Genomic DNA, 72,089 nt, shown 5'->3' with positions numbered 1-72,089 from the left:
CTTCTGGATTCCACTTACCTGCCTGCCTCCTTCCCTGCCTGACCTCTTATCCTGAGATAATTTATCTGGACCACTTTGCAAAAGGGACAGTTTAAATTAATATTTGCAATTTTGGACGCTGTATCAAAGAAGTGACCTATATCTAAGTTGATAAAGAAGCTATTTAAATCTTTGAAAATACATCACTACCCTAGGTATGAAGAAACTGATTTGATCTCACATGAATAATGCAGAAAAGTGCAACAGTGGGATTTCTTTCTACGCTTACTTAAGCTTCTCCAGTTTACAGACAGGATCATTCAGTCTAACAGATAACAGCTTCAGTCCTGTTTCACCGGGATAATTGTAGCTCAGATCCAGCTCTTTTAGGTGGGAGGGGTTTGAAGAAAGAGCTAAAGCCAGACAAATACAACCCTTCTCTGAGATGAGACAATCAGAAAGCCTAAGAGAGAGAGAGAAAGAGAGAGAGAGAGAGAGATGTTTTTATTTTGAACAAACTTTCTTATTGTACAACAGTTACAAGGTACCACAGACAGATTATTTCACCACCACCACCCCCCATACACACACACACACACACACACACACACACACACACACACACACACACAAGTAAAGAAAGCAGCACAAGCACAAAAAAACGAAAACACAAGTCAGAGTTCAAAAAAGGAGCAAAGAAAACTTTGTCCTCGTTCACCACGCAAAGCCCACCATCACAATACCATTTATCTTTGAAGATATCAATTGCACTCATGGCCTTATAGAAATACAAAAAAAATGCTAATTCTCGATTTAACTAAATTCTTGAAAACTGCTTTTAGGTCATCTCCTGTATTGTACATCACCTTGTTTCTGCGGCTAATGGAGATGGCTAGTTTGGCCTGTTAAACAATACAAATAAGAGGTTCACACTTTGACCTCTGCCTCTGATTGTATGAGAACCCAAGTATCGAACCTTGCTTCGTGAACATTGTTCCCCTTGAAAACAACAGGAGGCTTAGTATACAAAATAAAGGGGAAAGCCCGATACAGTTCATGAAGCAGTGGTAGATATTCTCTCTCCCATCACAGAATTGACAATTGTCACTAATTAACCGCAATAGCCCCATGTAGGATCCTCCACTGAAGATCCCCAGTTCTTTTTGTCAATGGCGGCTTGGATAAGACTCCCCAAACCGGTTTGGCGTTATCGTCAATGCCTAGCCTATCTCCAATGCTGCCAATTCATCTGTGTTGTTGGCCAGCAAGTTTACATTCCCCATCACACACGAAGGCATAGCTGATTTGAACCTCCACCGCTTCTCCAGGTGCCTAGGCTTCACCAACGCACCAGCTCTTGTTCTACGGTAAGGTCTCACCAGCTCTTCCGGTATGGGGTAAACTTTGCCAGCATGATTCCTCGACCGATCAGCTGATCCATCGTTTAAACAAAGTTCTGACTGCCCTGTTGCAGTTGATTAATATGTGTATCTACACAGTGCCTTTGAAAAGCAAAGTGTAAACAGGACAAACGCTAAAAAGACACGCAACAACAGAGCTACTTGAAAAGGCTGCCACTTGCGTCTGCACCGAAAGCATGCTCAAAATAATAGTATAAACCATAGTAAAGATCTATATTACTGATCATGAAAACTTAAGGACAATAAAGACATGTATAACACCAACCTTAATATCTGCAGTTTGCAGTTGGGACTAGACAGTCCGTTAGAGAGAAGTTGAATTCCATAGTCTCCCAGGTCATTGTTACACAGGTCCAGCTCTGTCAGGGAGTTTGGTGACTGTAGAACAGTAGCCACAATTCCACAGGACTTATCTGTGAGTGTGCATTCAGCAAGTCTGCAAAATATTATAACAAAATATTACTCTTACCTGACCTCTTAAGGTGACCTGATGAATGAATATAATGAATGGGTGGAGGCAATAATTTCCAATACCTCTGCTCACTCTGGGAGAATCACATTCTACTAAATGGTGAGCTGCTTTTTGCTGTGCCAAGATGAGAGTGGTCCTGACTAAACTTAAAATGCATCATTTCCCATAAATCTATCATCCTCCATTTGAGGAGTTGGAAGGATGAAAGACAAAATATGACTTTGAAATTATAAATAGGTGATGCTGTTGACAAAGTGTACAAAAAAATCAATGGAAGGGGTGGAGGCAACTACAATTTCCAGTTGGGGTGCTGTTGAGTTTTCCCTTAGAATTCTAAATGCACTTTTACATTTGACATGACAGTAATGGCATACTAATACACAAATGGGGTCAACCCCTATCATGCCAGTACACAGTTCATGTGCACACTATACACACTAGAGGTGTACAGATTTGTCATTATCTGTATCTGTATCTGTTCAACCAAAAAAATGATCTGACACTGAATCTGTAATCAGATAGAAGATCAGGACAGGTTGTGGTTTATACCGGCAGTCACATTAAATCCAACAAACCAATGTTGTAAGCTCTCTTCGAATACTCCCTTGTCATGTAATTGTTGAGTGTTCTAAACATCGAATTGATTTAATATTGGCAAGAATGAAGTATATTTCCTTGTAGGAACTGTCTGACACTTATTATGTTTCCTACCCTGTTAATTACCATGGTATAACACCATTCATCACATAGACACTCTTCTCCAGATACTTACACCTGCATACTTTTTTTTACAGTAGGTCTCACTGGACATAACGAGATAAGCAGATCAATCCAAGTAATCCACACCAGTCTAGACACTTAACCACTCTGTATGTGAAAACCTGTTATCAGGGGGCAGATTTAACCAGCCCTTAAAAGTGAAACTGTAAGTGGCAATGTAATAATGTAAAGTGTAATTTTATTCCAAGTTATCAACCAAAGTGCTGCAGTGAAAATGGAATATTAATCTCCTATCTCTTGACTTTGACACATGTATGCATCTGCTGGTATATTTAGATGTATCATACTGTACGTCAGCAGTAGATAGCAGTGACTAAACAAACTATGAATCAGTCATTCACAGACCTGATGAACATAATCTTACCAACACAAGTTCACTTTTTGTCAAGAATTCAATTAAAAATAAGTTGTTTACATATAAGAAGTCTATCCGTATACATTAGAAACTGACCGTCCCTTTCTGTAGCATCTCAGAGCAGGGAGCAGTCTCCTGCGTCCCTCATTTGATGTGTTGTATTTCTTCAGGTCAAACTCATCCAGCACCTCCTCAGACATCAGAAGCATGTGGGCCAGTGCTGAACAGTGAGCAGGAGACAAATTCTGATTGATGTTTTTCGGTGACTCCAGATATTTTTTTATTTCTTCGAGCATGGAATGATCGTTCATTTCAAATAAGCAGTGGAAAAGATTGATGCATCGTTCAGGGGAGAGATCTTCCCTGTTGAGCTCCTTAATGTATTGACATGTTTCCTTGACACTCTTTGAGCTGCTGTGTTTGTGGTTCAGTAGACCATTCAAAAGTCTCTGATTGCTCTCCAGAGAGATGCCCATAAGGAAGCGAAGGAAAAGATCCAGGTGTCCATTCCTGCTCTTCAAAGCCTCATCCACTGCACTCTTAAGTAACACATGTAGATGGTCGTTAGATTGTAAGCCCAGCATTGATTGAAGAGATGATAAAACAGATGGACTGGGTTCATGTTCTTCACTGAGGAGGGATTTCAGGGCCTTGAGGTTCTTAGTCACATAAGAGTGAAACACAAAAACAGCTGCCAGAAACTCCTGGATGCTCAGATGCACAAAGCAGTAGACTTTCCTCTGGTGAAACACAGATTCTTCCTTGAAGATTTCAGTGCACATGCCAGAGTACACTGAGGCTTCACTGACATCAATGCCACACTTCTTCAGATCTTCCTCATAAAACATCAGATTGCCATTTTCTAGATTCTCGAAAGCCAGTTCTCCAAGCTTCAGTAAAATCTCTTTCTGAGATTTTAGAAGATTCTCTCTATCTGTCTCAGTTCCACTCTGATACTTCTGATCCTTCCTTCTGGTCTGAATGAGTAAGAAGTGTACGAACATCTCAGTCAGAGTTTTTGGAATGTATTTAGTCTTGTCCAGCATCTGCTGAAGTACAGTGGCTGCAATCCAACAGAAAACTGGGATGTGGCACATGATGAGGAGACTCCTGGATGCCTTAATGTGTGAGATGATTCTGCCGGCCTGACTCTCATCACTAATTCTCTTCCTGAAGTACTCTTCCTTCTGTGGGTCATTGAACCCTCGTACTTCCGTCACCTGATCGATGCACTGAGCAGGAATTTGACTGGCTGCTGCTGGTCGTGAGGTTATCCAGACATGTGCAGAGGGAATCAGACCTCCTTGAATGAGGCTTGTCATCAGAACATCCACTGAAGATGTTTGTTTTAAATCAGATATCATGTTCTGGTTGAAATTCAGAGGTAATCGACTCTCATCCAAACCATCAAAGATGAACACAACCTGACAGTCTTTGAATTCTTCAACATCTTTCAGCTCCTTCAGTTCAGGATGAAAATCTAGCAGAAGCTTGTGGAGACTATACTGATCACTCTCGACCAAATTCAGCTCACGGAAAGGAAGGGGAAATATAAAGTCTACGTTCTGATTGGCTACCCCATCTATCCAATCAAGAATGAACTTCTGCACTGAGACTGTTTTTCCAATGCCAGCAACACCTTTGGTCATCACAGTTCTGATGTGCTTCTCCTGTCCAGGTAAGGGCTTGAAGATGTCATTGCAGTTGATAGGTGTGTCTCCTGTGGTGTGCACTCTGGATGCTGATTCTACCTGCCAAATCTCATGTTCCTTATTCACCCCTTCACTCTCTCCCTCAGTGATGTAGAGCTCTGTGTAGATATCATTGAGGGGTGTCTCAGCTCCTGGTTTGATGATGCCTTCAGATATATTATCAAATCTCTTCTTCAGACTGGCTTTATGCTTCCCTATAACTCTCCTCAGGACTTCAGCTGTATAATCATGAAAAAACATGAACAAAGAAATTGATTAGTATCATGTGTAAGATCAATAATAATATTGCTTGCCATTGATTAGTAAACACAATATAATGTTGACGATACTTAAAATATTTAAAATATTAGTTTATAAGCCCCTTCCAACATTGCAGATGTGTTTGCATTATTACAACACATTACTGCTAATTGACGCCCATGGGTTCCATTAATGTGGCTATCATTTTTGCTACTCACTTGTTTGTTTGTGTCCACAGGTGAAGGAGTCATCAACTCCACACATGAACTGATCCTGGGTCAGATCAGCCCTCCAAACCCTACAAAAACAGAACATTCAGATACTTTAATTACACAAACTTAATTACTTAATTTCATCATATGTAAGGGTCATTACTACTTTTAATTATACTATTCAGCCAATCATATTACACCTTCTGTGCTCCAAGAGCAACATGTTGATAGACTGGATTGTTTATGGCTCAGTCCGAGCAGATATGTGTGCTTCCAAGACTGTACCGTGTACAAACACCAGAGTATTTCTGCTGTTTCACACACATACAACAAAACAGATGACAATAGTAGCTAGGATGAAGGAAAAAGAAGAGGACAAGAGAGGGAAAAGGAGGCTCATGCAAAAACACACTCTCAGACAGACAGACAGACACACACACACACACACACACACACACACACACACACACACACACACACACACACACACACACAGCTTACCGTGGTTTACAGTGTGATGGTCCTCTGCTGAAGTTGACATGTCTAAACATGGACCCATCACTCTTCAAAGACACACAGCTGGGCACTGGAGATGGAGGTCTCTGCATCTCTGAACTGGTCATTGAAAGACACACAAATATAGTCAGTACAGACTATAGTTTTGACATTTACCCTTTAATCACACACACACACACACACACACACTCACACTGGCAGTCACAAACTGATGTCAGGCATTGCAAGGTTATACAAATAAATAAATGTTAAGCTTACACTCTCTCACAAACACATACACACCCACACAGTCAGACAAAGACAGACACAAACACACACACACACACACACACACACACACACACACACACACACACACACACACACACACACACACACACACACACACACACACATAAAGACAGACAAAGACAGACACAGAGACAGAGACAGAGACACAGAGACAGAGACAGACACAGACACAGACACAGACACAGACACAGACACAGACACAGACAAAGACACAGACACAGACACACACACACACACACACACACACACACACACACACACACACACACACACACACACACACACACACACACACACACACACACACACACACACAGCTTACCGTGGTTTAGAGTGTGATGGTCCTCTGCTGAAGTTGACAGGTCTAAACATGGACCCATCACTCTTCAAAGACACACAGCTGGGCACTGGAGATGGAGGTCTCTGCATCTCTGAACTGGTCATAGAAAGACACACAAATATAGTCAGTACAGACTATAGTTTTGACATTTACCCTTTAATCACACACACACACACCCACACTGGCAGTCACAAACTGATGTCAGGCATTGCAAGGTTATACAAATAAATAAATGTTAAGCTTACACTCTCTCACAAACACATACACACCCACACAGTCAGACAAAGACAGACACAAACACACAAACACAAACACAAACACACACACACACACACACACACACACACACACACACACAACCTAAAGACACACAGACAAAGACAGAGACAGAGACAGACACACAGACACAGACACAGACAGAGACACAGAAATAGACACAGACACAGACACAGACACAGACACAGACACAGACACAGACACAGACACAGACACAGACACAGACACAGACACAGACACAGACACAGACACAGACACAGACCCAGCACAGACACACACACAGACACAGACACACAGACACAGACACACAGACACAGACACAGACACACACACACACAACCAGACACACAGACAAACACACACATACACACACAAACACACACACACACACACACACACACACACACACACACACACACACACAAACAAACACACACACATACACACACATAAAGACACACAGACACAGACACAGACACAGACACACAGACACAGACACAGACACACACACACACACACACACACACACACACACACACACACACACACACACACACACACACACACACACACACACACACAGCTTACTGTGGTTTAGAGTGTGCTGGTCCACTGCTGAAGTTTACAGGTCTAAACATGGACCCATCACTCTTCAAAGACACACAGCTGGGCACTGGAGATGGAGGTCTCTTCATCTTTGAACTGGTCATAGAAAGACAAACAAATACAATCAGTACACACTATAGTTTTGACATTTACCCTTTAATCACACACACACACTCACACTGACAGTCACAAACTGATGTCAGGCATTGCAAGGTTATACAAATGAATAAATGTTAAGCTTACACTCTCTCACAGACACATACACACCCACACAGTCCGACAAAGACAGACACACACTAGAGCATGGCTCGGGCCGGTTTTTTCTGTTCGAGCCTGGCCCTCAACCGACAGAAAAGTGCTTGAATCCGACCCGGCCCGAGATTAATTAAAATATTTGTGTTCGCGCCCGATCGAAGCCCGAGACAAGTGCGATGGGCAGCGTAAGCAAGATTATGAAGGTGGGCTCCATATTCAATACATGACGTGATAAATAGCCAGGATAGGGCGGTAGAAATAGGCAAAGAAGATTCACAGTAGTAGACACGCGCGAGCGGCGCACGTTATCCAACAAGAACATTGGTGACGGCGCACCATATTCAATAACATTGGTGACAACGAACCATATCCAATATAAAACATAGGCCTACACATTAACAGCGGTACACCATAACAAAGGCACACGCACTCTTACACCAGAATAAACACCCACTAAACTCAACACAGAGGGGGAAAGTTGACTAATAATAAAACAGTAGAAACTCGAGAGTGACCCAGCTGAGAACAGTAGCCCAATTATGCCAACCAAAGCTAAATGCAAAGACAGGCAGCTACTGTACAATGTCAGCAAGACCAGCAGTCAATTCGAGAACATATTTGTGAGTTGCAACGTTAGAAATAACTTCAGCAGCCCTGTCATAAATTGGGCTACCACCAGCTAAAAAGGTTTGCATAGCCTATGTGAAAAATGCGTTTTGTTTCTTTCGGTTAGCCAGACAGAGACACATAACTGACAAGTAACAACAATTAAGAACCTATGTGAAGGACATGATATCAAAATGATGCCATGGCTGACGCATGATTTAAGTAAACCTCTGCCCCTACCTTGTATTGTTCGACTTCGTAGCGTCTGTGTGCATCTTCTTACTGCTATCCATGATCTTCTTGTTAGCCCATAGGCTAGGCTACTGCGAATGTGTTCCTTTGGCGAATGCCTTGACTACTAAGCGTCATCATTTTATAATTATATTCTACCTTCAAGAAAACCAAGAAGGCATACACCATTTTCACTGACAACTGATCATTTTGGATATTATTAAGAAAGCAAGGTAGTTCTCCAGAGGCTAATTTCTTCTTAATGTCCTCCATTGCTTTTCCATCTAGCCAACCTGCTGCACTGATCCCGCCTCGTCGTGGCGTGGCCTAAAGTTGGTCGAACGTTCGATAAGCCCGCATGCACAGATGCACGCATGCAAGTGATTTGTGGTCCAAAAAAAATATCTCAAACGAATAATCTCAACATTTTCATTTATGCTTATTCAATTACTTATATTTATCACAAAAACTGACGTGCATGAACTGAAACGTTTCCTCTGGCTGTTTATAATTTTCAAGCTGTATGTTTGCATCGAGCCCGACCCAAGTCCGATAAGATATTCATTTTTTTTTCCCGAGCCCGGCCCGGCCCGGCGGGTTCCGACCAGGCCCGTCTGGCTTCGGTCGGGTTGCCATACTCTAACACACACACACAAGCACACACACACACACACACAAACACACACACACACACACACACACACACACACACACACACACACACACACACATACATAAAGACACACAGGCATAGACAAAGACACAGACACAGACACAGACACAGACACAGACACGGACACACACACAGACACAGACACAGACACACACACACACACACACACACACACACACACACACACACACACACAGACACACACACACACACACACACACACACACAGACACACACACACAAACCAGAGATGGGGACTCGAGTCTGAGACTCAGACTCGAGTCGCACTTAAGTCGCACAAACAGTGACTTCAGACTTGACTTGCGACTCGACCCAAAAGACTTCAGACTTGACTCGGACTCGAGCTTCAAGACTCGTCAACAAACTGTTGGCAAGCAATTGTTGCTTTTAAATCTGTTCAGACTTTTCAGCGCTGCCTTCAGCCTTTACAACGCCTTTTTCAGTGCTTCAGCACGATCATTCTGTAACCCTAACAACGGGAATCATACAGTCTAGCAATACATCAAAGATAGTAGAGCGCTAGCTATCTTTGATACATTACTAATCCTAATAAATTATCACTTGTTTATCGACTACTTGTTAGCTAACTACTGTGGTGAATAAAATGCAATTACTTGCTTTAGCTAGAGGAGGAGTGAGTTTGTGAACAGCCAAAGTGACGTTGAACATGGGTGGATGAACTTCTCAATATGGATAATACTGGCTATCCTCCTAAGCTAGCCAACTAGCCCGCTAGTTCGACCTAGCTAGTCAGCTCGCAAGCACCACTGATAGCTTTTGAGGCTTCTGGTAAACACAACTCTTTCTGCCATTTTCTTACTGTGTTTATTTTTATCTGCATTGATGAATAAAACCCTTCACAACATAACAAAATGTCACACAATGTGTTCGTTTTGGGGGGCACTGTAATTAAAGGTAGCAGTAGGTTACTAGGCAACGGACCTACTCTCCCGTCCTGATTGGTCGCTCAGCTGTCAAAAGTCTCACACACACATCAAGAGGATCAACGATGGCAACACTAAGTCCTCCCTCAGCTGTCCCATTTGTCATTAATTTTGGTTACAATATGTATAGATGGTAGCTACAGGACATGCTTTGAATTTATAAGATTTAACAATACAGTGTTAGCGACAGATCAGATGGCCAGAGACTTGAGACTTGACTTGGACTCGTGGCAAAAGTCTTGAGACTTGACTTGAACTTGAGCTCAAAGACTTGAGACTTGACTTGGACTTGAGCTCAAAGACTTGAGACTTGACTTGGACTTGAGCTCAAAGACTTGAGACTTGACTTGGACTTGCAACAAATGACTTGTGAACATCTCTGAGTCACAAACACACACACACACACACACACACACACACAGACACACACACACACATAAAGACACACAGACACAGACACAGACAAAGACACAGACACACACACACACACACACATAAACACACACACACACACACACACACACACACACACACACACACAGCTTACTGTGGTTTAGAGTGTGCTGGTCCACTGCTGAAGTTGACAGGTCTAAACATGGACCCATCACTCTTCATAGACACACAGCTGGGCACTGGAGATGGAGGTCTCTGCATCTTTGAACTGGTCATAGAAAGACAAACAAATACAATCAGTACAGACCATAGTTTTGACATTGTCCCTTTAATCACACACACACACTCACACTGACATTCACAAACTGATGTCAGGCATTGCAAGGTTATACAAATAAATAAATGTTAAGCTAACACTCTCTCACAAAAACATACACACCCACACAGTCCGACAAACACAGACACACACACACACACACAAACACACACACACACACACACACACATAAAGACACACAGACACAGACAGAGACAGAGACAATGGAAAATTGCAAAGGTTACTCCTCTGCCAAAAAACAGTAGTGAGCCATTTACAGGTCAGCATTTTACCTGTTTTGAGTAAAACTTTAGGAGGGAATTATATTTAAGCAGATCCAGCCATATCTTGCAGAAAACAACATTAACTCAGATCTACAGCATGCATACAAAGCACTCTACAAGCACTGCACTGACATGTCTTACTGACGAATGGTTCAAACGGATTGACATGAAGTCAGTTGTTAGGCTGGTGGTCATGGATTTCAGTGCAGCCTTTAACATTATAGATCATGAGCTACTACTCATGAAACTATCGGCGTATGGATTCAAAGAGTTTGCTATTGATTTATTGAAGGGCTATTTAGTGAACAGGCAACAATGTGTTATGTTCAATGGCTCCCTTTCAAATATTACACTGGAAGCTGCTTTAGCACCCTTCTCTATTCTATTTTCTAAATGACGTGCCATATGTATTAAAAAATGCAGGAATTGGGATGTATGTGGATGACACGACTATGCATGTATGTATGTAACGTCAGAGAGCATTGAACATGTTACAGTTTTTTCCTATCGTTTTAGGCAATTTACCTAAACCATGTTCACATTCCCTAAACACTTCACACAGTGAGCATACCAGTAGACCATGTGAACCAAACTGTGGTTACTTGCCCCTATGCTAAGATACAAATGCTGGCAATGACGCCTTCTTCCAAATTTCATGGATACCTGCCCCAGTCAATGTTCACTACCGGCAAAACGCTGTGGAACTACAGCATATTTTACCAATGTTTAGATACTCTGTTCAAAACAGTTAACTTTCAGTTCAAAACCTAACTTATCAGTAATTTAGATCACTGTAGATGGAAAGATGCTTCATTTGGACAGTCAAATTAAGTTATATGTTTGAATAAGAAAAATTATTCTTATTTTAGCAGATAGTTTACTGTATTTATTTTATTTTACTAATTATTATTATTTTTGTTTTCCTGTGCACCATAGTTCTTGGTGAATTGGCATTGAATTCCTTCATTGAAATACAGCTAGACAGGCAGAATTTAGCAACTTTAGTGATTGTATGGGATTTCCTGGCCTTTCACAACTCCCGCCAAGTCACAGGGTGGTTTGCAGCGCATCCTAGGATGGTGTCCCTATTCCTGCCGCCGTACTCTCCTTTTCTCAACCCCATTGAGATTTTTTCTCTGCATGGAGATGGAAGGTCTATGATCAACGCCCACAGGACCAGATGTCACTTTTAGAGGAAATTGCTGCTGGGTGTATGGACATAGCCCCCGAAGACATCCAGGCCTGGATAAGGCATGCACAAAGATTTTATCCACGATGAATGGCAAGAGAAACCATATGTTACGATGTTGATGAAAATCTGTTGTGTTTGTGATTTGTTTCTTGATCAAATATTACGTGATTTCCCCCCCCAAACAAATCTTACTGTATTTTAGGTTTCTGATAAAACACTCATTTACAGTATTTGCAGTAAAGTAAATGTACAGCACTTGTCAATTGTGACATCTATTGTGAGAGGGAAACTGACATATGAACACTGTCAGCAGATTGTTGGCTTGGATTGATATATTTCAGCATTTTAGAATTATTTGTTTACTGTCATATTACAAACTTTATTACTGTAGTCCAAAGAAGTGTTTGTCTGTGTTTTTTATCTTTTTTTAATGCAACACTACAGGAAATCTATGCCAAACTGTAGGAAACAGCAACATTTTATAAATGCAATTGGCAATGCTTCAAGATGTTAGTGTTTTTGTGGTCATTGTGTTCTGAGAGGAAACATGTGTTAAGTTATGGCAGCATTTGTTGTGGTGTGGTTGTTGTAGTGCATTTTGCACCAAATGTTAATAGATATGCAGAGGTGTGTGTCTCTAAAGCCCACTGTGTTAAGTGATAGGGAAAAGTGACCATGGTATGGGTACGTGACCGAAAACGATAGGAAAAAACTGTAATGAGGTGCTTCAACTAAAGTTAAAGCTGGTTTGTGAATGGATCATGGAAAATAAGCTGAAGTTGAATGTCTTAAAAAATAAATGCATGGTAATAGGTTTTAAAATGCTCTCAGGACAGATCAGAAATTAAGCCTCTCTTGAAAGCAGGGGTCTCAAACTCAAATTACCCGGGGGCCAATGAGCATCCAGTCTGGTCATTGGGGGGCCAGATTTGTACGGTTAAGTTGGGGAGGCCCATTTAAATCAATGGAACTTTTTATTTTTATTTTAATCAATGCAACTTTGCGGGCCAAATAAAATAGCTTGGGGGTCCGGAATTATCACCTGCAAATGAGATACATGGTCTGATGATATAAACCCAACACACACACCTTAGGAGGAGATAAACACAACAGACACACACACCTTAGGAGGAGATAAACACAACACACACACACCTTAGGAGGTAAACACCACAGACACACACAAACACACCTTAGGAGGAGATAAACCCAGCACACACACACACCACAGGAGGAGGTAAACACAACAGACACACACACACACCATCTGATGATATGCACAAGACACACACACACACCTTAGGAGGAGATAAACACAACAGACACACACACACCATCTGATGATATAAACACAACAGACACACACACACCTTAGGAGGAGATAAACACAACACACACACACACACCATCTGGGTACTGGCTTTAGCGGATTCGCTTCAACTTTTGCTCAATTTCCATGGTAATTAATCGCTTAGCCCTAGCCTGCTCCAGGGCAGGCTAAGCAAAGTTTAGCTGGCTAAACTTGCCACACCCACGCCAAAAGGAGGAATCCCATTGACAAGGAGTCATAGTTTGATTAGCGTAGGAAGAGTTCTTTGCGATCGCCAAGAAGATCCATTTTTCCATCATGATGAGTTCTTGTATGAGCGCTACCGATCCACCCGACAAGGAATAATTAATTTAGAAGACCTTCTCGAGTCATTTATTGCATACACCACCGTCAAACATTGAATGTCATCACTTTCTTGAGAGTGGTAGCCTTCATTTTTGTAATGTCGGCAATGCGGAGAACAAAGCACTCATAATGATATGACAGTGGTAGCCTATAGTAGAGTTGAGACATTGGTACAGTTGATAAACCCGAAATAACTTTCATAATGCAGCCTGAGACGTGAGTTTTAGTTTACACATGAATACTAACGTTTTCTTTGATCCCAGGAAATTTGAGCACATACCCCAAATAGATATTGGCTAAAGTTGTTTTACCTACTTTAACTTACATCATTGCAAACGTTTAGTTTTGCAAACGTGTCTAGTGTTTGTGCGGTAGTGAATGGTGGATGGTGGAGGTGGATGGTAAGGTGGGTGCATGATAAGAAGAGAGAAATAGACACAATTTCTTTTCATTGCTTAAATGTATTGAATTTCTTATTAATACATTCACAGTTAGTCATTTAGCAGACAGTTTTATTCAAAGCGATTTAAAACTACAATTCCTACGAGGGTGAGGAGAGTCGAACCGGTGATCTACAGCATGCAAGCATACGCTAAACCCGCTGCACCATAGTACCTTTCTGTGTAGGGAAAAGATGTCACGTATTATACAGCTTATAGACAGTTTCTTATATTGCTGTGGTAGCCGCGGGAGTGTTGAATTTTGACATGATTATGGTCTTGAATTCTTCATAACGCGTTCATGATCATATCCTGCCTTATCGGAGAAAATAATAGTCTTTTTCTTTGAGTTTAGACCATTGTACCTTTCAAAAAAATCATGGTTTTGGGGATCGACATTTCTTGCCTTTTGAAGCAAGACGTGCACGCGCAATTTAGCTGACGAGATAAATTAACTTGAGGTTAAAATAAATAAGCGCCCGTCGCCAGACCGGCTTGGCCTGTTCTCATTTAGCGAGCTAGTTAATCTCCAGTTGCGAGCTAAATTAATTATCTTAGCTTCAGTTGTACGCCGAACAGGGCCCTGATGATGTAAACCCAACACACACAAACACACACACACACACACACACACACACACACACACACACACAGACACACACAAACACACACGCACAAACACACACACACACACACACACACACACACACATACACACACACACACACACACACACACACACACACATACACACACACGCACCATAGGAGGAGATTTACACAACACACACACACACACACACACACACCATATGAGAAGATAAACACACCAGACATACACACACACCATAGGAGGAGGTAAACAAAGTACATCAGCACAAAGTGGCAGAATGACTAAATGAGTCACAGAAAGAGACCAATTAATCATCTAAATCAAACCAATGTCAAGTAAAGGTTTGGGTTAACAAGATATCAAAATATAAGTATGTCATTTTTAATGCAGCACTTATAGATGGATAATAACCTTGGTAAAGCTGTTATGATACCATGCCAGTGCTTTACCTATTGTTTTTGGACAATTAAATACACATACAGCATTATAATAGACATATATCTTACTCTCCTCATAATGCAATGTATGTTGCACATGTTGCATATTCTAATCTAGTACAATAACTTACAGTGTGTTAGTTTGTCCTGGAATGCATTTCCTTGAAGCTCAGGCACTCTGGTAAGAGAACTGGCCTGACTTGTTCAATCACAGCAGTTAAAGATGTCACTGAGGGAAAAACAAAACAACTAATGAATGTTTAACTCAACACACACACACACACACACAAACACACACACACCATAGGAGGAGATAAAAACAACAGGCGCACAGGCACACAGGCACACACAAACACACACACACAGACGCACACACACACACACACACACACACACACACACACACACGCACACACACACACACACGCACACACACACACACACACACACACACACACACACACATACACCATAGGAGGAGATAAACACACACAGACACATACATCCTAGGAGGAGATACAGACAACAGACTTACACAAACTAGCAATCTAGCCTTCTTGGCTATTTCAAGACGAAATCTCAAGGTAAATCACTGAGTGAAGGTAGGAAGCCTTTTTTGGGCATGGATCAACGTATCAAATTATTCTGATGCCAGAAAAAAACTAAAACATCAACTGCCCCAGCTAGACAGCCCTTACACCAATAATAAGCCTACGGTGACGCCCAAGTTCGTCAAGGGTTAGGGTTAGGGTCTAATACGTTTAAAAAAATGATCTCTAATAAGTTCAAATACACTTGCTTTATTGACATGACCATAAAAATCAGTTTTGCTAAAGAAAACTTGACGAACAAAACACATACATGGTGACATAGGTATAAAAAGAATTGTCACGCATTTAATCTTAATCTTAAGGTATACATACCTCCACAACCTACCAATGCCAATCTCCCTTCAAAAATAAATTGACAAGCCCCAGACCAACTTGACAAGCCCCTGATCTTTTCAAAAGCTAGAAACGCCCTGATTCAACATATCAAAATGTGTTTTCCTCAAACTCTATAATCTGATTTCACAAAAAATAAAATAATTAATAAACATACTGAATATTTGTTCTTCCAGGGGAGGTGTAGGAGATGAAAACACCTGTGCCCACACCTGTACTCTCTCTCCCTCTCAGCTCACCTCATTCTATACATTCATTGATGCGCACACACACAATCCAGTCCTGTCCACCTTCACACCACTAACACCTATCCATGCAGACATCAATCCCCTAGGCATGTTTTCCTTTTCTTTTTATCTTTGTACGGATTTAATAAATACCAACATAATTTAGAAATATAGCTTTGTCGTCTGTCTCCCTTCTTTGATGTTGCCCACAAGCCAGCCGTAACAATATACACACAAATGTAATAAAGGTACTTACAGTGTGTTTTAAATTTCACCCGTCTGTTTTAATGTAGTGGAATCCATATCCTTTGAATATCAGGTGCTTCCAGATGTATTTAGTGAATTAAACTTGTACGAGTATAGTAAGAGTATGTTTGCGGTGCCATTCGCCTGTTTTACTGGAATCTAGTTCCTTGAAGCTCTGACACTCCTTGTACAGAACTGGCTGGACTTGTTCAGTCATAGGAGGCAAAGGTGTGTCATGGGCAAAACTATGATCTTGACATGAATGTTTAACTCTTTCTTTCCATCTCTTTCTACAGTAACAAGAAAGGTCAAATACTAAATAGCTATTCTCCCCCCTTTCTTTTATCTTCCATATGCATTTGTGTTTAATATGCGTACATGTATGTGTATATTTATTTGTATGTGTGATTTAATTAAAGAACGTCTGTGAAAACATGTAGATGCGTTTTTCATTCCTTTCCCAGAAAAGCCATCTTTACACAAATACAGTCTTGTTAAAGGTGTGTCCACAGTTTTACTCCAATATACTTCCTGTCAAATTGCTCCTCACAGTCCTCTAGCAGTCTGTCTGTGCACCCCCTTTAAGGATGTTCAGAGTTTAAGGTGTGTTGAGGGTGAAACTATGATCTTGGCATCTGAATGTTTCTTTCCCACTCATCTCTTTCTACAGTAACAAGAAAGGTCATACCAAATAGGTATCCCCGCCCCTCTTTATTCTTCTTCCATATGCATTTGTGTTTGTTATTCGTACATGTATTTGAATAAATCTGATTTTATTGAAGAACATTTGTGAAAACAGGTAGATGTGTTTCCACACTTCCACAGTACAATGTACTTTCGGTCAAATTGCTCGTCACAGTCCTCTGTGCTAGCCTGTTTTCTTATCCCAAATGCTGGGTTGAGGCTGTTGGTTCATTCAGGTGGGTTATATTATATAGCTGCTGGGTTGTTTTCTGGAACCCAGCTGCTGGGTTAGTGATTGATTGAAGCTATACAAGACGTGAATGTGTGTATGTGCGCGTGTGTGCGCGTGCATGTATGTGCATGCTTGTGTGTGTGTGTGTGCGTGCACAAGCCACAACACTGCAAGCCACAACACGGCAAGAGTGAGAAGTGAGCCACATGGCAGGAATGAGAGGCACTGGGCTGAGCTCTTTATTTCCCCAGAGAGAGAGAGAGAGAGAGAGAGAGAGAGAGAGAGAGAGAGAGAGGCTGGCACGCGACGGATCTCTCACTGAGTCTCATGCGCTGCACCTCCCAGGCTATGGGGAGAGTCATGGTAGCGAGCATGGCAAGCCAAATGAGGAGCAGAAAAATAACAAGGAGGCATTCCAGGCTTGGATGCCTTGCTCAAGCAGCTCCGAGCCCCGGCAGTCATCAGGACAGCAAACCCCGAGTTACAGTCCATGAGATAAGTGGGTTCCGCTCTGGCACAGGTGCAGGCGAGTTGGGGCTGGAATCGCTACGAGTTCCTCCCCGCTACGCAGCTGCAAACGCAGCAGCAGACAGCTCGCTCCACACAGGGCGCTACCCTCACGGGACAACAGCACACTGCTCTTCGTGGCAAGGGCCACAACAAAACACCCCGCTCCCTGAGAGTCGGTTGTTGACCACGAAGGGGGTGAGGTGGAAAACTACACGTTGCTCTCATGCACTGCTCACATCAAGCACGGTAAAAGTATTCCACCAAGCACCACATTCCAACATAAGTGTCATGACCACTGCCCCTTGGGCGCAGACATAAGGCACGCTTGTGCAACTCCCCCCACCGCGTTTGTACACCCAATTTTATTCAAACCATGCAGGGGCAACCCCAGATCTTGCCCCCTCCCTAGGCGGAGCGGTGGCAGATCTAGGTTTGGAACTATTTGATAATGAGCGGGCTAGGTGCCGACAAATTCAACTTGAAGCCCAGCTTGGCAAGCTGCGCGGACAGTTGGCGTGCATGCACAGCGTCACTGTGGGTGTGAATACAATAACAGTGGGTTATTTACTGCGGTTCACCCGCCCCCTTGAGGTTCGGAGGTGTGATCCTGTCAGTGGTGCCTCGGGTGCAGGAGTGTTTCCTACTGGAGGAAATAAGAGGTTATAGCAGTGCTCCCTACTGAGGAGGCAAGCTCTGAGCTATACAGCAAACACTTCCTCATCCCCAAGAAGGAGGGAAGTTATCATCCAATACTAGATCTACGTACACTGAACAGAGCACTTAAGAGATTGAAGTTCAGAATACTGACTCCACGCAAGCTCGTTCAGTTCATACAACCAACAGATTGGTTTGTATCGTCAGATCTGCTACACCCCTGGTACTGGGACAATAATGTTGCAAATTTCTTTCATCACATATCTCTTTTGTTCTTTCTCTCCTTCTTTACTTAACTCTCTCTCTTTCCCTCTCATTCCCCCTCACCCATCTCTCCTGCTTTCCTCTCCATTTCGCTTCCTGCTGTCTTTCCCTTCATCTCTCTCTCTTTCTCTCTCTCTCTCTCTCTCTCTCTCTCTCTCTCTCTCTCTCCCACCAGGACCCCTCTGCACTGTGCTGCCTCCTGTAATAATGTGCAGGTGTGTAAGTTCCTGGTTGAGTCCGGGGCGGCCGTGTTTGCCGTCACCCACAGCGACATGCAGACGGCTGCCGACAAGTGTGAGGAGATGGAGGAGGGATACGCCCAGTGCTCACAGTTCCTCTACGGTCAGTGTGTGTGAGTGTGTGTATGTATGTGTGTGTGTGTGTGTGTGTGTTTTGCAGGTGTTCAGGAGAAGCTGGGCATCATGAACAGAGGGATGGTGTATGGCCTGAGTGTATTAATGTGTGTGTGTGTGTGTGTGTGTGTGTGTGTGTGTGTGTGTGTGTGTGTGTGTGTGTGTGTGTGTGTGTGTGTGTGTGTATGTGTGTGTGTGTGTTTTACAGGTGTTCAGGAGAAGATGGGCATCATGAACAGAGGGGTGGTGTATGGCCTGAGTGTATTAATTTTTGTCTGTGTGTGTGTGTGTGTGTGTGTGTGTGTGTGTGTGTGTGTGTGTGTGTGTGTGTGTGTGTGTGTGTGTGTATGTGTGTGTGTGTGTTTTACAGGTGTTCAGGAGAAGATGGGCATCATGAGCAGAGGGGTGGTGTATGGCCTGTGGGACTATGAGGTGGAGGCTGAGGACGAGCTGTCCTTCAGGGAGGGGGACTGCATGACCATCCTGCGCAGGGAGGACCAGGAGGAGACGCAGTGGTGGTGGGCCCGCTGTGGGGACAAGGAGGGCTACATCCCTCGAAACCTGCTGGGGGTCAGTCTCTCTGTCTGACTGTGTGTGTGTGTGATTGGCGAAGAGCAGTGTTTCCCAAACTGGGGTCTGGTACCCCCAGAGGTACGCAAAGGAACGTAGGGGAAAAACAATGTGATTCGCATTTTTAAAGTCAGCCCATTACATTTTCAAACTGACCTATAAATAGACATGACATCTCAAATAGTCTGAATAGCCGAGTCGCAATGCCAAAAATACACTCATGTAGACATTGTAGTGTTCAACGATATATATAAATAGGTACAGGTAGGTAAGTCAAAACACAGGCACAACTCCCTAGCTGCAACAACAGAATTCCACTCGCGTATGCCCTGTGTAGAGAAGCGGAAGCTCTTTCCGGTTGCTGCACAGAAATTAATAAATGGCTAAAAAGAGTTAATCCCCGGTCCAGAGAGACACCAAACGCTACTACTAGTAGAAGGCCTACTATCGAGGATGCACCTGCGACAGCATGGGGAGTGGGGTGGTACATAGCTGGAGACTTTATACAGTTTGGGAAACACTGCTGTAGATATCATTGTGAAGATATTACTGTGTTACAGTACTACTGCTTATAATGGAGCTCATCTCTCTCTCTCTTTCTCTATCACAGCTGTACCTGAGGATCAAACCCAGACAGAGAAGCCTGGCTTAAAAATATTATGTGGCCTATCAAACTGATACTACACACAAACACACACGTATACATTTACACACACAGTTCAGCAGAACAATAAGAGTCTCAGTACAGTGAATCTTTGATGAATGATGGAGCAGTTGATGAAAGTGTGACATAAACAGGTGTGTCTGGACAGAGAACAGCCTGTACTACACGTTACTCACTGGACTTGAGCCATTCAGCAGACTGATCAAATGAGTTTCTTCTGCTGACATTCATTGAGAAAATAAAACAACCTTGTTTTTTCTTTGTACAATTTGGAGAGAGTTGAATAGAATCTATGAAGCATAACAATGATGATTATGATAATGACTGCGTTTAAGATTGTAAAATGAACAGTTTTCTTTGTTGTTTGTGTAAAACTTTGTCTGTAAATGTACCCAAACACAGTAAAACTGCTGGATAGTCTGTCACCTGCAGCATCTCTATGATCATCATGTTTTTCTTTTTCTCTATTTGAAAATGAATGTCATTTTTAAGGCCCTCATGTAGTTTGTGTAGTTTATTTATATTTCTGTGTAATTAATTCACATTGATCCTCACACTTTATCTAATAGAGAGCGAGTAGAGAAAATGTTGATTTTGCAAAGAGCCTATCAAAATGACTGCCAACACATCCTTTGCTGCATACAAGGACAAAAAAAACATACAATCAGTCTTTCATAATAAAATGGAAATGATTCTGAATACAGCTCGTATGAGAGGTGTATTTTCTCCAAGGTCATGTTTGAATAGATGACATCTCTCTGACTAGATGAAGATGATCTGTGAGAAGCCAGAGAGCACAGGAGCAGCTCTCCATCTAAACGTGAAATAAACACATTTCATTCCAACACCTGCCTGAAGAGTCACTCTGGAGACAAACTCTCATCTGCCCTCACTCATCTAGCGCATGCTACAGTGATGCATTGTGTGGAAATGTAACCTTACTTACTATACTACTGCAATGCATGTGATGGCCAAGTCATTCATGCATTTAAAGTTGACAGATGGAAAACCAACAAATCAATATTCTCTGTTTTGACTTTTAATCAACTCAAATTATGAAAACACATCCATCACAGTGTAGGCACTCCCATGATTTATTCTCTAAACCTATTTATTTAGACATTTTATTTCAGGAAAAAACAGCTTGTTAGTATTGTCCAGTGTGCAGAATATCATGTTATTTACTCGACTCTTCAGTGTGTCCAGAACATCACTCTTCACTGCTGTGAGGTTCTGTCTTACTTCATTTTCACCAGTCAGCATGTGCAGAACAGATACACAGAGGACAGGAACCACACACACACTACACAATAACTATTCCTAACACACACACACACTCACACACACATACACACACATTTTACACAATAACTATGCCTCTCTCTCTCACACACACAATGGTAAAGGGTTAAGTGTTGAGGGTCTTTAGGCACTAAAAGGCAGCATGTAGACAAATACAGTGGTATGCAATTTATTCACCCACCACCAGGGGCTTAGAGTATACAGTACATGTGCAAAAACAAAGAGAAAGAAAAGAAACAAACAGACTGATAATATAACTTAATCTAACAGCTGAATATGCACAGCCTCCACAATAGCTTGGGACAGATGCAGCAACAAACTTAACCTTAAGGAGAGCAGAATACATGATGTTGTTGCGACAATTCTTTTAACCCACACATTCAATTCAGAAAATGGACAAATTATACAAAAATACAAGATCACCATTTGAACAGTATCATCAGAACAGTGGTGTATGAATCTAATACACTTTTCACTATTTCCATAGCATCACAGCATCACACATGTGTATGAATAGGAGTGGGTGTCTCCTGTCTTCCTGCCGCATGGGGAGGTCATGTGATCTGGCACAGGGACACTGAGGAGTTAGAATAAACCCTAAACCCAGGATAGAGGGGCTCAGTGAATGGGGAGTGGTATGTGTGCATGTGGGTGAGTGTGTCAGAGGAGACGCTGTAGAAGGACAGAGTGCCGGCCGGCCAGTCCAGGTACACTCCTACTCTTCTGGAGCCGCAGGAGGGGACAGGTATCTCTGTGTGCTCATTATTGTGTCTGGCAGAGTAACTGTGAGGAGAGCAGTACAGACTCCAGGACTTGTCATCATATCCCAGTACGTTGACATCATTCTGCCATTTCCTCTTGATGCTTCTATAGGCCACAGCTATAATAGCCCCATCCCCACTCCATTCAGCCTCCCAGTAGTAGCGTCCAGACAGACCCTCTCTACACAACACCTGATTCCACCTGTCAAATCTCTCTGGGTGGTCAGGATACCGCTGATCCTCTTTCACACGTGTCACCTTTCTGTTCCCCTCAGAGAGAGAGAGATTTTTGTCTGTTGTGTTTTGGTCCAGTGTGAGCTCACAGGCATCTGCAGACAAGAGGAGAGAGGAGAGAGGAGAGAGGAGAGAACAACATCATCAGAATATGGTGAGTGACAGCTGCTTCTGGCTAACACACACACACACACACACAAACACACACACATATGTTTCTCCCACTTACGTAATACAAATCTGCACTATTTAAACATGATAATACAACAAATGTAATAACTTCAGAATAAATGTAATAACTCTTTTACTTTAGCTTAGTAATTACTTTTGCAGTTACTATGTTTGTGGGAAAGTTACCATTTTGATTACATCCAATGTAAAACATTTAAAATATAGTGAAATTCTACCTGCTATATCAGTTGTACGAGTATGCTGTCACAAATGTTTGCCATCTAACGACATTTCCTCAAAATAAAAACCTTAGAGTTAATTTAATGTTTAGACTGACAGAGTGTTTTGTGTTCTTTGTCCAGATCATTAGGGCCAAGCAGACAAGTTCAAGAGTCAGTCTAAATTGAAATAATCAACAAATGAAGTATCCATTGTATTAATTTTCACAACTTATTATGCCAAGTGCAGGTTGAAGGCATCTCATTAGCTGCATTTGGAGAAACAACTGAGGACTTACATTTCTGTGCGCCTGGTCTGAGTCTGATTTCTGCACAGTTGTCCACACTAAGAATAACACACACACGCACACGCACAGAGAGAGAGAGATACATTTGAGATTCTAAATGTATTAACAGTACATGCAAATCTCTTGACCAGAACATCCATCTCTTTTGGTCCATTGGTTTGCACATGTACATGCCCATCCTACTTAACTAAAAGATTGCCTTAGAAGTAGCATAGAGTGTGTATTAACAGTACATGCATATCTCTTGACCAGGCTATCCATATTTTTTTCTCCAACTGTTTTATATGACCATCATACTAACATTTAACTAAAAGCTTTCCTCTCCAATCCCATCACGTTCTATATGTAGGCTTCTCCATCAGGTTGTGTATGGCATGCCGTTACTTTCTAAATCTTCAAAATAAAGTAGACTATGAAACACAGATGCAAATCTGGATTATTCAGATGAAAAGGGTAATAATGAAACTGCATGTATCATGTATGTGCAGTTTCTCTGTGCTACAGATGTAATGCATGTGCAGATTTGCTGTACATACTTAAGTGTCTCCAGTTTACAGACAGGATCCTCCAGTCTTGCAGATAACAGCTTCAGTCCTGATTCCCCAGGATGGTTGTAGCTCAGATCTAGCTCTTTTAGGTGGGAGGGGTTTGAAGTCAGAGCTGAAGCTAGAAATCCACAACCTTCCTCTGAGATGAGAGAACCAGACAGCCTAAGAATTAGAAACAGAGAGTGAGAGAGAAAGAGTAAGAGAGAGAGAGAGAGAGAGAGAGAGAGAGAGAGAGAGAGAGAGAGAGAACAAGAGAAAGAGTGTGTGTGAGAGAGAGAGAGTTATCCCCAGAGTGACAGTCATCGTCAAATCGTCAAGCACAGTAAAGATACAGGGAGGGTGTGATTAAAAACAGCTAAAGGGACAGTCTAGTGTGGACTAAAATGACATGAGGATAGCCAATATGCATAATAGGATTTTTTGTTTGTTTGTTTGTTTGTTTTTATGAATTTCTGGATTAATCCATGTGTTTCCTTCCTCCCGTGCAAAATCAACATTACAAGAGTCCTACAGGGCTCTGCTGGTGAGCTCAATAAGAAGATTAAAGATTAATGGACGTATATAAGGGTATTGTTAGAAATTGGGTATGGAGGAAAGTCACTCTGTCACTAACAGTAAAAAAAAGGCCTAAAACTACCTAGTAACTAACTACCTGTGATCTAACTACCTAATAATCAAAACTAGGAAAAAACAACAAAAAATGCATGCTAAATGGTGTCTTTTGACTTGAAGATACTTAAGACTAACCACAATGACAAACCACATCATAAACTTCAAACAACAATGAGATTTTAAATTATAATAAAAGTCAATATAACTGAAAAAATATTAAATATTAATTAAGGCAAACTAATAGAACACACTGCACCACTTGCAAGACACTAAAATCACAAAGGACATGGATTAATGTCTAAACAGATGAGTACCAAAGAATGCAAGGGTTTGATTCTTAATTATCTTAATAATGTGATATAATGCTAATGTCCTTCAGAAGGGCCTTCATTTGTGAAGATTCTAAAACAAGAATTTCCTGAAAGTAAGATGAATTTTAACCCCAACCTTAATATCTGCAGTTTACAGTAAGGACTGACCAGTCCCTTACACAGAAGCCAGATTCCAGAGTCTCCAAGTTCATTGTGACTCATGTCCAGCTCTGCTAGGGAGTTTACTGACTGCAGAACACAGGCCACAATCTCGCAGGATTCACCACTGAGTTTACAGTCTCCAAGTCTGTAAAACAAAACATCAGAAATTAGACCATGGTGTTCTACAACTTACAAAACATACGGTATTAATGGAAAGCAGACAATACGCGTATAATGGGACATGTGCAACAGAGCAAACCGTAAACAACTGCTCTTGTGTTTCATAAAGTTTAAATAATAATAATTACAATAATAAAAGACAGTGTTGAATAGAGGGTCAAATCCACTCTTTCTAAATCTTAACATTTATATTTCATAAAAAAACAGGTTTAAATATACAGTCTACAATTTGGTTTGTTTTCGAGGCAATGGTTGATATTTAAATCCCCCCCCCCCAAAAAAAAATAATCACTTAGGACTCTGCAACAAACTGCACTTTGATCACTTTTATCACTTACGTTTACCACCACTTACTGTTCTACTTGCACTTCTAGGGCCCTATCTTGCACCCAGCGCAATTGACATTGTCACCGACGCATGTATCATTCCTATCTTGCACCCGGCGCACAGCGCGATTTTCCCTCCAGAGACGCGCTTCGAAATGAACTAGCGCCGACATGGGCGGGGGCGGAACAGAGAAGGCGTTTCTCTGGCGCAAGTGGTATTTTGCAGTTTCAAAACAACGCCGTGCACCATTGACCACAAAAAAGCTGGTCTAATGTCAGAGGCGCAATGTCTAAAGTCTGTAACGCGTATTCAGAACGCTATTTTAAGGGCGCATGTGCTTGCCCGCACAGTATAGGACCTATAGGCTACACTTTACTTCTGTCGTCTACACGAGAGATTTACACCAATTTTTTGGCAAGCCATATACAAGGAAAATAGAGTATTTACCACATGAGGAAATCATTGTGATATCCATAGCCAAGATGTTTTAAAAATAGGCATTCATCTAGCGTACACATTGGCCCAAATGATTCAGGTTAATTGTAATGGCGGTTCAAACCAGACTGGTTGGCCAATAGCGGCATGACAAATAGGTATATAAAGACACCTGTCTAAATGGGTTCTCCGTCAAGAGCCCGGAAACAGAGCTGAAGAAAATTTGGATATTCTAAAGACTGTCATACCGTCATGTAAGTCCATTAAGAACCTTACTAGCTGACGTACCAGTTAGGTTGCGGTTAATCGTAATTTTTGTCCATTGCGCAGTGAAATGGAATACGTCTTGGGGCAGAGGATCGGACGCCAGAGGGAGAGGGTCTACCGGCCCAGGCAGACCTACCTTGCTTTGACTGAAGAGGAATGTAGGCGAAAGCTACGCCTGACCCGTCAGGCTGTTACTGATATCTGCCATCTCCTGGCAGATGAGCTGGGGACAGACGCACACTCTCACATGCCCTCCCCGTTGCGGTGAAAGTGACAACGGCACTGCATTTGTATGCGTCTGGGTCGTTCCAGCACCCCCTCAGCTCTATTGGAGGCATTTCACAGTCTTCAATAAGTTCGGCTATACATGCAGTTACGTCAGGTCTAGTCCGACATGCTGGGGAATTCATACAATTTCCCGTAACACCCGACAGCCAAGCCCAGGCGTTCTGGGAGAAGTATGGGTTCCCTGGCGTCCTGGCGCTATAGACTGCACCCATGTTCAAATACGTGCCCCCCCAGTAAACGCACTGATTTATGTAAACCGCAAGGAAACACATTCCATAAACATCCAAACCATTTGCGATGCCACTTCACATGTCTGTCACGTTTTTGCCAACTATCCTGGCTCAAGCCACGATTCGTTCATTTTGGCAAACTCATCAATTCCGATCCTTTTCGAGGGGAATCCTCCATTTGATGGGTGGCTGTTAGGGGACAACGGCTATCCATTAAAAACCTGGCTGATGACGCCCTTTATCAACCCTGCAACAGTGCGCAAAACTAATTTCAACACAAAACACACACACACACGCAGTATTATAGAGCGCACATTTGGCATTATAAAAATGCGCTTCAGGTGTTTGGACAGGTCAGGTGGTACTTTACAGTACAGTCCTCAAAAAGTCGCAGCATTCTTTGTGGCATGTTGTGTTTTACACAACATTGCCATGAATCATGGATGTGTCAATGACATAAACGAGGATAGATTAGAGGACTTTAGAAGACGTGAGGTTGAACTGCATGTGCCGATGCCACTAAACCTAAATGCCCCAGCAGCAGCACGAGAGAGGAGAGCTCAACTTTCAGGAGCGCTACTTCCTCTATAATGAGGTAAGCAAACCATTGCCATCTCCAGTATTGCTTGAGCAAATTGCAATATTATTACCATGCATACATAACCTAGTGATTCAGTGAGGGTGAACCCAAAACATCGGAAAGTATGTTTTTGTGACTTTTATTTGAAATATGTTGGCACCAAAAAACGAATGCTAGTAACTGATAGTTCTCTCCCGGCTTTTTACGGCCCTGACAAGCACGTCGGTCTCCTCGGCTGTGAATCTATCCTGTCTTCCTCCCGGTAATTCCGCCATTAAGATAGCAAGCCGCTTTGCAATATGCGCTCCTCGCTCTTAAAGGGAATGTGAGATGACGCTCTGATTGGTTTATTGCATATTACGCCCAAACCACACCTATGGCTGAGTAACCTCCTTTGGACCAACCCATTTGACACCTGCGCTGGGCGCAAGTGTGTTTTTTCCGCCGTTAAAATAGCAACTGCGCCATAGAGCCGCCCACACAGCTTATTGCGTTTGGCGCCGTCCTACTTGCGTTTCTGATCGGCAAGATAGGGCCCCTAATGTACAAACACATTACATCCTACCATAACCTCACTTTTTAAGAAAAACGTATGCTGCTGTACGTTTATCTGTATGTTCTACTTAGTGTTATGTAATGTCTTGTCTGTATGTTCTACTTAGTAATAGGAAATGTTATCTGTTGTGCCTGCGCACTTTATATGTTTCACCGTGGGAGAGTGGGAAACGTTCTATCGATTACTTTGTATGTCTTGACATACAAAGTAATTGACAATAAAGCTACTTTGACTTTGACTTTTTCCCATTTATAGAGCCTGGACTGGATAGGACTGGAGTGTTTTGGACAGACAGGAGTACCTACTCTGAGCAATTCACTGAGACAAAAAATGTATGTGATTAAAATCGTGGACTCTACCTCAGGAATACACTTATATTCCAACAAATTAATGAACAGACACTTACATAAAACAGTGGGGAGAGGGTACCATGTTTGCATTCATTCTGAGCGTTACCCACATTTCACAATGTGGTCAACTGTTGATGTTACACAGAAACGCTCCCAATGATCTGAGGCTTCAAATAATACATTATGTCAATACAACGAAGTCTACAAACCTCAAGGTTTGCAGTTTAGAGTGGGGACTAGTTAGTCCTGCAGAAATAATCTGAACTCCGGCATCTCCCACAGCATTGCAACTCAGATCCAGCTGCGTCAAGGAGATAGCAGACTGCAGAGATCTCTTCACTGTTTCGCAGGACATCGTGTTAAGTTTACACCCATCAAGTCTGCAAGACAGCATGGCAAAAAACAAGTTTTACAATACACACCCTTTTATAAAACTGCAAACTTTAAAACATAAAACAAAATATCATGATCGAAGCAGATATCGTTTGTGAACACAAACATATTAAATATTTTGCGAGGAACAGTGAATAAGCTCATACTTTATTTGAACAACACTAGATGTATTTAATTGTACAAACTCACTCTACCTAAGAGGAATAGACATCCAAACCTATCTGATGTGAATTGTAGCCTATTTGTGACAAAAAATGAATTTAAGAGCATGCAATTATAAATGGTGAAACTCACTGTGCCTTTCTGAAGCACCTCAGGGCTGGGACCAGTCTCCTGCGTCCCTCATCTGATGTATTGTATGTCTTCAGGTCAAACTCATCCAGCACCTCCTCAGACATCAGAAGCATGTGGGCCAGTGCTGAACAGTGAGCAGGAGACAACTTCTGTTTTAAGCCCTTTGGTGAATTCAGGTACTCTTGAATGTCTTCATGCATGGAATGATCATTCACTTCAGATAAGCACTGCAAAAGACTGATGCATCTTTCAGGGGAGAGATCCTCTTTATTGAGGTCCTTAATGTACTGACAAATTATCTTAATGCTCCCTGAGCTGTTGTGTGTGTCGTTGAGTAGACCTTGCAGAAGTCTCTGATTTCTCTCCAGACAGATACCCATAAGGAAGCGAAGGAAAAGATCCAGGTGTCCATTCCTGCTTTCCAAAACGTTGGTTACTGCCAACTTAAGCGAATCTTCCAGGCAGAAAAAATTCCCCATGGTCTCCATCTGATTGCTGTAGGAGACAAAGATATGAAGTGCTGCCAGAAACTCCTGGATGCTCAGATGCACGAAGCAGTACACTTTGCTCTGGTGAAACACAGACTCTTCCTTGAAGATTTCAGTGCACATGCCAGAGTATACTGAAGCTTCACTGACATCAATGCCACACTCTTCCAGGTCTTCTTCGTAAAATATGACAATGCCATCCTCTAGATTCTTGAAAGCCAGTTTTGACAGCTTCAGTATAATTTCTTCTTGTGATTCCAGAAGCTGCTCTTTCTTTGGCTGTTTTCCGCTTTGATACTTCTGATTCTTTCTGGTGATCTGAATGAGTAGAAAGTGTATGAACATTTCAGTCAGTGTTTTGGGGATTTCCTGGCTGTTGTTTTGATCCAGCATCTGCTGAAGTACAGTGGCTGCAATCCAACAGAAGACTGGAATGTGGCACATGATTTGGAGACTCCTGGATGCCTTAATATGTGAGATGATTCTTCCAGCCTGACTCTCATCACTGATTCTCTTCCTGAAGTACTCTTCCTTCTGTGGGTCATTGAACCCTCGCACTTCTGTCACCTGGTCAATGCACTGAGCAGGAATTTGACTGGCCGCTGCTGGTCGTGAGGTTATCCAGATGTGTGCAGAGGGAAGCAGACTTCCCTGAATGAGGCTCGTCATCAGAACATCCACTGATGATGGCTGTTTTAAATCAGATATCATGTTCTGTTGGAAATTCAGAGGAAGTCGACTCTCATCCAAACCATCAAAGATGAACACAACCTGACAGTCTTTGTATTCTTCCCCATTCCTCAGTTCCTTCAGTTCAGGATGGAAGGCAAGCAGGAGCTCGTGAGGACTATACTGATCATCTCTGACCAAATTCAGCTCACGGAAAGGAAGGGGAAATATAAAGTCTGCATTCTGATTGGCTACCCCATCTATCCAATCAAGAATGAACTTCTGCACTGACACTGTTTTTCCAATGCCAGCAACACCTTTGGTCATCACAGTTCTGATGTTCCTCTCCTGTCCAGGTAAGGGCTTGAAGATGTCATTGCAGTTGATTGCTACGTCTTCTGTGGTTTGTGCTCTGGATGCTGACTCTACCTGCCAAACCTCATGTTCCTTATTCACCCCTTCACTCTCTCCCTCTGTGATGTAGAGCTCTGTGTAGATCTTATTGAGGAGTGTCTCAGCTCCTGGTTTGATGATACCTTCAGATATGTTCTCGAACCTCCTCTTCAGACTGGCTTTATGCTTCTCTATAACTCTCCTCAGGACCTCATCAGCTGTTTATCATGGACGAAAATCAACAAAGAAGCCTATTAGTATCATGTGTTTGATGAATCACAATATTGATTCTTATCTGTGATTGCTTCAGCCAAATCATAATTGACATTCCACACACAAATATACATTGTCTTTTCACTGCTGTTGCTCCTTACACATTATAATGGTAATTGTATGATCTGCTGTAGAGCTACACTCTAAAACCCTGTGTGATAATCTAGAACAGGGATAGGGTCCGTGTTTCCCCACGGACCCTATTCTCAGAAGCTCCGGACGCTACTTCCTGCTTGCTAGGCTTGCTACCGAGTCATGCTGTCTAGCCCCGGAACGCTTATCTGCTTTGTACTGCTAAGTATCCCAGTGACTGCGCTCACTACCACTACCTTTCACATTACATCGAATCTGGGAATTCTCTCTCTCCCCCCCCTATTTCCTGTCCCTCTCAGCTAACGCCTAGCTGGCCATGGCGTCTCATTCGACCGCTGTCCACTGCCCAACATGTAATATGTTTAGCGACTCTCTAACAACTTATACTTGCACCAAGTGTAGGCTACTGGCAAGCTTCGATGAGAGGATATCTCTACATGAGTCACGTCTCCTCAACATAGACTTTATTACTTCGTTAACCCAACCTAGCGAAATTCAGCATGCAGATCTAACATTAACCGACGCTACTCTGCCTCCTTGCTCGCCCGTGTTAACACTGCAACTCAAACCCCTCAATAAATGAGTGACTGTAAAACGAGGAAGTAGTAGAAGACATTCAAAGCCCGTATCACACTCGTATCCCATCCTAACTTAAAACCGTTTCTCTCCCTTTATTACCACCGATACTGATGATAAAGTTCTCGTTATTGGTGACTCCACCCTGAGGCATATTCAACTCGCAACCCCGTTACAAACATTGAACTGTATACTGGGAGCTAGAGCAAATGACATCGAATCCCACTTAAAACTAATCGCTGATCGGAGATTCTCTAAAATAATTATTCACACAGGCGTAAACGATGTCCGCCTACGGCAATCGGAAACCACCGAGCTAAATTTTATATCGTTATTCGCTACCGCAACACGAATGGCAGACTCTGTAGTGTGTTCTGGCCCTATGCCTATCAACCACGGCGACGAAATGTACAGTAGACTATCGGCAGTTAATAACTGGCTAGCAGTATGGTGCTCACACAATAACGTAGATTTTATAAATAACTGGCCAACTTTTTGGAGGAAGCCTGGGCTACTACAGAAATATGGCATCCACCCCTCTAAAGAGGGTGCTAGACTCCTTTCTCAAAACTTAAAACACCACCTAGCCCAAACGTACTACTGACAACCAATAACTAGAACTGGAAGGCAGACCTATTACCCCACACTAACTCCTGCTGCACCAGTACACTCTCTGCCCATATTAAACCACATACAAACGGTATCTATACTCAGAACACATAAGCCCAACGCAACTCACACTAGAAGAAGCATTAATCAGGAAAACCTAATTAAGATACCAACCTTATCAGCACAAAATGAAACTTGCACAATACTAAAACTGGGCCTTATTAACATTCGGTCCCTAACATCAAAAGGTGCACTTATAAATGAGCTGATAACAGACAACAACATCCAAATACTTTTCCTAACTGAAACCTGGCTAAAACCAGATGAATTCATAGCCTTAAACGAATCTACCCCTCCAAGCCATGTTAACTGCCACATCCCCCGCAGCACTGGACGTGGAGGTGGAGTTGCTACAATTTCCCTCGCTAGTCTATGTATTTGCCCAAGACCTCAATTTAAATTTGCATCATTTGAAGTCCTCGTACTTAATCTTATTCATCCAAACTCAAAAGCCACTAACCCGGTCACTCTTGTGACACTATATAGACCACCAGGTCCCTACACTGAATTTGTATCCGAATTTTCCGATTTCCTATCCGCCCTGATTGTAAATTCTGATAAAATCCTGATAGTGGGAGATTTTAATATCCATATGGATAATGAAAATAATAGCCTTACAATTGCATTCCAATCACTGATAGACTCTATCGGGTTCTCACAGCATGTAAACACACCAACTCACTACCATACCATTGACCTTGTATTAACGCATGGCCTAGAAATTGACCACCCTATAGTTCTACCCCAAAATACTACCCTCTCGGACCACCACTTATTACATTCAACATGAAATTAGAACTCCGTCCAACATCGGAAATTACCCACTTCTACAGCCGAATTTATATCAAAACTACCTGTCGCCCTCACCTCAGCTCCTACCACTGGCAAAGTAAATGGCATATGCACTTCCCCACCTTATATCGACCTACTAACTGAAGGCGTCATACATGCGTTGCACTCAACCCTCGACGCTGTTGCACCACTAAAAAAGAGAATAAGAAAACTGAAAAAACTAGCCCGATGGTACACTGATAAGACTCGCACACTCAAACGAACCACACGAAAACTAGAAAAAAAATGGTACTCCACCAAACTTCTGGCGTGGAAGGATAGTCTTCTAAGATATAAACGAGTATTCTCTCCTAGTTGCTAAGCGACTTACTTCTTTCCTACAACAAAACAAAATTGAAGAAACCCTCCAATCCGGTTTTAGGGCCCACCACAGCACTGAAACGGCCTTAGTCAAAGTCTTAAATGACCTACTAATCGCATCTGATCATGGGTGCACCTCAATACTAGTTCTCCTAGACCTTAGTGCTGCTTTCGACACTATAGATCATCTGATCCTGTTACAGAGACTTGAACATCACGTTGGCATCAAAGGCTGTGCCCTATCTTGGTTTAGATCTTACCTCTCTGATCGCCATCAATTTGTTCATGTCCATGAGAAGTCGTCAAATCACACCAGAGTAAGCTACGGTGTCCCACAAGGCTCTGTCCTTGGACTACTGCTTTTTTCCCTTTATATGCTACCCTTAGGTGCTGTCATAAGGAAACATGGCATTAACTTCCATTGCTATGCTGACGACACCCAACTCTACCTATCAATGAAACCTGATGAAATTGTACATCTACCCAAGATAGAAGCTTGCCTCCATGATGTAAAATCTTGGATGACTAACAACTTTCTGCTCCTCAACTCTGATAAAACTGAGGTTATGCTTGTAGGCCCCGATCAACTGAGAACTACACTGTCTACCCATCTACCCACACTCAATGGCTTCCCAACACCCAACACTACCATCAAAAGCCTTGGCGTAACTATCAACCAAGACTTCCTACTTGACTCACACATAAAACAGATCTCAAAGACATAATTTTTTCATTTACGCAATATTGCCAAAATTAGAAAGGTCCTATCCCTCCTAGATGCAGAAAAACTAATCCATGCATTTATTACTTCCCGCCTCGATTACTGTAATGCTCTCCTGTCCGGATGCATCATTAACACAATAAAGAGCCTTCAACTTATACAGAACGCTGCTGCTCGTACACTCACCAGAACTAAAAAATATGAACACATCTCACCGGTACTCGCTTCGTTGCATTGGCTCCCCGTCAAAAGTAGAATCGATTTCAAAGTACTCCTGCTAACATATAAAGCCCTAAACGACCTGGCTCCAAACTACCTCAAGGAATTAGTCGTCCCCTATTGCCCTTCAAGGCTGCTCCGTTCCCAGAGTGCAGGCCTCCTGGTAATTGCAAGAATATCAAAAACCACAATAGGAGGCAGAGCCTTTAGCTACTGAGCACCCCTCCTCTGGAATAACCTCCCTGCCTCCATCCGAGATGCAGACACCGTACCTATATTCAAATCAAAGCTTAAGACAATCCTCTGTAATGCACCCTATAGCCAAAAGTAATTGCGTCAACAAACCCATCACCTGTTGCGCTAGCCAAAAGTGTATCCTGTTTGCTGAGTGGATGCATGTGCGGCCCCGGCATAACAGCTTATACTTCAATGTAACGAACAATACAGCCTCTCGGTTTGTCCAAACCATCATCTCACCGTCTCAAACCTTGCCGAGTGGATGCATGTACGGCCCAGGCATAAATAAATAAAACGTAAGAAGAACAATAGTGTGCTTACACTAATAACAAATGCCAGCATTACTAAATATATCTTCCCCCTTTCTCTCTCTCTCTCTCCTTCCATATCATATTGCTTTTGCCTAAAATAACACTGATAAAATAGCCATATTGCCTACTGTTAAATCTATTACCCAAATGCATCTCCCTATCTGTTTCTGAAATTGATGTCTACTAACATAAATGTTCTCGCTCCCCTATAGCATGTTCCAATCGCTGATGGAAGTGGAACTATCGCTCCTCACCCCCACCACTCTGCACGTAGTCTCTCCACCTGGTCTACCTGGAGAAACCCTCGGCCAATCGCACCCACCGTCACTGCATTGCCGTACACCTACTCTACCCAATACCCTATGCTAGCATTTATATACAATATACATTATTGCCACCACCGAAATGTTTCTTTGTCCCCACATCCCTTACCCCTGTAACAGTAACCCTATTGGCACAGTAATCTGGTCTTTTTGTCCCCACATCCCTTACCCCTGTAACAGTAACCCTATTGGCACAGTAATCTGGTCTTGCCTGTATCATGTATTTACCACCAGATGTCTGTATACATATTATGTCCGGTGACCAAATGCTGGCTGTGTATAACCCCTGTTGCTTCCTTTCCTCTTCTGCCACACAACCCTTCCCCTTCCCCCTTCCCCCCGTCCCACCTTCCTGTCTCCACCCGGCCGACCTCAAGCAGATGGGTCCCCCCTTATGTGCCGTGGTTCTGCTTAAGGTTTCTTCCTGCCCAACAGGGAGTTTTTCCTTGCCCCTGTTGCCGTTGTGCATGCACTAAGGGGGCGCTATACAAATAAAATTGAATTGAATTGAATTGAAATCTTTCTCCTACCAAGAGCCATGTGGGTATTTACAGAGATATTAGGGGTCCTACATGACTACACTTAGCCTTCTTTAAAACATTAGTCACAGTTATGATGTTGTCGTTATACATAATATGCTAATAATGTATCCATACATGTATTATAATAATGCATAATTCTACAAACGCATTCACAAATTCTCCCACTGAATAGCAAACAGAATAAAGTCAATGATGTAATGTATATAATTTCATATTCCTGTGTAAATGCTATATGGCCCAGAGGCTATACGTTTCCCGACACGTGGTCTAGATGATCTTAACCCTCATGCTGTGTTTGCAACATGGTTAGACTTGTCGAGGTACTGGTCATAATTGACCAGACTGATATAAATGTCGGTAATGTTTTTTAAAAACATTTAATTTAGATTTAGGGTTAGAGTTTTACATTAGAATTTAAACCTTTCTAACCATGCAGATAATCGTTTGACAAGTTTTAAAGAGATGTACTGCTCAGTTTTATTTAAAATAACGGAAATTCCAAGAATACTGGAACATACATACAACTAGTACAAATCCAAATCTCAGGATTATCAATGTTTTTAAAAATTGTTAAACAATTAAGGCGAGACACTACAGGTGAATAGGGTAAAAATCTTAAATAATAGGTATCACCATGAGTTGTTTACTCATGTTTAGATGAGAAAAAAATGTATTACAAGTTTTTAGTTTTTTGATGTTTGAATATGCAAATTAGGCATTATCTCATTAAATATGCGCTAATTTGCATAATGTTTAAAAGGAAAAATCTGATCATGGGATGAAGCCAGGTTAAAAATTCCTTTTCCCTTTTGTTGGCATATTAGATGGGGAAAAAAATTACAGAGGGATTTATGGATATCTACTTTTGTTTTCCTGTAAATCAGAAAAGACTGTCAATAGCCTGAAAAAAAATCATTTTCGGCATGTTTTTGGGGATATAGTGTCATATAATTCAGGCTTAGAATAATATATTTACAAATCCCTCTGTAAATGTCTTCATAATATAGTTGGGTACAAGACTGGAAAGCTTGGTAGATATCGGTTGAACTGAAGTGGAGATTTTTTTCCTTGGAGTATGACAAAAAACACATTTTGAGAAAATCGCACTTAAAGAATTCCAGGAAGTATCAAGCCATACCACGTGATGCGTCTGAACGAATCACGTTATCAGAAACCACCGCAAACCAATGAAATTGCGTCTTTAGGTTTAAAGCCCCGTTTCTGCTAACATCATTGGTTACTGCTGGAAAGGAAATGTCCTTATTTGGAGTACATAGCGTTGTGTGGGAGAAACATAGCTTTTCAACCATACCAAACATGTCAGGCATCAGAAAGCCGATATACTGCACGTTACGTTAGAACGCTAACTTTCCAGGAAACCTAGGAGAATGCTGACGCCGCGAACAGACAAAATGTGAATAAATATACACATTAATGTATAATAAGGATATTTTCTTTATGCTAGTATGAAAGATTACATGTTTAGGGAGTGAACTAGCTCAAAATCTCAAAATTGACCACTGCTGAAAAAAACGATGTTTTTGCCTGCCGTGTCTCGCCTTAACAACACATAAAGGGCCCTATCTTGCCGATCAGAAACGCAAGTAGGACGGCGCAAAACGCATGTAGCTGTGTGGGTGGCTCTATGGCGCAGTTGCTATTTTAACGGCGGAAAAAACACACTTGCGTCCAGCGCAAGTGTCAAAAGGGTTGGTCCAAAGGAGGTTACTCAGCCATAGGTGTGGTTTGGGCGTAATATGCAATAAACCAAATCAGAGCGTCATCTCACATTCCCTTTAAGAGCGAGGAGCGCCTATTCCATAGCGGCTTGTTATTATAATGGCGGAATTACCTGGAGGAAGACCGTGAGGCCACCAGAACGTGTATTACCAGAAGCAATCACGGCAATATTTTCCCATGCTTGTTTGGAGAAATGATTCTACTTTTCATTTCTTGTTTGTATTTTTTCAGTTACTAGCATTCGTTTTTTGGTGGCAACATATTTGAAATAAAAGTCACAAAAACATACTTTCCGATGTTTTGGGTTCACCCTCACTGAATCACTAGGTTATGTATGCATGGTAATACTATTGCACCCATCGGCACATGCAGTTCAACCTCACGTCTTCTAAAGTCCTCTAATCTATCCTCATTTATGTCATTGACACTTCCATGATTCATGGCAATGTTGTGTAAAACACTGGTGGGGCACGTATGTGAATACGTATGCTTAGCCCTCTCTTGGCTGTCGGGTGTTACGGGAAATTTTATGAATTCCCCAGCATGTCGGACTAGACCTGACGTAACTGCATGTATAGCCAAACTTTTTGCAGACTGTGATAGGGACACTGTGCGTCTGTCCCCAGCAGTGTTGTTTTCGTCAGGCAAGACGAAAACGAAAATGACGTCGTCAGACCCCTTTTTTCCATGACGAAAATGAGACTAAGACGAACGTCACCAAAGCCATATAAAGACTAAAATGTGACGAAAAATTTAGACATTTTCGTCAGACGAGAACTAGACGAGACTCAATTGTTAGTGAGTGGACGAACAAAGTTTCAAAACATGCTTTTTTTTCCGCCAACTATAATATGCGTGCAATGTCAATCAAGAGCTCAGACATCAGAAATGGAGCCAGCTGCTTGTCCTAACAGTCACGCCCCCATCACACACTAAAAGCCTCGCTCACGCGCAGCTGCCGTACGGCTGTACGCACTGTGCGTACCTTCTGCTACGTGAGAAGAAGAAAGAGAGAGAGAGTCTGCAATCATGCGCTGAGCCTGGCCAGTGCACAAAGCACAAACAAACGAATAGTGATTAAAGTACAAACAAACGCTTACAAAAGTTATCTGACACACGCTGTTCCCAGCACGACGCATGCATTGCCACTGTAATTCAATACTATGAACGCATATTACAATAGGTAAACTGCAGACAGAGGGGCGCGCAAAAAAAATGCGGTACTACGATCTCCCTGTCCAAATGAATGGAGTCATTTGACTTTATGATCAGCATATTCAGGGTTTGCTTCAGTATCTTACACCCCTCCTCCTTATCCGACAATGTATGGCAGCAAATAAAATCGGTGTACGGACAACTAATGGCCGTTGAGTATGCAGAGCTGGAGCTGTGGAAACAGCTAAATGAGTTACAGCCAAATCGCAGTGAGCCTTGTCAAGCCCTGGAAAGTTCGGCAAATTTCCACCCAAACATTCATTGAGTCTTGTTGACAATGCTCGTTTTAACAACGTCTGCTGAGCGGTCATTAAGTACAATCTTAAGACATATCTACGAAGTACGATGACTGACAAAAGACTGACCGGACTTGCTCTCATGAATATTCACACAGATTTGGAAATCGACAGTGAAAAAGTAAAAAAACAATATGCAGAAGGAGAATTCACTTAAATTGTAAGGGCAATACGTTTAGGCTGTAACCCATTATCTGCGCGTGAGTGTTAATGTGCACGGTTTTTTTGGGGGGGGGGGGGGGGCATTACGGAGCAAATCTCCCGACTATTGCGCCCGTCATGGTTAAAAATAGCTTGCAACGCCAACACGAACAGTGGGAGAAGGGAAGGGGTAACATAAAGTTCTTAGAATTTTAATACAACAATTTTGCCAGCGAATACAAAGTTCTAATACTTTGCGAATACAAAGGTTATAAAGTTCTAATATTTCGAGAGCGATTTTAAAGTTGAAACCGACTTAGTTGACCACACGCAAGTTAACGCAGTTAAACGAAAGCTAAAATAATGTGCTGATTCATTGCCGTTGCATCACCTCAAGCAAAGGTGCAGAGAACATCTAGGGAGGAAGAAACAACAGCCACAACAGCAGCTACAGCTACACCAAGGGCATGTTGCAGTAGGTGGCTCATTGTATTTTGTGTAACACATGTATTCAAAACATCAAGCCTTTCGCCCACTACACTTTCATGCTCCGGTAAGTTTTTTTCCTTTGCTCTCGCACGCCCCCTTCAGTGAAGCAGAGGTAATGTTTGCCTTCCCTTAGTTTTTTTCAATGCGGTTTTTTGTCAGATCAGTAAGACTATAGTATGATAAGCTTTTGAATATCCATGCTGTAGTGTTAGTTGGACAATATTTATCTATCATATAGGTGTCATTTCAAAGCTTAATTTAGATTTTTTTTTAGTAGACCTAATGCAGCGCTTCTTATGAGGTTAAATGAATTCATCTGAAGTACATTTTTAATAGCCAACTCTTGAATGTGCTTTAAAAAATTGTGGTCATGCAAAAGTAAATTAAATAATGAATGTATAGTTAAGGAGGGCCTTTAAGGATGCCTGGGTATAGCATACACCGTGTGTTGCGGCAGTCACCAGCCAATTGGGCAATATTGGTTGATTTCTTTTAATCCATTCTGAGAGTGATTAACATAATATTAAAATCATAGGCAAAGATTGTTTAGATCAAACAATGTCAGAGTAGGTCTGAAATGGCAGGTTTAATTTTGGCCGGTAAAAAATATGATTGGCTGGTAAAAAATTTCATCTACCAGCCAAAAAGTTAATTTCCAGCCCTGCTTTTACGGGCAGTACGGGGACAGGGAGCCGAGTCGAACGACGGTCACGGAGACGAAGCCACGACCACAACTTCATGCTGCGGCTTCAAACTCACAGGAAAAAAATACCACAAACCTCAAAAGGCACCTGAAGGCCAGTGTGTTTCATTATGATAAATGTATTGGCCTATTAAATAAATACACGCATCGTATGTATATTTGATTTTTGACTAAAACCTTTTGAGTTTTCGTCGGACTAAAACTAGACTAAAACCTTTGGAGTTTTCGTCGGACTAAAACAAGACTAAAACTTTCAAAGATAGAAATGACTAAAATGGGACTAAAACTAAGAAGCATTTCGTCAAAAAGACTAAGACTAAAACTAAATCTAAAATGCCTGCCAAAAACAACACTGGTCCCCAGCTCATCTGCCAGAGAGAGAGCGAGTGAGTGAGTGTGAGTGTGAGTGTGAGTGTGAGTGTGTGTGTGTGTGTGTGTGTGTGTGTGTGTGTGTGTGTGTGTGCACGTGCGGCCAGCCACTGATCAGGCTCTCCCAGTGGTGTAGTCCAGGGTATACGCAGGTACCCACTTATTTTTCAGTCAGCATTGAGTATACCCACTTCTCAAAACAGGGTGTTTATCCTGTGCTGTATGGGCTGCTTAAAAATAAATAAGAGTATACCCACTTCTCCAAGGACCACTACTTCACTGGGCTCTCCTCTCTTCCGATCTCTCCCTCTCCCTCCCTTTTCTCCTTATCTCGCCGCAGACTGTGATATGGACAGTGTGCGTGTGTCCCCAGCTCATCTGCCAGGAGATGGCAGACATCAGAACCGCCATTACAATTAACCTGAATCATTTGGGTGTATGCCTATTTTTAAATTATCTTGGATATGGATATCACAATAATTTCCTCATGTGGTAAATACTTTATTTTCCTTGTAATTATATATGGCTTGCCAAAAAATTGGTGTAAATCTCTTGTGAAGACGACAGAAGTAAAGTGTAGCCTATAGGTCCTATACTGTGCGGGCAAGCACATGCGCCCTTAAAATAGCGTTCTGAATACGCGTTACAGACCTTAGACATTGCGCCTCTGACATTAGACCAGCTTTTTTGTGGTCAATGGCGAACGGCGCACGGCGTTGTTTTGAAACTGCAAAATACCACTTGCGCCAGAGAAACGCCTTCTCTGTTCCGCCCCCGCCCATGTCGACGCAAGTTCATTTCGAAGCGCGCCTCTGCAGGGAAAATCGCGCTGTGCGCCGGGTGCAAGATAGGAATGATACATGCGTCGGTGACAATGTCAATTGCGCTGGGTGCAAGATAGGGCCCAAAGTATGCAGAAAATATATATCATATAATATTTCATTTTAAAAACACTAGCATCTTTAGTCAAACATGACAAAATGACCAAACACTATTGATACACTTTGATGTTGCAATGGAATGTATTTTCTGTGTATAAAAGCACATAAATGTGTTATCAGTGTAAGAACATCCGCAAAATCAATAATGACAATGAAAATAACTTCATATTATGTTTTTTTTCTGGCTCCTTTAGGAAAAATCTTTCTATTTTTGTACGGCTCTGTCAGCTGAAAAGGTTCCTGACCCCTATCTTATAAGGTACTCCAGTAACACTTTCTATGAAGTTTGCGCCTGTAGGTAAAACCGGGGTTGTTACAATAGTTTAATTAAATCAGTCTCATAAAATGTAATAATCATTAATTTTAGTAATTAATATTTAATAATTAATTTACCATAATGATGAAAACTCTAGCTGTACCACTATGCTACAGTCTTAGTATAATATTACAACACTAACGTATTACAATTAAAATACAAGTCTATAACACTTCATGGATAACTAGACAAGTGAAGGCAATCAAGAGTATCTGGTTGGCGTAAAATGGCTTTCAGTGGAATATTGGAACAATAACAGGCAAGACAATTGTTTAAGTAAAAGTAAACAATTTATTAAAAGTAACAAAAGGTAATTAATGGTCAATAATGAATCAGGTATACAGTAATCACTTAAACACTGGAGTAAAACAATTGAGTAAGGCACAAAGTGGAATTGGGATGAGGTAGTTTGTCTCCGGAATGCAGAGGAGGAGGCGTTAGCTTCCCGTCTCTGTCTGTGTGTGTGTGTGTGCGTGTGTGTGTGTGTGTGAGAGAGAGAGGGTGCGTGCGTGTGTGAGCGGGTGCGTGTGTGGGTATGCGCAGTTGCGAGTTAACGCGGTCGCACGCTCAATGGAGAGATGGGGAGAAGTGAGAGGGAGACTATGCGCGTGCGCACAGGTGATAAGCAGCTGATGGAACTGGAATTATTGTTATTATTATAGGTAAAGATGTACTTCTCTGTATCTACAACTCACTCTGAACGTATACTACGTCTGTCTCTCACTGAGATCCAATGCAAATGACATGTGACCCTCCCCCCCCTCTTCCTGCTAGAGGCCTTGTGTCCTGGCATCCCCATCCCCCCATAGGTGACCCTCTCACTGTATCCCACACCCACTTCTCTTTGTATAAAACCTGATAGCATACTGCATCAGGTTAGACCGTTCTTGAACCAACAGCGAGAGGGGTCTCCATGCTGCAATACAAGCCAACTGAAACCGACTCTGCCTCCTGTCCATTCTTCAACTTTAGCGTGCTTTATTAATATTCTATTAGATGGTCCTTCGATGCCGGTAGATATACATCTATCTGAAACAGCAAAAGAATACAAGCCAACGCTTCAAAAACTTTGAACGGGAACGGTAAGCGACTTACGCTTCATTCTATGTGCAAAATTGTTTTTTTTGTTTGGAGTGAGTGAGATAAAGTTGTGGAAAGCGCTTGCTTTTCCACACATTGAGTAAAGTAGTTTATATATATTTACCCGACACTGCAGCACAGTGAAAGGCATCGTATTCAGGTTTAAATCCCAATATATATTCAAACAAAGTCTCAGACGCGGGCGTCGGATTTGTAGTACTTGTGGCCACGTGTCTGGACAACAGTGAGTCCGAGAGTACCGGTGGACTCTGTGTGTAACGCTGTACATACAGAGACGTCCTCTATCGTAAAGCCTCTCCAACCGGGTGCTAACCCTGAAGAACCTTAATCGGAAGAAGTAGGGAGATCTCACATCAAACAAAAGAAACCTTTGCACATAAAAGAAAAAGTCCCGTTCGCTATAATTGACTTTTACTATTCATTATAAGGACCAGGACGGGTCGGTTTCGGTTGGTTTGTTTCAGCGTGATATGTTTGTCTGTTCCGTGTTTCATGTTCGTTGTGTAAGCCTGTGTGCGTCCATCTGTGTTGTCTTTGTTCTTAAAGTGGCCAGGCTTGACTATCAGTGATTCAAACAGCACCATCTATCCCATTGTCTAAATTGATCTAACTTAGCCAGTTAGAAGGAGAGGAGTGAAGACTTTTAACAAAGCCTTCATCCTGGGTGTATATGTTTAAGATACATGGAAATAAGATGCCTTTACGGAAAAACATACGTAAATGTATAGACACATTAGCGGGGCCCACAATATGTTGGAATGCCCCTTTTAAGTAAAATCAAATGAGCTCGCTGTTCAAGTGATCTGTCTGGTAGTCACACAAAGCCAGTGAATGTTGAGGAGGCAGACTTCTGCTAACTCTCTGTGTTCTGTGTTGCCTACATGTTGTAACCAGATTATTAACTTCTCTTGTCTTTGTTTCCCCACGAGTCAGACAACGCGTGTTCTGAGCGAACAACTGCGCAAGCGCTCTCTTGTCTGTGTTTCCCCGCGAGTCAGACAACGCGTGTTCTGAGCGAACAACTGCGCAAGAGCGCGCGCGTGTGTGTGTGTGTGTGTGTTTGGGCTGGCCAGCCGATGAATGAATGTACTTACACGACTCCAAGCCAATGAATGACTTCAATGCCACTCACTGACTGAGTGAGAATATAGACTGACATACTTTTGACCACTTTTGACTGCTTTGTTTATTGTCTGGTACATGACTTTTGACTGTTTTTGTTTATTGTCTGGTATGATTTAAGTCTGACAATGCCTTGCTTTAACTTGTATTTACTTTTCAAAGGTGATAGCTTCCAAGCTATCATATAGGGGATTTGAAGGCTTGTTGTGACTTATCTGCACTATTTTATGTTGTCTTTTGTTTGTCACAACTGTATTCCTTTTTATTTTTATTTGGTCAAAGTCATGTGCTATTTGTCTTTGTTTGTTTCAACCTTTATTTTAATTTACTCCAAGCCATGTGCCTTGACCCCTTAAGTAATCTTGCAGAATCCTTTTACCAAGCACCCCTCCCCCTCCCCCATATCACAGTCAAATGCAAATGTTTGAATGGCTCTAAAACCCCTCATACTGTTGTGGTTTCTCATGCGGACCCTGAGATCACACACAACACTTTAGGAGAAGACTACCCCTCCCCTGCCCATCTGCAGCCATCAACACACCCTATCTAACACCTCCCTGTGTCCCGGGTGTTTTTGGCTCCGGCTGAGGTCATGGACTGTCCAGCTCTCCTCAGAGATACACACTCAGCCTAAACAAAAGGACTCTTGACAACCCTGTGGACACAAAGGAAACCTGAACTCATCAACTGGCCATCCACGTGCTTGGTGTTTCAGCACCTGATTCAGCACGTCTTGACATGGTAGAGACTACCCACCCAGAGAACATGGCAGAAGGACTCTGCATGTGGGCTCTGTGTGGTCACAAGATAACTACTGATGGAACTGCAAATAGATATTCCACTGTTAACCACTGTTAATTTGTATCATCCCTATCTGTAACATATTTCGATGTGTCCTGCCCTGATTGGCTGTTGCCTGGTTATTATTGTGTGAGCATATATATGCTCAATTGGGGGACTGATGGAACTGGAATTATTGTTATTATTATAGGTAAAGATGTACTTCTCTGTATCTACAACTCACTCTGAACGTATACTACGTCTGTCTCTCACTGAGATCCAATGCAAATGACATGTGACCCTCCCCCCCCTCTTCCTGCTAGAGGCCTTGTGTCCTGGCATCCCCATCCCCCCATAGGTGACCCTCTCACTGTATCCCACACCCACTTCTCTTTGTATAAAACCTGATAGCATACTGCATCAGGTTAGACCGTTCTTGAACCAACAGAGAGAGGGGTCTCCATGCTGCAATACAAGCCAACTGAAACCGACTCTGCCTCCTGTCCATTCTTCAACTTTAGCGTGCTTTATTAATATTCTATTACAGCTAAAGAGCGTGATATGAAGGATGCGCAGACACGAATTAACTTTGGCTGCAGGACCGAAATCTGAGCTCTTTGTTTCTTACGCGCCAACTTCGTTGGGGGAAGGGGCGCAGAGTAAATAGTGTTAACAAAGGAATTTCTTGTCTTAAGGACTAAATCTAAGCTAGGCCTTAATTTAACACAAGATATTCCACAACACTGAAATCACGATGTGCGTGTGTGTCTGTTCAGGTGGTGATGCAAAAGGGAGTTAGGGAGAGAGAGAGAGAGATAGACGTGCATGCACTATCTAATTAAAAGCAATAGAACCAAGCAAGATTATAAACGGTCAAAGACCGTGTAGATTGTGAATTTAAGATTGCATTTAAATCTCAATGAAACAAAATAACAATACTTCTCACATAGATTAAAACATACATATAAAACTAAATTCTGCCCAGATATTTAGCCTTACTTCGATCGCTCTTGCGTAGCGACCAAGATGTTTTCTGCCGGACTTCCGTGGAGCAGCGCGGAGCACAGGCTTCGTGGAATGTCCCGGGGCCTTCTGCTTCTTCTCGTCAGATGAAGCCCTCGGACGGCCTTGAGGTCGTCAGTGGAGAAACGAAGGATGAATGGTCGTCGACGTTGAATGGATGAGAAGGGAGCCGGTCGCCTTGCTCGTATTCAAACAAAACTGCTGGGCTGCAGTATATAGTACTATCGATATAAATAAGAGTATACCCACTTCTCCAAGGACCACTACTTCACTGGGCTCTCCTCTCTTCCGATCTCTCCCTCTCCCTCCCTTTTCTCCTTATCTCGCCGCAGACTGCGTTGCAACTAAACGATTTCAAATAGTTTAGAACTTTGATCAGAAGTTCTGAAGGCTATGATTCGTCGTGTCGTCCTTTGTCCTGATGAAGAATTCTTTAGAGGGTTTGGTATCTCTATTTTGAATGGTAGTTTGATGAAAGACCAAACGAGAGAGAGAGTGAATTTGAGGCTTGCCGCAGTTTATATGGGGAAAACGCGTCATTCTTTTTATCACCTTTGCCGTGACCATACAGAGCATGAGAAGAGTAGATAAGGGCATTGAAGAGATAAGGGAACTCTGGGTAATGAAGTCTGTGGTGTAATGTAGTCTATAGTGTGACCACCTACACACCTATAAGGCCCTATAAGGGCATTAATAATGCATTTTAAAGTAGCTATAAGTCATTGTAACACTCATTATAATTATGTATATGTCTTCACAATGACTCTTTATGATACATTGTCTCAGTTCATTATAAATGGTTATAATTTTAAGACAGAATAATGCATTATAAATATATGATCATTCAAAAGTGTAACCGCTACTCCTTCATCAGATCTCATAAAAGTAAGAACATCAGGAAACCCTCACCTGGTTTAATCCTTCTGTCTAGTGTGTGTTCAGTGTGCTGTCTGCTGCTTTCTACCATGTCTGTGTGTTCATCCAGAAGAGGCTGTAGAGGAGGTTGAGTTCTGCATGTCTTTACACACTGGGGACAGGCTTGGTCTCCTGGTAGTCCAGGCTTCTCCCAGTAGCTGCTGATGCACTGCCTGCAGAAACTGTGTCCACAGGTGGTGATGACTAGGTCCCTCAGTACCCTCTCACATACTCCACACCTGGACTGATCCTGGGTCAGATCAGCACTCAGTTCGCTGCAGACACAGAACATGGAGCAGAACTAGTAAACAAGGGATAGTTAATGTAGAAACATTTAGATCAGTACTGCAGAGACATAACATGAAGAACACTTATTATTTGACTAATGAAGAAACTAATTTTAGTGTCTTAAGGTTTTTACCCATGGTGGAGATAATTCATTAATACCCTCACATAAAAGCAGACTGGACTACATTTCACTTCAGCAAATATAATAATATGTCAATTTTCACCAATTAGTGTGACGTCCAGGCACCAGTACAATCATGGAATCCCAACCCTGATGAACTGGATGTGATTCATTTCAGGAATTTGAGAAATACCTGGACGCTGAATTGTATAATTTGCCAGTTTTTACCAATTAGTGCACCTGAAAGCTGGAGACTTTCTTTGGAATGTCTGTCTACATGGCCTGCCTTAGGTGCATACAAATTAAAATGAGCCAACAAGACAGGAGTATCAATCAGCTGACTCAATGTGAATATAGTCAGTGTGGATGTGACAGCAGAGGAGAAGAAGAATCTCCTGTGGCAAGGAGAAGTAAGGTATTGGCATTGTAGAGTAAGGTATTGGCACTGCGGCACAAGCAGTTCCACGCTTGTCTGAATCATTTACAAGAAGAACTCCCTTACACCTTGATAGGTACTTCAATGTCTGTTAATCTTTATGATATAATTAGGGTGAATGGAAATTCAGCTACTTTCACCCTCATGAAAAAAAGAGTGCCAAAGAGTGCCAAGTGTGGTTACTTAATATGGGCAATGTAGACATCAGCGACCACATGCTTAGTTATAAAAATGCTTAGTTATTAAAGTTTCAGGTGTTGCTAAGCAACATATTCCATGCTGACTTCATGTGTTCATGCAGAGGAGGCCTCAACACACTGCAGACTCAGAAGAAAAGAAATGTGTGTCACATGTGCATTTCCGTGTTTGTGTGTGTGTGTGTGTGTGTGTGTATGTGTGTTTGTGTGTGTGTGTGTGTGTGTGTGTGTGTGTGTGTGTAGAATTGGATGTGACAACACTGTCTTGTTTGAATAAATCATATAAAAACTACTCACTTTAGACCTGATGGAACTGGTTCACTACTGAAATTGAGTGGCGGTTCCATGGACTGATCACTCTTCAATGACACACAACTGGGCACTGGGGATGGAGGTCTGTGTGTGTGTCGTCTACTAACACAAGGAGACACAAGAGACCAATCAGAAAAGTGTGTGTGTGTGTGTGTGTGTGTGTGTGTGTGTGTGTGTGTGTGTGTGTGTGTGTGTGTGTGTGTGTGTGTGTGTGTGTGTGTGTGTGTGTAGAATTGCATGTGACAACACCGACATGTTTGAATTAATCCTATAAAAACTACTCACTTTAGACCTGATGGCACTGGTCCACTGCTGAAGTTAAGAGGTTCAGGCATGGACTGGTCACTCTTCATGGACACACAGCTGGGCACTGGAGATGGAGGTCTGTGTGTGTGTCGTCTACAAAACACACAGAGACAAAAGAAACCAATCAACATAGACTAATTTCTCTGTGGATGTGTTTACACTTAATGTTATAACAATATCTGCACCAATGTCTGTCTGTCGGTCGGTCTGTCTGTCTGTCTGTCTGTCTGTCTGTCTGTCTGTCTGTCTGTCTGTCTGTCTGTCTGTCTGTCTGTCTGTCTGTCTGTCTGTCTGTCTGTCTGTCTGTCTGTCTGTCTGTCTGTCTGTCTGTCGGTCGGTCGGTCGGTCGGTCGGTCGGTCGGTCGGTCGGTCGGTCGGTCGGTCGGTCGGTCGGTCGGTCGGTCGGTCGGTCGGTCGGTCGGTCGGTCGGTCGGTCGGTCGGTCGGTCGGTCGGTCGGTCGGTCGGTCGGTCGGTCGGTCGGTCGGTCGGTCGGTCGGTCGGTCGGTCGGTCGGTCGGTCGGTCGGTTATAACTGCATTTCATCTCAATATGTTTTGGTCCCAGTGTGTGTGTCTGTGTGTGTGTTTGTACATGGGTGAGTGTGTCTTTAAGCAAGTTTGTATTTCAGTGAGTGAATTCAAGCTTTCTATACTCACCCTTCATTGGTCTGTGCTGATGTGCTGCTCATGTTTCCAGGATCATCCATGTCCTGGTCATTCTTCATGGTCACACAGCTGTGTAGTGCAGACTCTGGTCTGAGTGTCTTACTGTAACCTGCAGCCTCCTCTACGTCTTCATTCATTTCAGAATTTGTGACTCCCTGGGCCTGAACAGCAGAGTGAAAAACATTATAGCCTCTGTGTAGCATACTTATCAATTTAATTAAAACATTTGGACTAATTTAAATCCCATTCCAGAACAGCCGAAAAAAATTATAAAGAATCAGTTCAAAAGCTGCAGTGACTTTATAGCCCTGTATAATCCACAAATACATTTTGTTAATTTACTAGAAATTGATTTAGCTACATATAAGATACATAAATCAAGAGACTGGAAATACATATTACTTCATACTCAAAGCAACAGAGAAGTATCCCAAAACTTAGCTTATCTCTTAATAATAGACAAATTAAGTTACACTGGCATAAAACAAGCTTGTCATGACGGACTATGATGACCGAATTCTGCAAAGCCCAGCTTGGGAATGGCAACACAGAGGTAGACTGCTTTGTGACCTAGGCAGATCAGTTGGTCAATTCATATAAAATTTCCAATTTCCATACCTGAATTAAGAGTACCTCACAAACATACATGCAGCTCACAAAGCACAAAAACCTAAACAGCTGATTCACATGTTAACCTACTGTTATTAACCCTCTATGGGCCTTGTGGAGATTATACATGGAAACAAAATTACAGACCTTTGATTTTAAGTGTGTTTAGGTCTAGAATAAATATTTGGAGCTCACTTTCCACATTTGACCTTTGACCTTTATTTTGGGGTACCGTCATTTATAAATGACTACGGCCCATTAGGGTAAAGAAAAAAGAACATTTTCCTAATGTAAAATACCATTGATAAATTTGTGTGTTTGTGTTTGTGTGTGTGTGTTTGTGTGTGTGTGTGTGTGTGTGTAGACTAGATGTCATGCTTTTTAGAATATTAAGCCGACATGTTTCTTTATCATTTGGATAATTATTATATACATGTCATTGCATTGCTACTGCAATTATGTCAGATTTGTTTGGAAAACAACAATACAATAACATATATTATATATATTAATACATTAAGCCATTGTGTGAAGGCTATAGTTGAAAAGGTGTTTTTAATTGATGTTGTCCTATTTGAAGCCTTCCTAATGATTTCAGAATGTGGTAACCTCTGCCATCTACAGGCGAGTTAACACTACTCTCCTTTTTTAAAGATGCAACCGAGGATTCGAATAAGTAAGTCTATCTGCGAATAAATAACTGAGTTTAGCAAAAGCCTGCTGTCTACACAGAAATTGATTGATGACCCAACTAGGTCTACAAAAAAGTTTAAGAAAATAATTACGTTTAACCTCGGACAAGGATACACTTGCAAATTACATTAAACCTCACCGCCTACAAGTTTTGCAGACGAAAATATATCAACAAGCCTCTTGGACTGTGGACTTTAAATTCGCACCATGATAATTAGGTGTCTGTTAGTCAGTTGTATTGTCCAATCAAGTCATCACTTACTATAAAACAAAGAACATATGTTTCAAAGATCAAACTAAGCACGATATAATACAGTTAACATGTCTTGCAATGCATGCTGTATAGGTTTGAGGCTATCAAAAATAGAAAAGATGGGTTGCCTTGTCGGACACTAGTGTAAATAGGCCTAGTCCTTTATACAACACAAACTAAACATCAGGAACTTTGCATCTCCTCATAACACGGTAGTCGAAGTAACGGGCTCTTTCACACAGACATTGGATGGTTAGTATTCAAAATACATAGAGCATGTCTGAAATAAGAAAAATATGTCTAAAATAATATAAAGGTGATTCACGCTGACAGAATGTAGCCTTGCACCTATCCAGTCTATGGTAGCCTGTGCTAAGTTCTGGATAAGTTGCCAGACCGAATTTCCAGAGCTTGCTGCAAAAGCAATGAGGTGTATTTTGCAAACTTTCAAACTATGTGAGAGCATTTTTTTTTTTTTGAAGAATAAGTACAGGGCAAGAGAATGATATGAGACTGTCGCTGTCTACCATTTCGCCACGAATAGACAGGCTGTGTGGACTTCACCATGCCCAGATATTACACTGAAACGTCTCCCCTCTCCCCACACATGCACGAACGAACGCACACACGCACGCGCGCAGGCACATCAGTGGGCCGCGGATTACTTTCTAGTCAGAACGGTCATAGACATGTATAGATAGACACCGCCTCCACTGCTTCAGCCCGTTGCCTCGGCGAAACGCGTCGCCGCCATTTTGGGAAAGGAGCTCTCTGCCGTCAGAGGTCTGTCAGACGTGTCAAACAAGCGCAAGTTGCCAGGAGCTGCGGTTTTTCTGGATAAAAATCACGATAACCTTTTACATTTCGCAACCAATTTCATGGAGTATTCAAAGGTTTATGCTCTACGTGAAGTGTGTGAAAAAGATTTGCCTCTACGTTACTTTGAATCTCGCTACTACATGGAGCATTGCCCTGCTGGAAAAAACACTTCAGCAAGTTTGTTAGTTCGTCTTCTCTGATGAGTCCAATTTCACAGTAGGTGCAAGACTCTGTGGCTTGTAGGCCTCTCCAGGTCTCCGTCTAACCATCAGACGACCATGTGTTGGGCAAAGCTGAAAATTGGACTCATCAGAGAAGACGAACTATGAGACCTTCCAGTCCGCTTTGGTTCAATCCTTATGGTCTTTTACAAACCTCAGCCAGGCAAAGTACAACGTTGTCCCGGAAGAAAAACTTGCTTCCTTTTGCTCTGACAATGTTCCCCAACTCTGAGAAATGTTTTTTCCAGCAGGGCAATGCTCCATGCCACACAGCCAGGCCAGTAAAGGTGTGGATGGAGTACCACCAGATCAGGACCCTGTCATGGCCAGCCCAATTTCGAGACCTGAATCCCAAAAAAAACCTCTGAAATGTGATCAAGAGGAAGATGGATGGTCACAAGCCATGAAAAGAAGCCGAGCTGCTTGAATTCTTGCGCCAGGAGTAGCATAAAGTCACCCAACGGCAATGTGAAAGACTGGTGGAGAGCATGCCAAGACACATGAAAGTTGTGATTTTAAATCAACGTTATTCCACCTAATATTGATTTCTGAACTCTTCCTAAGTGTAAGCATTAGTATTGTGTAGTTTAAAAATGAATATGAGCTTGTTTTCTTTGCATTATTCGAGATCTGAAGACACTGCATCATTTTTGCTATTTTGACCAATTTTCATTTTTCTGCAAATAAACGATCTAAATGACAATATTTTTATTTGAAATTTGGTAGGAATGTTGCCAGTAGGTTATAGAATAAAACTAAAATGTACATTTTACTTTAACACATACCAATAAATAGTAAAACCAGAGAAACTGATCATTTTGAAGTGGTCTCTTAATTTTTTCCGCGGCTGTATATATATTATAATATGAATATATACTCATACTTAAAATATATTATATTGTATCACATATTATATATATCATATGTTATTCCATTGCACATTATACTGAGTCATTATATTATATTGTATTATATATATGCTATGTTATTTATATTACAGTTCAACTATTGAGATGTGTAGGCTATGTACAGTACTGTGCAAAAGTTTTAGGCAGGTGTGAAAAAATGCTATATACTAAGAATGCTTTGAAAAATGTAAACAATAAATGTTTATTTTTTATCCATTTACATGGTAAGACTGAGCACAGCAACAAGACACAACGTAGTTATACTGCATCAGCAGGGTCTCTCCCAGACAAAGATTTCAAAGCAGACAGGGGTTTCAAAATGTGCAGTTCCAGCTCTTTTGAAGAAGACGTTGAGGATCGTAGACGCAGTGTTCAGCCAAGGAAACTTAATGCAGCTGATGAAAAACACATCAAGCTTATTTACCTTCGAAATCGGAAGATTTCAAGCAGTGGCATCAGCTCAGAACTGGCAGAAACCAGTGGTACAGACATTTACTGTCCGGGGAAGTCTGGCCAGAAGTGGTCTTCATGGAAGAGTTGCAGCCAAAAAGCTCTACCCCGACAAGGAAACAAGGCCAAGTGACTGAACTAAGCACGTAAACATAGAAACTAGGGTGCAGAAACATGGCAGAAGGTGCTCTGGACTGATGAGTCAAAATTAGAAATATTTGGCTGTAGAAGAAGGCAGTTTGTTCGCTGGAGGCTGGAGAGAGGTACAATAATGAGAGTCTGCAGGCAACAGTGAAGCATGGTAGAGGTTCCTTTCCAGTTTGGGGCTGCATTTCTGCAAGTGGAGTTGGAGATTTGGTCAGGATGAATGGTGTCCTCAATGCTGAGAAATACAGGCAGATACTAATCCATCATGCAATACCATCAGGGAGGCGTATGATTGGCACCAAATGTATTCTGCAGCAGGAACATAACCCCAAACATACAGCCAATGTCATTAACAACTATCTTCAGCTTAAAGAAGAACAGAAAGTCCTGCAAGTGATGGTATGACCCCCACAGAGCCCTAATCTCTACATCATCGAGTCTGTCTGGGTTTACATGAAGAGACAGAAGAATTTTAGGAAGCCTACATCCACAGAAGATCTGTGGTTAGTTCTCTAAGATGTTTGGAACAATTTACCAGCCGTGTTCCTTCAAAAACTGCGCAAGTGTATCTGGAAGAATTGATGCTATTTTGAAGGCAAAGGGTGGTCACACCAAATATTGATTTAATTTAGAATTTTCTTCTGTTCCTTCACTGCATTTTGTTAATTTATGAAGAATTGATGAAAATAAACTGTTAACACTTCCATTTTTGAAAGCATTCTTAGTTTACAGCATTTTTTCACACCTGCCTAAAACTTTTGCACAGTACTGTATATATTGAGATGTGTATATTTTTACTGCTATAGAAATATATAGATTTTTTTTGTAGCCTAATGTTGATTTGTGAAATAACTGTGTATTGCCAATTGCACTGTTCAAGGTTTCTTAATGCACATACTTGAAAAGGAACTATTAAACTATGAAAAACACACTGACTGCCAGTTTCTCACTATTTGATGTATGCTCTTTCTCTTAATGATGGTCAATACGTAGTAACTAAAGAAGCACTATTTCGATAGTTTATAGATCTTCTCAGTATTTTCAAAATGCACGAGCGTTTATTATAGACCCATGCACATGTATGACTGGCGATTAAACTAGCGAGATTCAAAGTAACGTAGAGGCAAATCTTTTTCACACACTTCACGTAGAGCATAAACCCTTGAATACTTCATGAAATTGGTTGCGAAATGTAAAAGGTTATCGTGATTTTTATCCAGATAAACCGCAGCTCCTGGCAACTTGCGCTAGTTTGACACGTCTGACAGACCTCTGACGGCAGAGAGCTCCTTTCCCAAAATGGCGGCGACGCGTTTCACCGAGAAGCAGTGGAGGCGGTGTCTACCTATACATGTCTATGAGAACGGTGGTCCCTGGGACAAAACCAGTTGAAAACCCCTGACATAGAGGAAGCTCCAGCCCAATGTACTTGTACAGTGGTATTCTCCTCTCTTTCAATGAGGCGAAACGATCTGACATTTACAAGCTCAATTAAATTACTTATGGATGGTAATGTCAACTGCTTGATCGGACAAAATCCTTTCTTTGGCGAATCGCTTTATTCTATGACTAGATGTAATGTGGGACTTGAGGCTCCCAATTGCTCTTACCAAATACATCTGCAAACCCTCTCATAGAACACGCATGGCCAACAGTATAGCCATTAATCATGCTAGAAGTTAAGATTTGTAATTTAAATTATTTAATCGTGGATTTTAAAACAAAAGACAGCGGGGACAACCAAAACCAACACAACTAACTAAAGCCAGGAAAGGTTTTCACAAAACCCAGCACTAGCACACTTTAGCTTTACCGTTCAGAACAGTTTACCTTTCCCGCACAGTAGTGCTGTTTGCCTTGACAATCTTGTGTCTTCACTCAGCTCCACGAGCCCGGTTATTTTTGAAACCGGAGTTTTGCTCCGCGTCCACACGAGTGGTGTAATAAAAATACTCCGTACACATGCAACCGTGGAAGCCGCCACCAAGTGACACAATGCACGTGTAATACACATGCCACAACCATAAGTGGTGATGTAAGGTAAAATGGGAAGGCTGTTTTAACCAATGAAAAGATACCGGAAAAAGAAATCACCAAATACAAACAACAATGGCGCGCAGCAACTGCGTGTGACAACCACATAATGCCGACAGCATGGCAATAAACAACATCCACTTCATTTTTGAAAGAGCTCACGTCAACTTCTGCTAACCGCTGCTGTGTTTTTCCCGTTAACGTCATTGCTGTGTGCGTGCTGAAGTGAAGCAGGCTCGCAGCTATGGCGTAAACGGGAAAAACAATCACGGTTGCAGTGTCCACACGCACCCGGTGAAACCAACCCTGGCCGAAAACCCCACCTTGGACTCCGGTTTCAAAAAACCACGGTTTCAGGGTTCCAAAAGCACGGTTGCTTGTGTACAGAACATACAACCAGGAACATGGAACTGTTCATGGTTTCAAAAATAACCGGGCTCGTGGAGACTAGGCCTAGAGAAGTGGTTATTTTTTTTGACGCGACGCTTTGACTGAACTTGTGAGTTGGTTGTTAGTGTTTGTTTCAGTGATCGTTTTAGATTATTTGAGATTTAGATATGGAGCAAGTAAGGAAGAGAAAGTCCTTACCCGTTCGGGAATTATTTGATTTCTCCTAATAAGGTCTGATGTAGCCGATTTCCCTGTCATTGGGCTATTATTGCGTTATTTCATGTTGCCCTACTGAACAGTTGTCTAAAAGCTCTCTGTCCCAATCGCATACAGACGACGGCAAAGATAATTCGCATACTCAGTCATTATTATCACTTTGACATATTTACTACTTACCCTGAAGCGGGCAAGCTACATTAAAACAGCAGAAAACAAAAACTAGGTCAAAGGCTAGTGCGCCGTGGACACTCAAAATGTCGACTGTAGCGTAGGCTCGGCTATTACGAGACAACTCAGAACTACCTTTTCCGAGTTTCAGCTCAGAGACTTGCCCTAGAACGCTACCCATGGGCTCTTATCCATTCCAGCTGCCAACCCGATAACGCATTCCCCATAACCTACTCCTAAAATATCATGCTAAATGTAAACAACAACTTCATAACCAGGGGCGGCGCCAGGGAGGGGCTAGGGGGTGCTACAGCTCCCCCTGGATTAGCCAAAGCACCCCCAAGAAAATAATGGTTTATTTATTAGTAGTATTTCATATCATTCTGCGTTCTTAATTTAATTTATTGTGTGATAATTATATTTCATTCACAAAAGAAAATAATTACAGATTGAAATGAACAGATAGTTCACGTTCGACACAGACAGGTCGCATGCGTGAACGTTTAAGATTTAAGGTGGAACGGTCTTGTTTGATGTGTAACATTAATGAATGAGGTCCTTTTCGGGGTTTTCTGGATCCGCCTTAAAAAACAGAGCTTCTAGCCTAGGAAGAGCAGTCTGTCTGTGCTAGCCAGGTATACGCTTCTACGTTTTAATTGATTGTGACCTGAAATAATATATACTTTTTGAAAGCATTTCTGACTCTTTGACTGTTTTAGCACTGATATGTGACTAGAATTGTCTCACTTTGTACGGACATGTTTATAGGCCATCTAGAAATATCTGTATTCTGCTATTATTTGCCCTCTTTAGTTTAGAATGTATTGAACTATTTATGTTTAGTTTAATTTGTCAGACATGGTAGTGGTGGCTTGGTGGTCATCTGGCGCCAACTTTAACCCTCCACTGAAGAACTTGGGATTGCGGAATCTATAACATGCTGCATGCATTTTGTCAGTGACCGTCGCAGATGAACGTAGCTATGTGCGTGTCCGTCGGAAGTAGCCTAATGATAATAATAATAATACGATCGTATACGATTTGTATGCTGCTTTTCATGGACCACAAAGACGCTTCAGAAAGGAAACATGTAAACAGATGTGACGATATGGTGGGTAGGTGTTGTCATAGAGAACCATGTGACACATATGCTGTATCACCTTAATTTCATAGCACCCTCAGTAAAATGCTGAGCACCCCCATAGCACCTGCAGAAAAAAATCTCTGGCGCCGCCACTGTTCATAACAGATTAAACAAATTCAAATCTTCCACGTTCAAATTGTGTGGATACAAGCACCAATCAAAGGTGTGCACGTTGTAGTCTATTACACAGTTGCCAAAAGCATGCGTGCATTTCAACATCTGCATTCAATAGCAGCCTGCAGTGTCCACTTTTGCAGAAGGTGCATATAGATTGAACCTATATACTGTGCTCTATTTTGCTTCAAGTTCAACCCATGAAAACAAGTAAAATGTAGTGCATTGAAAACTGTGTTGTAAAAATAATAAAAAATAAAGATACTCAAAAACACAGGCGAAGTGCTAGGTCAGACATTTGACTTGTCTTTTAAAGCGACGGTCATTGTCAGAGATCTTGGTGCTTTAATTAAAGTAACACTATGCAACAATTTTGAGGTATGGTTTTATAGGCAACTAGTTTTTGTATCATCCTCAAATTCATTTTGATTGCATTTGGTCATGTGAAGGACAGATATACACCTGTTTCTTCCCAACTAGCCATCCAAGATATGCCCTATGTAGTTCTGTGTAACAGGCTGGAACCCCCTGCAAGAATGGAAGAAAAGCTTTCACACGCATGACATTGCCAGCTATACTGCCAAAAGACACCAGTTAGTGTGTTTTGGCAAGCTTCTTTCAGTGTCAGCTGGGCTGTTGGTGGCGTTCGCAAGGTTTTTTTCATGCCTTTTAAGCAGCTTACTAGTTTGTGAACAGAACTCCGTATTGCTGCTTTAATAAAGACCTCAGTTCTGACAATCATGCTAAAGCAATAACTAAATAAACGTTTTACCATTTGAAAACCATAGTCACAATTTGTGGTCTGATGAATTTCTGATGTAAGAAATATCCAGTTGGTCAGCTACAGCAATGGTCTTTTCACTTCCTAATTTCCTTCCTTAATTTAAGTTTATGCCTACATAGCGCCATAACTATAAAATTGCCTCAATGCTATTTACAGAGCACAGAGCCTGAACCACCCCTGGAGCACAAAGGCAACAATGTTTGGGCAAATGGGCAAAGTTGTAAAACTCAGCTGGCCCTTTATCTGCAACCACCATCCTTGGAAATACATATATATATATATATATATATATATATATATATACAGCCGCGGAAAAAATTAAGAGACCACTTCAAAATTATCAGTTTCTCTGGTTTTACTATTTATTGGTAGCCTATGTGTTAAAGTAAATTGTACATTTTTGTTTTATTCTATAACCTACTGGCAACATTCCTACCAAATTTCAAATAAAAATATTGTCATTTAGATTATTTATTTGCAGAAAAATGACAATTGGTCAAAATAGCAAAAAAGATGCAGTGTCTTCAGATCTCGAATAATGCAAAGAAAACAAGCTCATATTCATTTTTAAACTACACAATACTAATGCTTTAACTTAGGAAGAGTTCAGAAATCAATATTTGGTGGAATAACCTTGATTTAAAATCACAACTTTCATGTGTCTTGGCATGCTCTCCACCAGTCTTTCACATTGCCGTCGGGTGACTTTATGCTACTCCTGGCGCAAGAATTCAAGCAGCTCGGCTTCTTTTCATGGCTTGTGACCATCCATCTTCCTTTTGATCACATTTCAGAGTTTTTTTTATGGGATTCAGGTCTCGAAATTGGGCTGGCAATGACAGGGTCCTGATATGGTGGTACTCCATCCACACCTTTACTGGCCTGGCTGTGTGGCATGGAGCATTGCCCTGCTGAAAAAAACACTTCTCAGAGTTGGGGAACATTGTCAGAGCAAAAGGAAGCAAGTTTTTTTTTCCGGGACAACGTTGTACTTTGCCTGGCTGAGGTTTGTAAAAGACCATAAGGATTGAACCAAAGCTGACTGGAGGTCCCTAAGTTTGTCTTCTCTGATGCCCAATTTCGAGACCTGAATCCCATAAAAAACCTCTGAAATGTGATCAAGAGGAAGATGGATGGTCACACGCCATGAAAAGAAGCCGAGCTGCTTGAATTCTTGCGCCAGGAGTAGCATAAAGTCACCCGACGGCAATGTGAAAGACTGGTGGAGAGCATGCCAAGACACATGAAAGTTGTGATTTTAAATCAAGGTTATTCCACCAAATATTGATTTCTGAACTCTTCCTAAGTTAAAGCATTAGTATTGTGTAGTTTAAAAATGAATATGAGCTTGTTTTCTTTGCATTATTCGAGATCTGAAGACACTGCATCATTTTTGCTATTTTGACCAATTGTCATTTTTCTGCAAATAAATGATCTAAATGACAATATTTTTATTTGAAATTTGGTAGGAATGTTGCCAGTAGGTTATATAATAAAACAAAAATGTACATTTTACTTTAACACATACCAATAAATAGTAAAACCAGAGAAACTGATAATTTTGAAGTGGTCTCTTATTTTTTTCCGCGGCTGTATATTATATATATACACACACACACACACACACACACACACACACACACACACACACACACACACACACAACACACACACACACACATGTGTGTATTATAATACACATTTTGGCACATAATTGTAAACGACAAAAAAAGTTTGAGCAGTTGAGACCAAAACAGCTGATGAGAGATTGCAAAGGAGAGAGAAAAACAAGAATAATATGAACAAGCTCAGTGTGTGCTATGAGTGTGCTTCCTCCACAGGAAGCCAGGCAGTGGCAACACCCCGTATCCCGTATCCTGTGCAGAACAAGGGAGAGATTGCCTGACGAGATATTTTGTGTTGATGCCCAGTCGATTCATCTGAATTCAACACGTACACTGAAATGACACTGAAATGATTGACAAAATGACCAGCAAATAAATAAGTAATAGTGATGGTATGAGGAAGGAATTTGGTTTGGTAGTTGATATGAAAATGATTTATTAAAACCTAACTAGTAGTACTGTATATGGCAGAACCAGGGGCGGAGTGGGACACAAAAATCCACCGGGACAATTCTAACTGCACCGGCCCACAACGTGCCCACAACGTGCCCACAACGTGCCCACAACGTGCCCACAACGTGCCCACAACTGGCCCAACCCGCATCCCCTCCACCTCCCATATATCAACTACAGAAACAAACGGGCGGCTTTTGATCATTATTGTTAGATTTAGAGATGATGTGTGGGTGACAGACATGACAGTGACAGTGACAGTGTATTTGTATATGTACATTTATGGAAATACGGAACAAATCGACTATTGGCTAAAATGTTATGCTAATTCGCAACAATGTGTCCTGTCAACTCACTCGCATCTAGTTGACGGCTGGTTGAATAAATCCGTAATTCTTGTACATTTTGATGCACTTTCCTCCTGCATCCGCCTCTTTTTCAGTCTGGCCTTTTTGCCCCCTCCTTTCTCCTTTCTCTTATGTCCCTCCATCAGGTCCGCTTCACCTGCTCTCTCTCCCTGATAGCCGCTAATTTATCTCCCTAGGTTCACTTGATAAAGGCAGAACGATACGCATTTCCCATGATGCTTTGCTCGACCATTCTACATTCAACAAAAAAACCGAATTAAATCGCTGGCCAATTTATATTTGTGGTCATGAAAGTAATGGAGCGTCTGAATAAAAAGAATTACATCAATATAGGAGGCTAAACAAAAATCAGAAGGTTGGATTAATGGGAGTGAGTTTGACAGACACCATAGGTGTGATGTACAGAGACAAATAGTGCTATATATAGTGGTTGGACTGCCCAGACCTGTAATTCTCGGAGAATTTAGAGATTTTCACGGGACCATAATTTGACGTACATGCAAATTCGATGGGCCGCTCATGGCTTTGACTCAACGGCTGCGAAGGCCAGCCTGCAGGCTGGTTCTCGAGAGATAATTGGCCGACAGGCCCACCGGGAAAAATCCCGGTGCTCCCGATGGCCACTCCGCCCCTGGGCAGAACTCATTATAAATAGTAAAAGCCTGGATTGTGGCCTTTGCCTAGGCAACAATCAGTCAGATTCTCAGTTTGCAGGATTGTATTGCCATGGAGACAGCTTTGATCAGGTCCCAGACAGAGACAACAATCCACAGGTGTCTGTGGGAAAGGGGGAGGGAATGCAATAGAGTCTGCAGCGCTCTTCAGGGGAGTTGTTGTTCCAGCAAAGGCCTTGGCCATTACACATTTCTGACATAAGATGGAATTTAGTATGATCTGTTCATAATCAAATGCTATTTTAAGAAATAAAGATAAATATTTATAATTATATTATGATAATGATGCTGATCTCATCAATTAAGAATGTATTTGAGTACATTTAGCAATTGTGAAAAATATGAATCCACCAACAGTCATAACCAGCTAAATGCGACATTTGACAGTAACGGCAGACACCTTAACCTAAACCTGAACCAAACCTTAACGCAAATATTGGGTGTGTGCTGTAACGTGCAAATATCAAATTTAACAGATTTTGACATTTGGATATCCCCCAACTGTTCTTAACAGTCATGCAGAATGCTGAACAAGAGAGACTTATTTTTCAAAAACAAAACAAAAACTAAGCAGAGTGGTCTTGGTTTTACGACTTTAAAAACAGATAGAAACAGAGTTAAAAACTCCAATCCCCCCCCCTGTGCCTCACAGCTGACGAGGTTAAGGTGGAGCTGAAGAAATTGAATGCAGGAAAGGCAGCTGTTCCGGATGAAGTGTGCACGAGGCTGCTAAAGGTCTGTGCTGATCAACTGGCCGAGCCCCTGCAAGAGCTCTTCAACCTGAGCCTACAGTCAGGGAGGGTCCCGGTTCTGTGGAAAACGTCATGTCTCGTGCCGGTACCCAAGACTGGACGCCCGTCCGTGCTCAACAACTACAGACCGGTGGCCCTCACAATATACGTCATGAAGACACTTGAGCGGCTGGTTCTTCGTCACCTGAGACCTCTGACTCAACATGCACTTGACCCCCTGCAGTTCGGGTACAGGAAGAGAGTAGGAGTGGATGATGCTGTCCTCTACTTGCTTCACCGGGCTTACTCCTACCTGGACGAGCTGGGAAGTCAAGTGAGGATTTTGTTCTTTGACTTTTCGAGCGCTTTTAACACCATCCAGCCTCTCCTACTTGGAGAAAAGCTTGAAAGGATGGGGGTGGATCCCTTCTTCACTTCCTGGATTACGGACTATTTAAAAGGACGGCCGCAGTTTGTCAGACTGGGGAGCTGTGCATCTGACATAGTTGTGAGTAGCACTGGGGATCCGCAGGGGACTGTGCTGGCTCCGTTCCTGTTCACCCTCTACACATCTGACTTTATCTACAATACTGAGACCTGTCACGTCCAAAAAATACTCTGACGACACGGCTATAGTGGCATGTGTGAGGGAGGAGCAGGAGGGGGAGTACAGGGAACTGGCAAGAGCCTTCGGCGACTGGAGTGACATGAATGGCCTACTCCTAAACACCAGCAAGACCAAGGAGTTGGTCATTGACTTTCGTAGGTCTAAGCCACATCTGCAGCCTATTAACATTCAGGGCAAGGACATCGCGGTGGTGCAGCCCTACAAGTTCCTGGGGGTGCATCTAGACGACAAGCTGAACTGGTCAGCTAACGCAAGTGCAACATATAAAAAGGGACAGAGCAGATTGTTCTTCCTGAGGAAACTCAGGTCCTTTGATGTATGTAAAAAGATGCTGTGCATGTTTTACCAATCTGTTATGGCGAGCCTGCTCTTTTTTGCTGCAGTCTGCTGGGGAGGCAACACATTTAAGAGGGACACTGGGCGGCTGGACAAACTAGTCAGAAAGGCGACTTCAGTGGTGGGGCAGAACCTGGACTCACTGGGGGCTGTGGTAGAGAGACGGATGCGGGGCAAGCTCTTGGCCATCATGGGCAATGTTAATCACCCCCTCCACCATGTCCTGGCAGGACAGTCCAGCAGCCTCCGTAGCGGGCGGCTCAACACGATAAGATCAAGGACTGAGCGACATAGGAGGTAATTCGTCCCAGCTGCCATTAAACTTTAATCATTATGCACTTTACAACATACATCCTTTATCCTAGACTGTACAAAGCTGAATTGTATTGTTTGTAATGTCTGTATATATTGTTTGTAATTATTGTAAATATGTGAGAGCTGCAAGATCCCAGAATTTCCCCACGGGATTAATAAAGTATTTATCTATCTATCTATCAGCTACATGTTTTACCTTTGTACTTCTACTGTCAATTTGACTGTGACGGACCAAGCTTTGGGTTGCAGTCAACAATGTGGGTTTGCCCTAAAAAAAGCTCAGACAGAGTGAGGGTTAAAAAAAAATATGCGTTTTATTAACTCTTCAAAATATCCTGGAGACCTGCAAAGCCTCTACATCAGCAGAGGACAACAATCAGCAGTCTCCGGGAATGTAACCTTCTATGCCTCTAAACGCAGGATATGACAACATTCAGCAGTACGAATCTCTATTAAAAATACCTGCTTTGCCTCTCCTTAAATTGAGGACAACAGCAGTCAAAAGGTCAACATAAATGCTCATAGGCTACCTGACAACAAGACAAATCTTAATTTACCCCTAGACAGAACAATGAAGGAGGTGGCCATCACCATTTCTAAAACAAAAAGGGGTAGACACAAAAAAATACAAAATACACAATGACACGACAGACCCTGAGACATAGACTTAGACATTGTAATATGATTATATTATCAGAGGAGGAGTTAAGCAAACACAAACACAGAATACTCATTTACTATTTATTACACTTATAGTCGATACTTACAACCCGACCACCCGTATTCACACTACCCCAAACACATCTGAGCCTCTCTATGGCTGATTTAAACTAGGGGAGGGGACTGGCCATTAACCCTTGACGGGGGCTAACTCACCCTAAACTCACACACGATCACAAAATAGTCCACAGAAGGTTATAGCTTCTCCTCTAAGTGCTGCCAAGTAGTTCCACGCCCAGATTCAGACTGTCTTTTATCACCTACTCCAGGAACAATCATACACCCATAACAGGCAACAGGTGCCTCACCCACCTGCAGCCTGTCATAATTAATCCATCGTAGCCACTGCAGAGTCACTAAACCGAGTTAATTACAGTATTTCATCTGTATCCTAAAACAAAGAAATAATTATGTAATAAATAATAATGTTTGAAAAAAAAAAAAAAAAAAGACTTATCCAAGTGGTCAGAGCAATTTTTAGTGTCCCCTCTGCCAGTGTAGGCAATTAGCAGTGGAAAAAAGTAAATGTAAAAAAGAGCATGTTTTTGTTGTCCAGTGTGCAGAACATCATGTGATTTACTCGACTCTTCAGTGAGTCCAGAATACCACTCTTAACTGCTGTGAGGTTCTGCCTTACTTCTCTTCATTTTCACCAGTCTGCATGTGCAGAACAACAGATAGACAGAGGACAGGAACCATACACACATTACACTATAACTATGCCTAACACACACACACACACACACACACACACATTACACAATAACTATGCCTCTCTCACACACACACATACTGTTAAAGGGTTAAATGTCAAGGGTGTCAAGGGCACAAAAATGCAGCATGGAGACAAAAATTCAGTGGCCTGCAATGTATTCACCCACCACCAGGGGGTTTAGAGTATCCATGTGCAAAAACAGAGACACAAAAGAAACATACAGACTTAAAATATAACTTAATCTAACAGATGAATATGCACAGGCACTACAATAGCTTGGGGCAGATGTCCCTAAATACATAACAGGCCTCACACATCTGAGGATGCTGGAAAAGACAAAGCTTCCTTCTCTTCTGTGTGCACCTAACTGCTTCTACACACGCCACCCAAGTTAAACTAGATCAGAATGTTATGTGGTGATGTACAATAATACAAAATAACTATACACAATATCTTTGTCCAACACACATTAGACAATAACTACACCAAACACACATACACACATTAGACAATAACTATGCCAAACACACACACATTAAACAATAGGTATACCTTACTCACAAACACACACACATTACAAAAAAACTTTGCCACGCACACACACACAAGTGTATCATTTTCAGACGAATGCAGCAAATAACAAAACCTTGAGGAGAGCAAAACACAATATATTGTTGCTGAACAATTCTTATAACCCACATATTCAATTCAGAAAATGTACAAAATATACAAATATGTAAAATCATCATTTGCATAGCATCATCAAAACAGTGGTGTATGAACAGAATACACATATCACTATGTCCATAGCATCACAGCATCACACATGTGTATGAATAGGAGTGGGTGACTCCTGTGTTCCTGCAGCATGGGGAGGTCATGTGATCTGGCACAGGGACACTGAGGAGTTATGCCAAACCCCAAACCCTGGATAGAGGGGCTCAGTGAATGTGGAGTGGAACGTGTGCTGGTGGGTGAGTGTGTCAGAGGAGACGCTGTAGAAGGACAGAGTGCCGGCTGACCAGTCCAGGTACACTCCTACTCTTCTGGAGCGGGAGGAGGGGGCAGGTATGTCAGTGTCTTCATTATTGTGTCTGGCCAAGTAACTGCCAGAGTATGTGTGAGGAGAGCACTCCAGACTCCAGGACTTGTCATTATGTCCCAGCAGGCAGTCATCACCCATCCCCCCTTTCCTCTGGATGCTTTTATACGCCACAGCTATATAAGCCCCCCTCCCACTCCACTCAGCCTCCCAGTAGCAGCGTCCAGACAGACCCTCTCTACACAACACCTGATCCCACAAGACAAATCTCTCTGGGTGGTCAGGATACTGCTGATCTTCTTTCACACGTGTCACCTTTCTGTTCCCCTCAGAGAGAAAGAGATTTCTCCCTGCTGTGTTTGGGTCCAGTGTGAGCTCATAGGCACCTGCAGACAAGAGGAGGAGAGAATGGCATCATCAGAAAAGACAGCTGCTGCCGACTAACACACACACACACACACACACACACACACACACACACACACACACACACACACACACACACACACACACACACACTACTTCAGACTCCAAACAGAGCACACCAATACACACACACACACACACACACACACACACGCGCACACACACAACTTCACACTCCAAACAGAGCACACACACAAAAACACACACACACAAACACGCACACACACACACACACACACACACACACCCATCCATTGGTGTGCATCATTGTGCAGTGTGCAGTGGTAACAGCTACAACAGGCATACCACTGTCTGTGAATGATCCCAATTCAAACAGTTACTGAATTATCTATTAAGACTTACATCTCAGCAAACCTGGTCGAGCTCTGTTGACAGAGGCATGGTCAGTTCTGTAACAGAAACACATGGTCACATATAAACTCTTCTAAAGTCAGATAAGATCTGCCATTTTTTACTTGAATAGTTCATTGTTGCTACATGAACTAAATGATAATTTAAAGAAACATGAATATGTATTAATGTAAGAGGGATGTTATATCTGATAAATCTGATTAAAATGGCTATAAGAGCAAAGGGGATTCTTAGTTTAAGTATGTGAAGGAAGGCAGTCGGGTTAAGATGGACCTTGACCTTTGACACCAGAGAAACAAGGACAAAGGAACAAAGGAATCAGGAAGATGTAGAGTATAGTTCTTTATGCCTATTTTGCCTATGCCTTCCCTAATTGGGACTAGTTTTTACCTTTACCAACTGCCTATGTATTAAGTGATCTACATCTAAGTTGATAAATTAGCTATTTAAATACATATTTGAAAAAATATCACTATACTAGGTATGAAGAAACTGATTTGATCTCACATGAATGATGCAGAAAAGTACAACATTGGGATTCCTTTCTATGCATACTTAATCTTCTCAAATTTGTTTTGGTCTTAGTGTGTTTGTGTGTCGGTGTGTGAGAGAGAGAGCGAGTGTGAGGTCTGTGTGTGTGTCGTCAACAAACGACAGAGATAAAAAAACAATCAACATGTGTTCACACTTAATAGTAAAAAACAATATCTGCACCAAGGCAACTTCAAGTTCCAGAGGGTATAGTTCTAGGGCTGGGCACTTAAGCTAATTAAAATGTATGTTATCATTTTGGCTTCTAACAATTACGAAAAACAACATAATAGAGTATTTTGCAACATCATGTGTCTTTGAGCACGTTTGTGTTTGAGTGAGTGAATTCAAGCTTTTTCTACTCACCCTGCATTTGCCTGTGTTGATGTACTGCTCATGTTTCCAGGATCATCCATGTCCAGGTCATTCTTCAAGGTCACACAGCTGTGTAGTGCAGACTCTGGTCTGAGTATCTTACTCTTACCTGCAGCTTCCTCCACCTCTTGATTCATTTCAGTTGTCACACTAGGCCAGAACAGCAGAAAACATGAAATATTTAATTAGTTAATAAACTGAAATTACATAAAAGCACGGTATAATCCACACATATATTGTGTTAATTTACTAGAGGGGTGTTTTCACTAGTTTAAAGCAAGTAAAGCAATAGATTACAAATGGCTAAATATCGCTTTATACTCTACGCTACTCTCCTCTTTTTAAAATGGGATTCGAAAAAGTAGGGCTTACTGTTAGTACATAACTGACTTCAGCAAATGCCTACACAGAGAAACGCTGTGGTGATTCCTGGTCCTATTTTCATTAATAACCCCTATATGCCTACATAAACGATTTGGTGAATAATAATGTTTTCCTTCGACTAGGATACACTTGCAAGTTACATTAAGCTTAATCCATTGTTCAGTGCTGACAAGCTGTTGTTTCATGGCCTTCTTGTTGGGCTTCATTATGATCTTCAACACTAATGCAAAATAGCCAAGAGGTGTTGCTGTTGCATTGATTTACCACCATACAATTATAATTCTGTGGTTTCATATGTTTTGCCTTATTATTATTAGAAGGAAAAATGGACATCCATGTATGAAAGATTGGAAAGAGTGTAGATTAATATTTAACTCTGGACATTCCTACACTACACAAACATAAAAAGATTAGCTGGTAAAACACAGTGTTCCATCCATACTAGACCTGGATTCTGTCAGGGTTTGAAGGAGCCGTCTGCCTGACTTGACTTGACCGTTGAACCTTAGTTCACCAGAACGAGTCACACATTCAAAGACACCTAAATGTCAACCAGGATTGATAAAGAGCTCTTAGTTGTATCATTACTTAAGACAGCAGGAGGTAATACCATGTTCAGGAGACTGTCAGTTTAGCCTAACCAAACCTTTTTAAGAAAACTCTTTTAAAAAATTATTGCTAGAAGACCTATTCTATTGCTAGTCTTTTTGCAAAACAGAATTGAAAATTCATTCATTGCAACAGATTCATCTCCAGCTGAAACAATTTTGACATGCAGCAATGCAATTTTCAGGTACTTGTCATTGTGGTCCAGTAGAACGAATACACAAATAATACATATGACTTCTGTCTAATCACCAAAGGTGTTTTGGAACCAACAATCATGCCCACTGCCAGAGCATGAGAATGAGTCATGTGACCAGATAGCCCACAGTAATTGGATAACTGTTCTGCTTGCATTTATAGTCTGAGTAGATTTACATACATTGGGCCGTTATTTCGTAGGGCCTCAGTGAACAGTTTTCATGCAGCACTGACTGCCCAGTGAGAGCAGGCAGTGAGGGTTAGCACCACATGACCTTTGAACTCACTGGCAGGATATGCTGATAAGAGAGACTACATGAGTCACCATGGTGATCTGGAGTCAGGCACTATCCTCCGGCACTACCAGATAAACTCCCACAGACACAGAGCACTGACCTCAGCACATTATGTGGCCCCTAAACAGCCCTGCTTTAGCTATTTGGACAGGTTTAACCATTAGGGTCTCTTTGACCACAGGATAAACCTCAATTCTCTTCTCTACCTCTGTAATATCTTACTTTGTAAAACAAGCAATTTTAATCTGATAGATCCCAGACACCATGTTTAGAGTCGCTGAAGCATGAGGACAGACACAATACAGGATTGAACCAAAGCGGACTGGAGGGTCTCCTAGTTCGTCTTCTCTGATGAGTCCAATTTTCAGCTTTGCCCAACACATGGTCGTCTGATGGTTAGACGGAGACCTGGAGAGGCCTACAAGCCACAGAGTCTTGCACCTACTGTGAAATTGGACTCATCAGAGAAGACGAACTAGGAGACCCTCCAGTCCGCTTTGGTTCAATCCTTATGGTCTTTTACAAACCTCAGCCAGGCAAAGTACAACATTGTCCCGGAAGAAAAACTTGCTTCCTTTTGCTCTGACAATGTTCCCCAACTCTGAGAAGTGTTTTTTCCAGCAGGGCAATGCTCCATGCCACACAGCCAGGCCAGTAAAGGTGTGGATGGAGTATCACCAGATCAGGGCCCTGTCATGGCCAGCCCAATTTCGAGACCTGAATCCCATAAAAAAACCTCTGAAATGTGATCAAGAGGAAGATGGATTGTCACAAGCCATGAAAAGAAGCCGAGCTGCTTGAATTCTTGCGCCAGGAGTAGCATAAAGTCACCCAACGGCAATGTGAAAGACTGGTGGAGAGCATGCCAAGACACATGAAAGTTGTGATTTTAAATCAAGGTTATTCCACCAAATATTGATTTCTGAACTCTTCCTAAGTTAAAGCATTAGTATTGTGTAGTTTAAAAATGAATATGAGCTTTTTTTCTTTGCATTATTCGAGATCTGAAGACACTGCATCTTTTTTGCTATTTTGACCAATTGTCATTTTTCTGCAAATAAATGAACTAAATGACAATATTTTTATTTGAAATTTGGTAGGAATGTTGCCAGTAGGTTATAGAATAAAACAAAAATGTACATTTTACTTTAACACATACCAATAAATAGTAAAACCAGAGAAACTGATCATTTTGAAGTGGTCTCTTAATTTTTTCCGCGGCTGTATATATCAATTGAACACCAAACAAAATAAATGCACTTGCCTTGAGATCAGTGTAACCACCTAAGACCTGTTCCACCTATACTGGTTGTTACAGGTTTCAGAGTGAGCTTTGTGTTTCTGCACAAAAGGATTTTATTGCTTAGATAACACAGTTTCTATCGGAACACCCTCCTTCAGCCTCAAGTTAATTTCCTTAAAGAAACAGTAACGTAGTTTACTGTAAGTGTTTAGGACTGAACCTTTGGGTTATATGTCTCAGCTCAAGGTGCAGACATTGATCAGGGTGTTAATTTATTAAGTGTTTATTATAAACATTCACAGTAACACAATCACAGTAACAACAAACCCAGCAATCCACACAGGCACCTTTGATCACTGTCTGAAAAGGCAATCAGATGGTGAATATCACCCAGGCTGATCGGGGGTCATTAGATTAAGTCCCACAGGCTGATCGGGGGTCATTCTCTCACCTCTAGTGTCATCAGATGAAGTCCTATAGGCTGATCTGGAGTCAGTCCTTCACCTATAGTGTCAAGTCCCGTCCTGTTCAAAAGTTTAGGCTATGTCTTCACTGCGACCTTAATGTTACTCTGGTTCAGACCCCTCTGAGACACACAACACCAGACATGAAATAAAGTTTGAACACGTTTATTATAGAGGGCCGGCAGCCCCACACGCACTTGGTTACAGCAGTCACTGGGCAAAATGCAACTAGTGGTTTAGACCCAGCCTAATTGCCTCATAGCCCACCCCAATCACACACAGGATACATAGGCTAGCTACCATAGCCACAGACAGGCACCACCAAGGGGGATGTGTACAATCTTTCTTTCATTGAGGCCAATTAGAATATAATGCATGCAAAACACGGGACAAACATCATATTTTCAATAAAGCCCTCAACACCTTTCCCAGCTCGGCACAACACTGGTATTATAATGCACACGTGAATTCACAGTTAAAAGAATGTCACTACACAGATGGGTCACACACACGGCAAGCTTCACCACCAGTAAAGTTTGTTCTCTTGCTTCCAAGATAAACAGGCGCTCGCTGCTTTCAGGCTGAACTTACCTCCCCAGTAAGTGTAAACCAGTACGAGGGGCTCACCCAGTTCCTGCCTGCCCCGCTATGCGGGTGCGCTGCCGGATCAAAAAGGAAAAGGACTTTTGGTCGGCGGCATCCCCCACAAATCCAGTTCAATCAGTCCAAGAGCAGGTGACGCGGGGCTTCGTTGTTGCGCAATCAGGGAGGGAGGATCACGCCGCGGCCGCACTCTTCCTCCGATGCCGCTTCTGTTTCCCCTCCGGCTGCAGCTCTAGAGTCCACCACCCTTCGAAAGAAAACACACACTCAACAAACGGCAGACTCAAAGCTAACCCATTCACACAAAGCATTAACGTGAATTAGCACAACCACTTTCCTTAAGTTGGCCTGCTAACATGCATCTATCCTTCCCATGCCAGCTGGCTCCCGATTGATGTGGTTGGTCGTGTCGCTCCTGGATCGCGTCATTGCTCCAGGGCACCTGGGAAAATGAGTCCCGTTCCCTCCAGTCACCGTGTATAAAAAGGATCCCTCCGCCAGTGTCCAATTATTAAATCACAACTGCGTGGCCATTAGTCCATCAGTTCATTAGTCCCGAGTAGCCGCCACACAGTTCCCCCATGTCCATTGGTTATCACAAGACACAATAATAATACAACACATGTGGTTATATCACAATACAAAATAATATTACAACACATGTCTACACTCATCAATAAACAACAATAATACCCCGGACTGACTATGTTTCCCCTGTGTTGTCATTATTTATGT

At 42.0% G+C, this 72,089-nt stretch overlaps 2 protein-coding genes across 5 annotated transcripts in view; both read right to left on the bottom strand.

Annotated features, from left to right (window-relative positions):
* LOC308367622 (NACHT, LRR and PYD domains-containing protein 3-like) overlaps positions 1–7,289 on the bottom strand; it is a gene marked incomplete at both ends in the record, with an annotated part of 12,970 nt that extends 5,681 nt beyond the window's left edge. Inside the window, 8 exons of the mRNA XM_080841593.1 lie at positions 19–73; positions 269–442; positions 1,666–1,836; positions 3,104–4,937; positions 5,178–5,257; positions 5,673–5,786; positions 6,301–6,414; positions 7,183–7,289. Of these exons, the coding sequence (XP_080697719.1) occupies positions 19–73; positions 269–442; positions 1,666–1,836; positions 3,104–4,937; positions 5,178–5,257; positions 5,673–5,786; positions 6,301–6,414; positions 7,183–7,289 (2,649 nt within the window). The remainder of the gene's footprint in view (positions 1–18; positions 74–268; positions 443–1,665; positions 1,837–3,103; positions 4,938–5,177; positions 5,258–5,672; positions 5,787–6,300; positions 6,415–7,182) is intronic.
* Positions 7,290–21,702: 14,413 nt separating this feature from the next.
* On the bottom strand, positions 21,703–56,447 carry LOC308361862 (NACHT, LRR and PYD domains-containing protein 3-like). Of its 4 annotated transcripts, none has more exons than XM_080834332.1 (11): positions 56,343–56,447; positions 49,288–49,457; positions 48,611–48,724; positions 48,311–48,427; positions 46,966–47,246; positions 29,155–30,922; positions 28,677–28,847; positions 25,229–25,399; positions 24,158–24,331; positions 23,613–23,659; positions 21,703–23,019 (listed from the first exon to the last, which is right to left on the bottom strand). In XM_080834332.1, exons 2-11 carry the CDS (start codon positions 49,431–49,433, stop codon positions 22,484–22,486), a joined length of 3,525 nt encoding a protein of 1,174 aa, XP_080690458.1. In that variant the 5' UTR covers positions 49,434–49,457; positions 56,343–56,447; the 3' UTR covers positions 21,703–22,483. The 4 variants fall into 4 exon arrangements, with proteins under 4 accessions (XP_080690458.1, XP_080690461.1, XP_080690460.1 ...); XM_080834335.1 differs by having other exon boundaries at positions 48,311–48,424; XM_080834334.1 differs by lacking the exon at positions 56,343–56,447 and adding an exon at positions 56,217–56,339.
* Positions 56,448–72,089: the final 15,642 nt, after the last annotated feature.

The sequence above is a fragment of the Sprattus sprattus genome (assembly GCF_963457725.1).
Source record: "Sprattus sprattus genome assembly, chromosome: 1".
NCBI lineage: Eukaryota > Metazoa > Chordata > Actinopteri > Clupeiformes > Clupeidae > Sprattus > Sprattus sprattus.
This window is presented reverse-complemented; position numbering and strand designations above follow the sequence as displayed.

Bases quoted from the DNA above. Each gene is read 5' to 3' on its own strand.
- LOC308361862 (XM_080834332.1), bottom strand. From the start codon at position 49,433: ATGAATGAAGACGTAGAGGAGGCTGCAGGTTACAGTAAGACACTCAGA. The intron at 47,247-48,310 runs GTGAGTAGTTTT...CTGTGTCTGCAG, and splicing joins CCAGTTCCATCAGGTCTAAA to CGAACTGAGTGCTGATCTGA. The intron at 28,848-29,154 runs GTGAGTTTCACC...GCTGTCTTGCAG, and splicing joins AGGTGCTTCAGAAAGGCACA to ACTTGATGGGTGTAAACTTA.